Raw genomic sequence first — 52046 nt, forward strand, 5'->3', positions numbered from 1 at the left:
CCTAGGTGTGTATCTTCCAGGGTGTATCTGACACAGTCTGCATCTTACTTAAACACTCTTACATATATAGAAACCTGAAAATTAAATTGGTAATAGGAAGGTTTGCTGCAGCTATTAGAGATTTTGTTGTTTGGATCAACCAAGGACTGGTCCGCTATGTTTTGTTCTTTTGAGGTGGGGTGGGCAGGGGTCACTAGTAAATAACTGTAGAAGGCTGCTTGCTGTTGGGAAGTCATCTAAGTTCAAACTGAAAAAGAAATCAGGCTTTGAAATGGAATGTCAGGCTCCCAAGTTTTGCTGGAGATCACTCTCAAAAGAACAGAGTGTCAGGCAGGATTGTTGGGGAGACCTCATTACAGCCTTCCAGTACCTGAAGGGGCTACAAGGAAGCTGGGGGGGTACTTTTTACAAGGGCCTGTAGTGACAGGACAAGGGGGAATGGGTTTAAATTGAAAGCGGGGAGGTTTAGATTAGATATCAGGAGGAAGTTCTTCCCGGAGAGGGTGGTGAGGCACTGGAACAGGTTGCCCAGAGAAGCTGTGGATGCCCCATCCCTGGAAGTGTTCAAGGCCAGGCTGGATGAGGCTTTGAGCAACCTGGTCTAGTGGAAGGTGTCCCTGCCCATGGCAGGGGGGTTGGAACTAGATGATCTTTAAGGTCCCTTCCAACCCCAACCATTCTATGATTTGGAATACTGCAGAATCATGCCAGTCCCAGCATCGGGTTCTGTAGGGCTTAAACTGCATGAAGAAGTAAACGTGTCCCAGAACCTGTGGTTGAGCCGTACTGGTAAGGCAGTTTCTGTACAAAAGCTGTTTTGTAGATATACCCGCACTTTAAGTTCTTTGATGGTATCTTCCCTCCAGCTGGTGACATCAGGAAGAGGTAGGAACAGACTGCAATTTCATAGAATCACAGAATGGTTAGGGTTGGAAATGACCTTAAAGACCATCTAGTTCTAACCCCGCTGCCATGGGCAGGGACACCTTCCACTAGAAGTTCTGATGAGCAGGATGGGAAGCTAGTTGAAAAATATGTGCAGGTTCCATAAAGGTTTATCCTCAGTTACGAGGATCCTAGCCGGTACTCTGCAGGATCTAGTTCTCCCTGAAGTGTTTGTGTCATTATCAATGACCTGAACAGTAAGATCTGTTTTATCTCTTCCGTGAGAACTGGCCGGGGGAAACTGCAGATGTGCCCGAAGGTACAAATAAAATTCAAAATTATCTCAACAAGTTGAAGACTGGAAAAACACAATCCAGTTGTGCTAGGGACAGAAAGGGCAGGGGAGTAAGTACTAGTTCTGTTGAGAAAATGTCAAATCTGATTGTACAGAGAAGGAGAACCATCGGGAGCATTCTGAATTAATGAAAATACAGTCACGGACAGGAAGTCCTTCAGCTGGGTTAAGCATGTGCATAAGGCTTTGGTTTGACTACTGTGCTGGGTTTATTCTCCATTCTAAAGACGACAACCTTCTCTTTTGCAGGCCCTTCGTTACTTCCACATGGCAGAGGAAGGTAATACTTCCAGCTTTTTTGGACAGAATAGTACCTTTCATGAAGGATGACTTGCAGTAAAGCTCTAGCTTTTGGTATTACCTTAATAGCGTATGAGCTGCCGATTAACGTGTTGTGCTGGTCACTGCGTTGCTACATCGGAGTGTTTCATCAGAGATACTCGGAGCACGTTACATGCTTACTGTCCCCACTCCGTTGTTGTCTCTTTGGAATAAGTACTGAAGCACAATTTGTACCTTTGTTAGTAACAAAGTACTCTTCACCGAGGCATGCAACTGGAATTTAGGGGGAAGAAGCGAGCATGAAAGAGAATTTTATGTCACTTTTTCTAAATTTTCTTTAAGTTTCAAAGTCCTCTCTATTCTAAATAGAACAACAGAGAAGGGACACTCTTTATTACTGCAGAAACTATTTGGATCAAAGTACTAATCTGACTGGCAGTAAAACTGTCCACTTGTAAAAGAAAATACAGACCTATTATTGCTTCAAGAGGGAAGCCATAAGCAAAACTGACTACCTGGAAGGTAAGATACTTCTATATCGTTATATCAGGGAAATTTAAAGGAAAAGTTCAGTGTATCTTCCCCTGGGTGTCAGGTAATGCAGCTGTGAACTGGAACAGTGGGCTCAATCTCAAGATTTGCCTCCAAAACCTCCATATATTTACCTGTGTTTGTCATACTTTTTTTTTTTTTTTACTGGTTTCTTGACTGATGTTGGTGGGCAAAGCTCTGTGTCCTGTTGTACAGCTATGAACCTTGCTTGCTGGAATTTGCTGCATCTTGAATCCTGTGTTCAGTGTTGGGCCCCTCACTGCAAGAAAGACATTGAGGGGCTGGAGCGTGTCCAGAGAAGGGAATGGAGCTGGGGAAGGGTCTGGAGCACAAGTCCTGTGAGGAGCGGCTGAGGGAACTGGGGGTGTTCGGACTGGAGGAGGCTCAGGGGTGACCTTATGACTCTCTACAGCCACCTGAAAGGAGGTTGCAGAGAGGTGGGTGTTGGTCTCTTCTCCCAAATGATAGGACAAGAGGAAATGGCCTCAAGTTGCACCAGGGGAGGTTTAGACTGGGTATTAGGAAAAATTTCTCCACCAAAAGGGTTGTCAGGCATTGGTACAGGCTGCCCAGGGTGGTGTTGGAGTCACCGTCACTGGAGGTAGTTAAAAGATGTGTGGATGAAGTGCTGAGGGACTTAGTTTAGTGGTGGACTTGTCAGTGTGAGGTTAATGGTTGGACTTGATGATTTTAAGGGTCTCTTCCAACCTAAGCAATTGTATGAAATATAAGGACAGAATGAGTCAGTGACTAAAAAAAAAACGTAGCAAGTATTGGCAGCAGTTCTGAAAACATCATCATTGTAGCTCATGTTTGCGTCTCCGCTTTCTGTGCACATGTAAAGTCGCTCCACTTTTCAGCAGAGTAACATGCCAGTCATGGGCACAGTTCGTTTTCACTGAAGCAACTGTATATCCTGGACTACAGCAGGGCGTGGGGGCGCGGCTGGAGGAGGGGAGCAGGCAGCACGCCTGCTGTCACGGCCTCTGCCGTTGTTACCAACTACTACTCGTGCCTCAACCAGGAGGGTACCTGGCTTTGCACACTTTTCATTCTTGCACAAGAACTACAAAATTTGAATGCTGACCTTAGAACCAGCAGCAGACCTTGTGCTCTAAGAGCGAGCAGTGGGCAAGACTAGTCTTTCATAATGACTGATAGCCCAAGTATGCTTCATACAAGCAATTTCTGAATTCTCTCTCAAAAAAAAGTTAAATGTGGGTACAAGCCGATTTAAGTTTTCTTCCTGTGTAGGAAAAGCTAAAGTAATATCTGTGTGTGCATGGTCTGCAGCTAGGAAATGTGCCCTTTATTTCCCTGCCTGTACTTGCTAAGCTGGTTGCGCTGCCTGTTGCCCCTGCGTGGTCCAGAAAAGCACAGAATCTGCAAAGCCAATCCGTTGCACATTAAGCTCGCTGCCTTGCTCTTTGTGAGGATTCTTGTTTCACTCAGTAGATTGACTTAAGAAGCTGCTAGCTAACATAACTATATCCGAGACCAAAATCTAGGTAGTAAAAGTTCCTTCTGATCCAAAAGCCAGAGTAACATTCATCTTTTCGGAAATGATTGTCTGAAGGAGTGACACGGTATCGTGGCTTTGCTGGTATGCTGCTCATTCTCACTCAGAGTTTTTCTCCTGTCTCTATACAGCTGACCCAAATTTCTACAGCAAAAACTTACTGTATTTGGGGAAGACATACTTGAAGTTGAACAATAAGAAGATGGCTCTTCTGTGGTTAAGCAAAGCCAAGGATTATCCTGCACATACAGAAGAGGACAAACAGGTAGGAAGTCAAGAACTGTAAAAGCATTGTTACATCCTGTAACCAACGCGTGTGACATCACCGCAGTGGGATGTTTTATAAAGTTTACTCAGAATAAATTGTAGCTCAGGATCTATATTCCAGGATCACATCCAGACTCAAAAAAAAAACCCTAGTATGTTGGTAACTGTCCCTGAACACAAGGGTTGGAAAAATTTGGTATATTATAAAGAGCTATTACGCTTTCTTCTTTTCATGTGCCCAAAACTGGAAAGGTAGAAATCACAGTTTGAAAGAGCTAAAACCCACATGAACAGGAGGAAGAAACAAGCATGCATGCATCAAAAACTTCCTAGATCCATAAAAGTTAACCACTGCAGTCCTCTCCAGGCCCCAAGGGAGAGACTCAGACTATCTGAGTTGGGATGAATGGAAGGAATGTGTCTTTGACAGGAAAACTCCAGTGCTGGGTGACATGGAGGCTCTTAATCACCCTTTTGAAGTGCTCAGAGGGATCCTGGTTCGGTTGGCATGTGATAGGCATCTGCTTCCCACCGGAACAGAGAGTCCTGCAGGAGGGTAGGCTAGACTCGTTCAGGCTTACCGCTGCGTTCAGTATAAAGCGCAGCGGCGGCAGCTACCTTTCCTCAACACTCTGTTAGCATCGGGACTAACAGAGCACGATTCCCAGCTGATTTTTCTTGTGGTTGACTGTTGTCCAATTCATTCAGCATGAAGCCGCGGTGTGAAATGCTGTAACGGTTACAGGAGACATCCCAATGCCTTGTGCCATTCTGAATGCCCTCATTTTAAGAAACACTTCGGTAGGAGTTTGCACTTACACCTCAGAACTTACACACTACTGAGGTTTCCCTCTGCAGACCGTAGCACAGCTCCAACTCTTTCTCCCAGAGAGAGCTCCCTCGGTAGAAAGATGAGTAAGGGTTCACGCTCCTCTGCTGCTTTGCAAAATGCACAGGAATTCAGTAGCCTGAAGGAAGAGTGGGCTCAGCTAGGTCCGAAATTGGTTCTGACGGTTCGCGGTAGCTGGAGGCAGAGGCAGAACCGGTGATGACAGAAGCTTGTCTTTCTTTGGAAACGACGGAAGAATGGCTACTGCCTCCTTCGGCGCAGCAGCCGAGTTGTTGAAGGGCTTAGCTCCTGCAGCAGTGCCCCGCCCCCTGGTACCACCATCTATTTCCTCTTCCTGGAAGGGTGCAGAGCTGCTCAAGGGAGAGGTGCTGTTCTCCCCAGTCTGGGTGGCCGTAGGAAATGCCAAATGCATTGGGAACTAGACTTAGTATTCCGGTAAGAAGGAAACTGGCCTGTGCCAAGGAATCGGAGGTCATGTCTCTGCATTTGGCAGAGGTGGGCCTAAGTGGGTTTGCTCGATGTTTTGCACCTCCGAGTACCTGGCTCATGTTGTCTGTGCTGCTTGCTCCGTGCAGGCCAGAAGGTGGTTGGGTTTTGTTTGGTGTTTTAATACAGATGTTAGAGTTCATCCACAAATTTTATTAGATTTTATCCAGAATCCACAGGCAAAGGGAGTCTCAGAAACAATCTTCTCACACTTCCTTAGCCACTGTCCAGAGTTTTGAAAACCCTGAGTTGGATGGTTACGGTCAGAAACAGGACAACTTACTACACCCTACTACGGGGCTACAGCAAACAGAGAGTTAATCATCTCTACTAAGGTTAACCTTAAGTGGTTTATTCCTATTTATGTTTCAAGTGTTGAGCATCTTGAACTACAGGAAGCAAAGTGACTAACGATAGGAGGGTTCTGAATTGACAGTGGTGTGGTGAAACATCTGGGTGCTTGTAGGGGGAGTTCTGCTGGAAGAACTGCCTAACTACACCAAGGGACTGTGTTGTTAAATTTATTTCTTTCAGGTACAGAAAGAAGCTTTGGAATTGCTTAATTCTATATAACAAGAAACAAGACAACGGGAATTCAGTGCCTCAGGTTTGAGCGGCATAGGAAAAAGACCCCAAATACTACTTTGGTGTATCAAAGCCCTTAATAAAACTACAGCCTAAACCTGCTCACTCCATCTCTTTTCAGTGGAACTGTCAACAGCAGGAGGTGTTTCACGATGTGACCCTGTCTGTCAGTGTACAGGAGGGTAGAGGGAGGAGGGGAGACGCTGGGACAGTGGTTGTGCAGGTCCTAAGATTTTTACATCATTCAGCTACAATCTAGAACAAATTAACTATAAAGCAGGATACTGCGCTCTGTAGGAGGAAGATGAAGGGTGTAAATTGCTTAGACTGACATGGGCATAAATTGATTAGACCCCACCAGGAGTGCTGCGTCCAGATCTGGGGGCACCAAAATCGGAAGGATATCGACTGGTCGGAGCGAGGACAGAGGAGGCCACAAAGATGCTCAGAGGGCTGGAGCCCCTCTGCTATGGGGACAGGCTGAGAGAGTTGGGCTGGTTCAGCCTGGAGAAGAGAAGGCTCCGGGGAGACCTTATAGCACCTTCCAGTACCTGAAGGGGCTACAAGGGAGCTGGGGGGGACTTTTTACAAGGGCCTGCAGTGACAGGACAAGGGCAATGGCTTTAAATGGAAAGTGGGGAGGTTTAGATTAGATGTCAGGAAGAAATTCTTCACAGAGAGGGTGGTGAGGCAGTGGAACAGGTTGCCCAGAGAAGCTGTGGATGCCCCATCCTTGGAAGTGTTCAAGGCCAGGCTGGATGAGGCTTTGAGCAACCTGGTCTAGTGGAAGGTGTCCCTGCCCATGGCAGGGGGTTGGAACTAGATGGTCTTTAAGGTCCCTTCCAACCCAAACCATTCCGTCACTCTACAACAAAGCAAGCCTACACCAAGGCAGTGCTAAAAATCCACAGCTGAGAGACTAGAGCTTCAGTTGCTTCCTCAGATCACAAAACTAGTTGACAGGATGGTTTTGGTCCACTATGGCAAAGTAATTCTTATTTTTGCAATAGTAGAATAATGGAAATACTGTGAGTATTTCATGTGTCCAAGTCCCAGGGTGGGTGACCTGTAGTGTTTCAGAGACATTCTTTGTATTTTGTGCATTCGTACACTGCAAAAGCATCTGGCACAGACAAACCCACTGCTAGCAGCCTTGTGGCAGACGCACCAGCCTGTGCCTTTTCAGCTGCAGAAAAGGTTGCGTGCGCAGAAAAGGTTGCGTGCGCAGAGGAAGGCTGCCTGCCCACGGACCACGTACAGGCTGTTGGGTGGTTGTAGAAGAGCAACTGAGTTGCTACAGGAAGAAAGGAACAATGAGAGCCCACGACCCCCACCGTATTACCGCACTGGTTCCCTTGCCTGGTCTCCAGCCTTTGCTGTCGTCCTCCCTCCCCCCAGATACAGCTGAATTACGGGGAATGCAAATGGGAAAAACAAAAGTTGCAGTGGGGTACTCCTGAAATTCCCAGAGCATCCAAGCTGGTCACACACACCCGCAGAAGTACAGAGGTTACTGCCTTTTTTCCCCTCAAGAGCCCTGCTGTCCCGTCAGTCCTCTGAACCCCACGGAGGGGTTGTACGCCCGTGCAGAAGGTTTGGTTCTGGGCCTTGCTCGCTAACCCTGACCCGCAGGAAAGCCCGTGCAGGAATGAGACAGCTGCAGTTCCTGACACAATAAAACAGCTATGTTCCCGTGATGCGCTCGTTTTTTTATTTGTTCTCGCTCACAGACTCACAAAACTCAGCAGTTGGTAGTGGGTCACCAAGTCAGTCATCAGTGCAAATTCATGAAGTTCATCTCCACGATGCCCTAATTGTCTCGTAGGCAAGCCACACACGCCTCCCTTGCCCTTTGATGCTTGTTTGGTTTGGTTTTTTCAAGCTCCCTCCATTCTAACTGGCATGAGTCATAATTTAAGTGGATTTGTACTTGAAATTCCTTTAATGCTAGCTTTATGCAAATGCTGCTGCAGAAGCTGTTTGGTGTAACACACAAAACCCTCAAAGTGTTGGCAATGTCTGAAGCCCTTGGAGAAGGTGAGAGCACGGCCTGCTGGGCCTGCTGCACTCGCAGTGCTACGAAGGCTGCGTAGCGGGTAGCAGCTCCGCAGGACGCTGTGCCTACGGAAGGCCCAGCCTCAGGAGAATCCGGTATGTAGAAAAATAAAGTTTTGGCAGAATGCAGTTGCTGCGTTGGAAAGATAAACACAAGGCGAGAACAGCCGTTGTCTTCTGCATATACACTTTTAACAGTGCAATGGAACGTGTTACAGAAGTGGTTTTAATCATATCCTAAGAAATTATTTTCACGTGTGTACAGAATTCCGTGCGAGTTAAACGTAGTGGAATTCACAGTAAATATCTGAAGCATAATAGAAATGGTAATTTTAAACGTGTTTACAGTAAGGAAGCAGAGTTTGCCGAAAGCTGCGTTCGTTCAATATAGTTCACGCTTACCTTCCCCAAACACATCTCTGCAGTTCAGCAAATGGCTTCAACGCCAATAAAGCAAATTTTAAAATGGCTTTATATTTTTGTGCACTTAGGACAAACTTAACCTACATAAAAGAATGGCAGGTTTCAGTCATACTTAATTCAGGTACATCTGAGTATCTATCAGAACTTAAGAGGAATGAGAGTGTTTTAAGTCTGAAGAATGTTTTTACCTGTGCAAAGCTTACGTAACTTTCATTTTATTTGGGTTTATGAGATCCAGTAACTGAAAGTGCACGTGAACACAGAAAGCAGCGAAGTCCGCGTTACCTTTTGCATACCCTTACACCTCAGCTTACATCACGTACTCCACAAAGCTCTAAAAAGGACACCGCAGGTTGAAAAGGGAAACAAAAGACAAACCACAAGAAGAAACCTGTAAGACACCAGACCGAGAACAGAGTGCGTAATAGTTTCTCTTTTATTATTATTATTTTTTTTAAGATTACCTAACATCCTCGTGGTAATAACCCAAGGTAATATGTAAACAAATTTCAACGCTGCTCAAATGAATTAAAATATTCTGTTCAGCTCCTACAGTAAGTCAGAACAGTGGCACCAATTTCTTTCCACATTAAATCACATTCATCTTATTGTACATGACTCTTGTGCAAGTAGTAAAGGCTTTATTCATGACCTTGGCTACATCAGTAGAGAGGGATATATCAGCTACTTACGTGTTTAAAAAAAATTAAACTGACAGAACAACCTATTCCGTCGTCTCGAATGCCAGCAGCATCTTTCTACATGTTTAGGATACATTTGGCCTACGCCTTTAACACCTTTTAGAACAGCCATGCAATAAAACAAACTTGGAGATGTTTCTTAAGAGAACACAGAGCAGTTTAAACGGGTTTTTTCTGAATAATAAAGCCAAGATAAAGCAAATCCAGGCCCTTTTAAATGGCTGCAACTTCTCATACACTTAAAGCTCTATAAAACTAGAGCCTATTAGTATATATATTTTTTTTTTATTTTAATATATATTTTAAATAAGTCTCTTGTCTGCTTTCAAAATTTATGAGGGGTTTTTCTGGTCTTTTGGAAGGGCAATAAATAAAAGTAGAAAAGGCTGAACTGTTTTGCATATCTTTGTGGAAGAACGGAGAACAATTACACTTTTAGAGTTCCAGAAAGATCACTGTACAGAACAAAAAGCTTATATACAATTAAGTGTGCAATTTTAGGTGGCTGGGCCTTTTATTATGTGAGATCTCCTTTTGGACTAGAAGCCACTTCTACTCTTGACCAAATCCCTCTGTTTCTTCAATGGCAAAGAGCAGCTTCTCCTTTAGTTGTTCATAGCTTTTATAAGGTGGCAAATCCAAACGATTAAAACTGAGCAGGAGAGAACAAAACTGTGTTAGGTTTCTCTAAACCCCACGCAGAACGCGGCTGCTACAGTCAAAGTTAATAACGGTCTGAGGGTTAGAATGAAGAAATAGCAATCAGTGCAATCTCACTGCCTCAACACTTCTAAAAGCGGTAAAAACAGGCCAAGTTCGGGAGGGATACTCAAGAAACAGAAGGCTGTTACCACCCCGGGTGAAAACCAGAATGTTTGAAAGCTAAAACCAGTCCAAGACGCAGAGAACTGTAATACTCATCATGAAGTTTAGTATCATCCCAGTCTGACGCATCTCCGAATTCCAGCCAAAGCATGAAAAAGCTGAATTTCTCTCCTCTCTACGCTTGCCTGGACATAGGTGGGTTGTTTTGTCCCCCTCTAAACTTTGCCCTAGAAGTCGTCTGCCAAAATTCTGCTTCATTCCACATCTTCCACAAAATTATCTTAGGGTGTTCAGCTCTTGCAATCATCAACTGGAAAAACGACACCCAGGGAGAAAAGGGTACAACGGAGGATTCCCTGAAGTAGTTTAAAAGTGCGCGGGATATTACTGTCAGAATGTTCCCAAAGGCAAACAGACACTATTTTGGACACAATACCTAGGGGGAAACTGACCTGCGTACCTGTTGCTCCTGTTTGGCACAGCAATGCCGAGCCACCAACAGTCTGGTCCTGGGAGGAAAATGTCTCTGCATTCTTATCCGAGCATCCTGGCTGTCAGCATTTGCTGTGATTTCGTTCACACTACTCCCTCTCCTGACTACATGTTTATCTTTTATGGTGTTACTGTAAAACGATTGTGTCTACGAACTGTCTGGATCTATGTAATGCTGACACGACTTTTCTGCAGTTATTTAATCTCTAAAGGAAAGAACTAGGGAAACGCCTCTCGGGTCTGTGCAGGAATGGTGATAGAGCATACTGACAGATCTGATACTGACAAACTGTGCACAGTGCAGTAGCAAAGTCTGGGAATAGGGCAACCAGAAGAGTTTTCAATCCTGGCATGTCAGAGCAATCAAAGAAGCTGGAGATAGAGAACTGCTTCAAATTAGATTTCATCTGGCAAATGCAAGAGCAGAAGAGAGAAGCACTAAAGGTACAGAAAGTCCACATGTAACTACTCACCAAGTGTGACTTCTTGGTAACCAGGTTTCCTTACCAACTTTTTCAATGCAGAATTTCTGAGGGCCATTACTTCCTAGAAAAGAAGATGAAGAAAAGTGTAATCTGTTCCTTTTAAGTAGCACACATGATATATGTGACATAAGACACAACTCAGAGCTCATTAGGTGCTGCTCAATGTCACATCAATATAAACATTCTTCTCACAGAAATGAGCTACTATCCTAATCACCTATAAATGTATTCATGGGGTTTCTGATATAAGAAGCCCTTCTAGATCCAAGCTGAAGCACATGAAGTTCCTGCTCTCTGTACACTTGCAGCACGGTTCATTTGCAAATGGAACAGTTACAGTATGAAAGTTTTGGTCAGCTTTCACTTACCCATAAGTTCAGCAAATCCACCCAGTGGTAATCTGCAAGTGCCAGTGACGAACTGCAGAAGTCGCATGCGAACTTCGTTGTCTGTTTCTTTTACGAACTAGGCACAGAAATTCAAATTACTTAACAGAAATCTTTAACGTAGCTGGAGAAAAACAAAAAGCCCACGAGACTGTTGAAAAAGTCTCAGATTATATGCCCTGTTGACCATTACAAGGCCGGGAAGAGCAAATAAGAAAAATCTTTATCTTTTTTAGCCTACACTAAAATATAAATCATGCCAGTGCTTTACATGAAGACTACTGGCATGTGATTAAACACAGCAATAGCCTGGCCACAGGCTCCTTCAAGACTCAAATATTCCCTGCATGTGGCAGTCTTACATGAGAGAAAACACCACCCCTAACAGCTACATGACTCTGTAAGGAAATTCACTGGGAAAGGGAAAAGGAAGAGAAGAGAGGGGAGAAGGAGAACATCTCATTCAACGAGGGGACACTGATAGACATAGAATTCTGACTCAGAAAAAAAAAAAAACGGATAACAAAAAGAGTATTTTTCTTCTACAAATGCTGAAACCATATCCAAGTTACTTGAACATCTGCCTGGTTAAGATTCTTTCAGTACCAAGCTTCTTAAAAAAAGATCATATAATCAAACCTTACATTATTCTGACAATGTAAGTAAGCTAGGAAATAACTGATCTGCATCATATTCTAATAGGAACTTTGTCAAAGCATCTCTGAAAATGGTGATTTATCAAGGACAGGAACTGCCTAGCTGTGATTTCTCTTCAGGGAATTCATTGAAATAGTGAGCCTGTAGAGCATTTTTGGAGGTTTCTTCCCTGAAAATAATTCTTACCCTGAAAATAATTCATTAAAACTAAGTTACAATTAGTCAATGCTAGACTGGCACAGTTAACATGCAATAATCATAAATAGTATGTGGCATTTCCGAGGTAGAGGTGTGCTACACAGAACATTTAGAAGGTAGGTCACTGCTAACATTGCAAAAAACTCTATTGTATGATCAGTAAGAAGGACAAGATACAGAAAAATACTCATGACCCACATATCCAAATGGAATACAAGCGTCTATCTGCCACTTCCCACCCTACAGTACACTCCCTAAGAACCAGTAATCCTCCTTTCCTTCTCTGAGAAGAGAAAGGAGGCAGCAAGAACTGTCATGCAGATGGCATCCCTCCACTTGTCATTTCTGTTACAAACCAAAACAAAATCTAAAGGAGTCGGAAATTGCACGGAGCAACGTACCTGCCAGAACCATATGATCTGCTTGCTATTCCTTGTGTAGTGACGATAAACAGTGTTCCTCTGCCAGTCTGCTAAATCAACTTCTTGCATACCACACAGCATGACCTAGAGGAGACAATGATTACTTGACAATACACGTGACTGCACATGAATTAAGAGTTAATTTGTACCTTGTATGAGACACGCTAATAAATATGGAGGTTCTTCTTCCAAAAAAAGGACTGGTAACTTTTTCATTTTACTCCGCAGTTAGATTTTCTTTATCTTAAGTTTACGGAACTCCTCCAAAATTGTTTATGTATGTAAGTGGTCTGAAACGCTGCACACCAGAAACTTATTTTCTTCGAGCTAATAATTTGATAATAAAAGGTATTACATTTCCCATAGGAGGAAATTTTTTATTAAAGAAGGTATTACCTTTCCCATTAAAATCTTGCCTCATATTCCAAGATGATGGTGATTACACTGCTGCTACTCTAGTAAAGACAGAACACACTGAAAAGTGTAAGTCTGAAAAGTGTTCATTACGAGAGGCAATGGAAGCTGAAAGCCCTCCAGGCAAAGCCTCCTAGAAAACCTGAACACTACAAAGCCCTTGCTCAGGAAAAACTCCCGTTTATCTTAAGAAGCTTTCAGAACACTGCTCATTACATACAGGGAACCTTGGCAGGTCTCACAGAAATAAAACCGCCTGGGGCTACAGAGCCTTTTGTCCCGGCTCCAAATCACAACCCCAACAGCGAACACAGGTCAGGTTGATTGTTGCGAACACAAGCGATACCTGTCCTCAGCTCTTGGGTTAGACATTGAGGAGCTGCAAAATTCAGTCTCAAACCTTGCTGGTACCTCCAGTTTTTTGTCCTTCAGTGCAATTACCCTAGAACCTACTCTAGACCATGTATGTGAACCTAAGCGATCACCACACACCAGCACAGCTTCTGTGCCAGCTGTTACAAGGTGGTTCTACCCATCTACCACTGAGGGAAAAGTTTTCTATGACTAAGAGACCTATCCGTGACCTCACATTTTGATCCTTTCAGAGAAACTTGCAACACACTTTTGAAATCTGAGGATGGAATCTAAAGTTCCCAACTGCTGAACACCACAAAACACTGATTCAACAGATACTGGCTTTTCACCATGATTCACCCCCACTGCTCCTGTTAAATTCTCCGTGTCCCAGACGCTATCAAATGCAGTGTGTCACAGGTAAGAGATTCTAGCTGACCTATAAATCATTCCATATGTATTACCTTTGGAAAAGGTAAAAATGTTGAACAGAAAACCTCACCTCCAGCTCCTTTTCATCAAAATAGTGTAGCCACTGTAAAGGAACAACTTCATTAAAACCATCAAGAAAAGCTTTGGTTTGTTCTCTAACTCCCCGAGAAAATCGCCACTCGGCCATCAGCCTAGGATGGAAACAAACCAAACATAAATTAAGCATCAATTAGCACTCACCATGAAGAAGTTCAGGCACGTAGGATTGCATGTGCGTTCCTATGAGCTGACCCTCCCCCTCCAATTTACTTTCTTACACTGTATGATTCCACAGACTATCAGGTACCTACCCCGCTCCAGTATTATCACAAATCTCCAAACTCAGACAACAGTAAAATTAGTGAGATGTACTTAAGATTACCACTCCAGTTAAAACCAAAAATCATTATTATTAACCTTTTGTTAATCAAAGTTCAGCAGCCTTTTCATGAAAATAATGCTACTTGGGCATTATGATTTTGTTACGGCAAAATTTGCTTTAGCTTAAAAAGTGTATAATCTTAATGTTTCAATGGTAGAAAAAATTCAACTGATTTTAAAATATTCTGTTCTTGAGTAAAAAAATGCCATGTAGGCAGAGAATAAGAAATACTGTTGCTTATAATACCTACAACTATGGTTACCCAATACTTTCATCATAAGACTATTTTCTGCTTTACCAAAGAGTAGTCATTTCCTGTTTTGAGCTTCTGATTTATGCTAAGATAAGCCACTTCTGAATCAAAAAAAAAAGGAAAATAAATATATATACACACTACAGAATCTTTTCACTGAGAAGCTAAAGATTGTTAATTTAAGTGGGACCTTTACATGCAGCACTGGACATACACTGTATCACAGAAAAGGATCTGTGTGCATCTGCTTTTGAGATCACGCTCAGCAGACGGATGAGAAACACGGGTTCAGGAAAAGAAAGTCAGTGGTAATGTTAGGAGAGAAGCAGGCAAGAGCAGCGTAACAGAACAAAGAAAATATAGTTTAATTCACACCACATTATACACCACTCTGAATTTCAGTTTCCATAGTGACAGCAAAGTTCTAAACATTTCTGAAATCCTCTGTCAAATGCACATCTTCCCTCCACCCAGATTTGTTAGCTGAAGTTACTGAGAACAGGTCTGCTCGCTGTCAGTGTCACCTGTTCCCTCACTGCACAGGAGAGGTCACCTTCCCTCTTTTTTTATTTTTGGGTGGTGGGAGGGAGGGAAAAGGAGAATAGGAGAGATCTAAATGTCCCAAGAGGTCATATGTACCAAGATACCAAAATGCACCAGGATACCATTTCAATAATAGCCCCAGGAATGACATCGTAATTGGGGGTGGGGGGGGGGGAATAACAAGAAAACCCAAATCAATACTGTGTCAAAAAAGATCACAGCAACAGAAGAAATATGGAACACTTTTTTCCAACATCTACACCTTCCTACCCAATATATTCTTCTTTGTTCTCCTCAGTTACCAAGATATTTGAACCTCCTGATTTCAGCTCATGTGAGGTTACTTTTCCCAAGAGCTCCATATCCACACAAAAGTACATTTCCAAGTTACACTCTTCAATGTTGTTATCCCTGAATGAAAAGAGAAAAAAGTACAATGAATTCAATAAACAAAACAAAACAAATCCTTAAAACATCACACGCAGAATCTACAAACCTTATCCAAATTAGAGAGTTGTAAAATTCAGTATCAATAGATTCTAGGTCCTTAATAGTAAGTTTCTTGCTCAGCATTCGTTTGTAGAAAGGCAGAGAAAACCCCGTGTCAATAAATTTCCCATGGAACAATGCCTGTCAAACAGAAAAAAGGCTGTTTAGCATTTACTGAACTACTGAATTCTCCAAGTATTTCTGGACTTGAATTATTTTTTTTTTTTCTTTCTCCTTCAAACAGTAAAAAGCACCAAGTAGCAGTAGCAGCTTGGTATTTAAAAAGAACAAAACATTGTATTAAATGGGAAGAAAAAAAAAAGATTAATTGACAAAATTTATCCAAGTACATGTTACCATTACAATTTAGAAATTCTTTGATTAAAAATAAAAATTTCTAGAAGGATGAAGTCTTTGAAAAGAGGAAATTACTAAGCTTCCTCTTTATTACGTGGATAGGGATATATGCCAAGTGTTATTTGATCCTACTTAATCATAGTATTTGATCCTACTTGAGTACTACTGCCATCTTTTACTACATTCATCCATCCTGCAAAATCATCCTTCACACAATGCTACTGCAGCTTGTAAAAATCAGTTTAAAAACGCAATCACAGATTGCGTCGGAAAGCGCTTTGGCAATCACATGTTTTTATAGGGGATTAACAGAACTGAGAAATGAGTTTCTCTTCTACCGCTGAAATGTAATTGAAACAAAAAATCAACACACGGTCACACTTCTCTCGCCATGCGTGCACAAAGGGCGTGAGCTGCTTGCCATGACTGAAGCACGGCATTACACACCTACAGAGTGTTTAACCTCCATACCAACTCGGTGCCTCTGAGAGCTAACAGAGCACAGCTCTAACTCTGAAGACATCTTTTTTCCTCATCAACTACACTGTCTTCACTAAAATACCTTTCTAAAAAAATCATCCTAAACATAGGCCATGTATGTCATCCATGGTCTGTCCTTCCTTACAGCAGAAATTCCATGAGCAAAAGAGACAAGGTAACCACCCATTTCTTCCAGAAAAAGGCAAGGCTCCATCTTTTTTCCCCACCTTCTAGTTTCCCCACTAATGTTTACTCTAGCATGCATTTTCTTCTGCTTTGGGAGAACTTAAAAAGGTTCTCTCAGAGGCATTTATTTACTTATTTATTTTTACTCTAGTCTATACTTCTCATGGGAGACCAAGCTGATGAAACAGGAAAATTAAATGTCAAGTGCCGCATCCAGCCCTAAGATTTCCTGCTTTTTGCAAAAGGAAGCTCTTAAATCATCTCATTTAATGTCTATGACAGTCTTACACCAAAATACAAAAGTTGCCTTAGTCAACCCCATTTAAGGGCTTTTTGTTACAGAGTAGGATGGGTATCATTTATGTTTAACCCCATTTCAGTCAAGAATGTCTGCGGTTATTTCAGTATGTAAAACCAAAAGAACTCATTATGATCTGAAAATCACACCTCTTTCAGTACTTTGAGAACAGAAAGTACAAGCCTATCTAGACTCCTTAAAACGACTCCCAGTGACCCTATTAACTGAGCTCTTTTAGGCCACCGGAGGGTATCTCCCAGGAAGTAGAGCAGGAAGTGCCATCCATTACAAACCATGAGTGTGTGCAGACCTGGCCCCTGATCACATCATGCACCATTACACAGGCCTCTGCCTCATCCCTCCCCCCTCCCTTCTAGAGAATTTAAAATAAAAATACAAAAATACTTCAGGAAAGAAAAGTAAGTTTGTCTTTTAATTATATTAAATACTTTCATTAAGTTATCTTCTATAATCTGTACTTTTATGAAGTAGTTTTCCTAAAGTTAACATTTCAATTACAGATTTATCTTATTCACAAGATCAAAAATCACAGATTAAAAGAAACAGATTTTGGCTCTAGCACCTAATTGTCTTTATCACATTTTCCTGCTAAATGGCATTATAGCTTGCTGGGGGGTCCCGAAGGAAGAAAAGAGTTGGCAGCCTATTAAAAGTGTTAACCTAATGAAATAAACATTTATGACAACACAGAAGTGGGGAACTTGGCCATAAAATCCTCAAAATAGAGATGATATCATTACAACTGTACAAATTTGTTTCTCAAGAAGCAACTATAAGAAAAGCAAAACACAAAAACTCCCAAACGTAACTTATTTTAAGTCTGAAAGTATTTTTTTCCATTCATGTTACTCTTTGTATTTATTCTAATTTCATACATAAAGCCTGAACCACAGGAGATGATGACAGTTTCTTCAATCTGAAAATGCATTTTTATCTCCTCTTTTTTGGTTCAGGAAAGTTGCTGAGGGCTACCTGTAGTCATTGTGATGATTATGTGGAAAAATGACTGTATCACTACATGGGAGGAAAGAAATGTGAGAGCAGGGGTCCACTACAGAAAACTGACTCCGTGATACCAGAAGAAATGATACAACATGCCTCATCAGCTTTTAGGTTAAGAGAAACCTGATGGCAGAGCATCAGCTCCCTGCCAGCCTCTGCTCTCCTCAGTACCTGACCTTTGTGTCACGCACATACATTTAAATTAAGGCTCGCTGTACTCTGCAAAACATTTCAAACTCATTTTTTCAAATACAGTCAAGTATCCCGAGTCTGAGGAGCCTTTTTCACAAAATACTTGCCACGTTTTTCCGAGCATCAGTATTCAGACACCCAATCAAACAGCAGTTTGTAAGAAGTACACACACCCAGTTGATAAAAATAAAGTGTTATATTAAATGTCATATTAACTTTCATCACTACCTCAGGAAACCTGAGTGTGTAGACTTAATTCTCAGGGAATATTTTGGCTCAATAACCTTACATGCCTTAATCTTTCATTCCTAAGAGATTAATATAAATGGTTTAGTAACTGTAAAAACAAATACCATTCAGGAATAAATGTATAGCTACAGCAAATAATAAAACCTTAAAAATCTAACCTACCATGGCAATAAAGCGCCCAATGAAACAGAAATATGAAAGATGGTCAGGATTGATTGTTGATGCTGGATTTATCTGCAGGCAATAGTTGCTCTTGCCAGCATATTCAAATAGGCAGTACATAGGGTTCAGTACTTCATGGGAAAGCAAGAAAAACCATTCTCTAAGGAAAAAAAAGATGTATATACATAAAAACCATCAAATACAGATGTTTATCACCATTCCCCTTAGGTAACTAGCAAAATGGTCAAAATATATGCAAACTTAGAAAAATAAGATAAACAGAGTTGTATTAGAGTCACAGAATAATATATGGCATTATATACTTCTTAAATATAAAAAAGTTCATCATTAAAAGCAATAATGTTAGAAAGTTATGGCTTCCAAAATTTAGACACGATTGTTAGGATTGTCACCTTGAACACACCCTCATAGCACAGGTCGTAGCCACATGTTAGTAACATTTTTTGCCTGCAGAGTCCTTGCCTCAGCCAGGACACAGAATTTATCCTCCTCATGCCCGATTTACTGCATACAACTCAAATCTTTATTCAAAAAAAAAACCCCTACAGATTATTCCATGGGCAATGCTTATTATAAACGATGTAGGTAAAACAAATCAAAAGAATCCAAACCACAGTGCACCTTATTTGCTTTCCCAATCTGACAGCAGAACACACACCGTGTTACTGTGGTTTAACAAATTAAGGATACACCAACGTGAAAATGTATTTTTGTTGAGGTTTAACTAATACGTGTTATTCACCACTTCCATAGTTTCCAACTCAGCTGACTTGAAATAATAACAAGAATCTGGAATTTCAGCATTAGGATAGCTGATTTTTAGAATACTTGTTGCTTTGTAGTTATTTGCATATAATCAGAGATATAATACAGTCACATATACTCAGGTGTTTCTGTATCAGGCCCTAAATGCTTGGAACTGAACAACCAGGCTTAGGAGAAAGTCATAAAAAAGGCTAAAAGCCTATACCATGATTACTGCAGGGACTGAATTCCGCCCCAACTGCCTTTCACCTGTCCTGTTTAAGAGGCCTCTGTTGTATCCCTATATTGACCTGAGATCAGGGAATAGAAATGAGAGGTTTGCTGGCATGTTTCTCCTAACAGTTCTATGAAACTCAAGTCACGGATCATGATTCACTACAGTATGTTTCCAACTGAGAGCCAAGTAGAAAGAGTAAACAGAGAAAGGCAGCCAGGACACGATAACCCTAACGGGGTCCTCTGTAACTTTTAATAAGCACAAGAGTGTTGTACAGCATTCTATGCAAGTTTTATAATGAGACCATTATATTAACTCTGCCACAGAAGCATTGAATTGAATAGGGAACAGGCATTTAAGTTGTATCAAAGCCAGATAAGAGGGGTGGAATCAAAAAAATCAGTCATCAACAAGAAGTTTTGGAAAGCAATGAATTTTTCACACTGATGGCTAGAACTAGCCACAGGACATTGTGTCAGGTTGGTCCTGCTAAACACAAGGTAAAAATCTGGAGGGAACACTGATGTGGCCTGCCAAGAGACAGGTGATAAATCAGGTGCATCGGCTTTCTGTATCTGTATTAATGCAGTATGTCATCAGAAAGTCAGTACTTGAACTCAGTGTCGCTTAAGAATTCTCCGCTCAAGTTACAGTGAGATCCTTGCTGCTTCTCAATTTCACAAATACAATCTTGGCCAAGACTTCTTCCTAAAACTATGAAATCATAGTACCTATGTACTTTCGTTTATTCATTCGCTCTGCTACTTTGTGACTAACACTTCAGTTACATCCTTCTACCATCACTTCTTTGGAATACTTTGTTTTTCTGAAAGAGATTACTTAAACTCTCTTGGTTCCCATCCTATGCCTAGGGACACCAACCAGAGAAAATCCAGGCAAAGCAAACATTGGATTCCTCCCTGCAGTCACTCCCCAAAACCCTCTCAGATATTGTAATTCCGAAGCATAACCACCCACATATCCCAAGAAGCTCAACCTTCAGAGGCAAGCTTCCTTCCTTACAAATACTACGCATTTCCACTCCATTTTAACACAGTAAGCTACATAAACTCCGAACAAAACCAAAACAGTACACCTTTACATTAAAAACAAAACCAACCAAACAAGAAAAATTCTATCACCTACGACTACTTCTAATTCCCTTGATATGCAGCAGTACTGAAATATTAATCCTAATAGTAACGTTTCGGTCAAGTAACTGGGAGCAGTAGTCAGTGGTTGGCTTCTACACGGTCAACAGATCAAACACACTTTTGTCTCTGGACTTCCTGTTACCAGATTTCCTCTCTGAGTTCTACTTCAAATTCTAGAATAGCTTGTCTAGCTTATGTACCTTCCTCTGCAGCCTGCTTAGTCTGTTTGTCTGCTGTTAACCTCTTGCCTCCACTACTCTCCTCTTTTTTATGTCCTTTCTGTTCATATTCCATAGCCCCAGTCTGCTGTTTGATTATTTTTTTCCAAATAAGCAAAACACTTTTCCTTTTCCACAGCCCCCACTTCCAGGAAAGTGGAACTTTCTGACAGAAATTTTCTGAAGTAAGTCCATCTAGAGCAATTAACTGGTATTAAAAAAAATCCAATTTAAACATCAATCTCTGTCAAAGAACTAAACCACAGTTTGACTAATAAAAGGTTATAACTCCTAACAATAGCCAGTGCTGCCAGTTCCATCTCCTTAATACATTAAGGGGAGCTCAGAAGATAGCTAGGGCCAGACTGCAAAGGCAAGCAGAATTTTTTGCCAACAGAATGACATTAGAAATCAAGGCTAGAGTGCTATTAAAAAATAAAAACTATTATAAACAAGTTTTCTTTTACCTTGCCAAGCCACCATAATCCAATCCTTCTTCTCCTCTGAATATGACATATAATCTTCTCCTCAAATCATAGGGTTTTAATGCCATAATCTATTTTAAAAAAGTAATAATTTAAAAGTTATGCATTGTCAAACAATCACTCCTTCTTATTAAGATTTTATTTAACTGATACAGAAATGTCACATATATCAAATGTTTACATAGATTTGACAAGCAACTAGGCCATCTCACAGAACACGTAATCAATGAACTGCACAAAAAACTACAAATCGGACTTAAAACCCTTGAGCAGCAAACTGCTAGCAAGTGGGAGAGTGTATCTGGAAAGTACCACTATATGGTTGCCCTGTTCTTATACTCTTCCTACTGCATTCATTATCATTAAAGGAAAATAGGAGCAAAGGCATTTCACCTGATACATTACAGATTTTTGGTTTTAGGCAAATCACTTAAAAAAGTAACTCAGTCTAATTCAAAATAATTGTAATATGCTTTCATTAATAGAATCATGGAATGATTTGGGTTGGAAGGGACCTTAAAGACTATCTAGTCCCAACCCCCCTGCCATGGGCAGGGACACCTTCCACTAGACCAGGTTGCTCAAAGCCTCATCCAGCCTGGCCTTGAACACTTCCAGGGATGGGGCATCCACAGCATCTCTGGGCAACCTGTTCCAGTGCCTCACCACCCTCTCCATGAAGAACTTCTTCCTGATATCTAATCTAAACCTCCCCACTTTCAATTTAAACCCATTACCCCCTTGTCCTGTCACTACAGGCCCTTGTAAAAAGTCCCCCTCCCAGCTTTCTTGTAGGCCCTACTGAACTTTTTCATATTCTCATATTAAATGCTGAAATTTTTTAATTGGAGAAAATAGGATTTTGTAACTTGTATAACCACACACAAGAACCGGAAAAGCAAATCCGATGTGGTTAAGTTAATATGGTATGCAATGTGGTTAAGCTATGGAACTCTTTACCACAAGATGCTGTAGATGCAAAAAGTTCACAAGAGGAACACAGACAGACTCACAGAAGAGAAGTCCCTTGAGGATTACTAAATACCCCGAAACCACATCAAGCTCAAGGAGCATTTCAACTGTAAACAACTGGGAGCTGGAAGATTATTTGGTAAAAGTATTATGTACATTACTTTTGTTCTTACTGTCTTCCCTAAGAATTCCACTTTGGCTAATACCAGAAGAAGATTACTGTGCCTGAAGGACCATTAGTCTGAACTGGCTACGGCCATTTTTGTTCTTATGCTTTGTCCTGATAAACAAACACAATAAGGCTTACTTGCTGGAAGGAATCCTCAAACAAAGTCTGTCTGGATACATTGATTTTCACATGACTTGGCAGTGCATTGGACTGTAATCGCAAGGCAACAACATTAAAAGGCAGCACAGAGAAATGTAAATTCAAATAGTTTCAAAAAGTAAATAATTAATCAGTACCTGACACAAGTAACGGAAATGAGCAAGTTTCCACCTAAAGCTACGCTCATAAGCAATCTGTGGCCCTTTGTTTCTGTAAAGAAATACATTTGAGAAAGGTTAACCATACAGACATCAAACAGAACTTCCAATGCTGAGCAACAGCATGTAGCTTTCGAAAACACACAAAAATTGTTATCGTAAGACATGATCAGAAACACAATGCAGTTGACACTTTGGCCAGCCAGTCTTCCCTTCTGGCCCCACCCCCACACACCCCCTTTTTTTTTTTTTTAATGTTTACCATGCTAGTCAATTTACCAAATTTGAGCGAAAGGTAGAGGATTTCAAATCCCACAGTAGCTAGTATGGGGCTATGTTTTGGATCTCTGCTAACAACAGGGTTGATAACACAGGGATGTTTCGCTGTTGCTGAGCAGTGCTTACACAGAGTCAAGGCCTTTTCTGTGTCTAACATCCCCACCAGTGAGCAGGCTGGGGGTGCACAAAAAGTTGGGAGAAGAAACAGCCAGGAAAGCTGATGCCACCTGACCAAAGGGATATTCCATGTTATCATGCTCAGCATATAAAGCTGGGGAAGAAGAAAGAAAGGGGAAAGATGTTTGGAGTTATGGCATTTGTCTTCCCAAGTAACCGTTACATGTGAGGGAGCCGTGCTTTCCTGGGGATGGCTGAACCCCTACGAGCCTATGGGAAGTGGTGAATGAATTCCTTGTTTTGCTTTGCTTGCATGCGCAGCTTTTGCTTCACCTATTAAACTGTCTTTATCTCAACCCACAAGCTTCCCACATTTACTCTTCCAATTCTCTCCCCCATCCTGCCATGGGGGGAAGTAAGCGAGCAGCTGCATGGTGCTTAGTTGCCAGCTGGGGTTAAACCACAGCAAGTGTCTTCTCTGAGAGAAAGACTGTTAAATTAGGCTTCATAAATTCAGCTGCCTGTGGAACTATGAAGAAATTTCTAGTACAATACTCTATAGGCTCTTTGAATGAAAAGACGTCAACACATCATCAGAAGAACCCTGCCCTATATAAAAAACAGCAGCCATAGGTTGGGTCAATACTTCTGATGAAGCTATTTTCAAAAAGACTGCATGTAAAATTTTTTAAAAGTAATTAGAACTACTTTAATACATTAATGTTGCTAGAGGGTGTGTAACTATAAGCAATACTCAGTACAATCGTTTGCTGATTCTTTAAAAATTTAACTATTAGTTACATTAGTTGAATATTCAAGTTTACCTCACTTCCCCTCTCTATTTATAAAACAATTACAATAGTTACAATTAAAAATTGTATAAAATCTATTGAACCTTAGAGCACAACAGCCAAGCCCGTCATAGATAAAATGACAATTAAAGCTTAGATTAAATTTACAGGAAAACAATTTGTTCATAATTTAGTGCTCATTTGCAGCTAAAAGTTTCGGCTGTTTTCTAGCATGAGAAGACTCCATCGTTAAACTATAACAAGGTAAAACCTTAAAAAATACATTTCATTTCTCACTTACACAGAAGATTTCCCAGTACGTGGATCATTGAAGGTGGTGGTTCTTGTATTATGGTCAACAAAGTATCTGACACCTTCTCTGGTATATCTGATTTCCCAGCCCTCTGGAAGAGGATCCTCATTTTGTAAACTGTAGAAGAAATTGCAGACAGTAATTTTTCCCCAATACCATGACACATACAAATTAAGTAAGATCTTTTTATCCACACAGTCAATATACACACCTACCCTTGAGTTCGAGGGTCTTCCCACTGCGTTGTCTTTGTGTTGTGATTTACAAAATACACCCTATCATTTGAATCCACTCTCCTTTCTAGGGGAAAAAAAGAAAAAAAACCACTATACAACAATTGCATTCCAAATTTCTGTAACTGTCACTTCCTGAAACCAACAGCTAATTAACTTACCCCAACCTGGTGGTAAAGGCCCAAGTGGATCATTTTCTGCTGACAACATTGAAGCCTATTTAAAACGAAGAAGACACTGAAGTTAGGCCATATATTATTCCTATTTTTTCCCTTAATGTGTTTTAAGATTACCACTGGCTCTGAAGACTATCAATTCTGAAACAACATCATGCCATTTTTAGTCTGTTTTTGTGGAGAAACAGATTATGTGAAATAAGATGTGATTTGTGCACTTGCCTCCAACTGTTTCCAACCCAATGTACCCTCCTTTTCCCTTCCTGCAGGAAACTTGAGAGAGTCAGTGGTCTTAAAGAGGTCCAAGTTCACAGAAGTTTTGCGGAAGCACGTACAAGGACATAAGCACAGTGTTCTTGCTTAGGAACCTGCTTTACCACAATAAGCATTTCCAAGCACAGTGATTATGCCAGCACAGGGGTTTTTGCTTCCTCAACACATGATGCCTTCCCTGGATGTCTAGCTATTTTCAGACTTTGCCATTCTTTGCAAATGCAGCTGCATTCGTTAAAATATGCAGATAGTTAAAATCATACCAACATACAGTAAGGTTAAAAGGAACAAAAGAAAGGGAAAAAAAGCCAGACTCTATTATGTAACCCATTCTACACTCATAATATACCCTAACCTTGCAGAAATCCCCCAGTAACTCTGAAGAACACAAAGCATGGAAAAAATAAAATGTAGAAGGCAGAAATCCCCCAGACTGCACGATTCATGCTCTGATTTGTAACTAAAGGCATCCACCCCTTAGAAGTTTTTGGACACTAGAATTCTCTTCTTTTTTTTTTTTGGTGCAGAATGGGATTTTGATATATAGGAACCAATCTACATCTTCCAATGAGTATCTTAAGGATCACCTTGCTAACACTGCTTTGCACAGCATTTGCAACCCAAAAATCTCAAATACATGCAAGAGTTTACAAAAGCCAATTCAAAGAGAAAAAAAAAAAAGCTACAATATTTTTCATGTGAAACAAAACAGCAAGGGTCAGAAGAAAATGCAATAGTTACACCCAAAATCAAGCTGCCTCTTTGTTCTGGCTACCAGCTACTAGATGCTAACAGAGAATTACCATCATCATAGCAGCAAATGCAGTTTGCCTTTTCTGCTTTAGAAAACTGTACAGTCACAATGACCCTGTAACCAAAGACTTCTCTGTGGTGAGTATAAGAATAATGCACAGCAGAAAATGCTGTCTGCCAAAGAACTGAATGGTGGTGCAGCTCGGAGATTTCCCATCTTCTTAATGGTCCAAGGATTTGTGTGGCTGCTGGCCAACGTGTATTTAACGAAACGCACTGAAACACGGGGCAGTGGCATGGGATGAGCCAGATTCAATATCAAAAGAAGTACAATACATTAACCCAGGTAAAAATAAAAGCAACTGAAATAACTATATCCTAACCATTTTTCTTCCTTCATATAGTTTAGCTCTGACCATTCAAGGTAACTGAAATATCCTCTTACTTATTAAAAGTATTAATTCACTTGTTCCCAAAAAATAAATTACAATCTCACTTATAAACTGCTACATATGCAGAATCCTGGTATGTCACCAGAGAAAGTAAAGTTAGCTGTAGCTTGACCTTAACAATTCTAGAATTACACAGCATCGCTAAATTAAATATTAAAAAAAAAAGTAATCACACTTTTGTCCATGTAATTTCAATTTTTTTTTCCCCTGACAAAATGCGAATTCTAGGTATGCAGATTAAAAAAGTAATCACTTTTGTCCATGTAATTTCAATTTTTTTTTCCCCTGACAAAATGCGAATTCTAGGTATGCAGCTGATACACTATTCAGAAAACAGAATTCTAAAGAGATGCAAATGGGATGCAAATAGTCGAGCTATTTTTTTCTCTTCCTCCAAGTATATTCTGTCTCACAAACAAATCCTAATTTAATGATTCTAAGGTCAGATGGGACATTTTAAGAAATGAGTCTGTGGTTTTCAGTATGAGTTATCATTAAATGAAGAAAGGAATGTAATATAATTTTAAAAATATATTGTTCCCTGAGAAAATAAAGCTAGCTCAAAACAAATCTTAGGACCAGAAAAAGAGGTAGCTTTCTTAGATGTTTAAGCAACTGATCAAAGTAGTACACAAGTACAGATAGGTGCTCAGCAAGAGTTTTTGGCTTGATACATTTCAGCTGTGATTCTTGGATTTGCATTAAAAGCTACCAGTGCATATAAATACCTGAAGGGAGGGTGCAAAAAGGATGGAGCCAGGCTCTTTTCCAGTGGTGCCCAGTGACAGGATTAGAGGCAATGGGCACACAGCAAAACACAGGAGGTTCACTCTGAACATCAGGAAACACTTTTTCACTGTGAGGGTGACTGAGTACCAGCACAGACTGACCAGGGAGGTTGTTGAATCTCCATCCTTGGAGATATTCAGAAGCCATCTGGACACAGTCCTAGACAACTGGCTTTAAGTGACCTTACTTAGGCGGGTTGACCAGATGGCCTCTAGAGGTCGCTGCCAATCTCAACCATTCTATCTTTCTCTAACTTCGTAAGATAAACTGACTTCGATGCATAGCTCCAGCAGTTAATAAAATTAGCGGTGATGCATGTTTCTGCTATTGTTAGTGACAATATGTTTAATTAGATAATAAGAGGCCAAGAACTGTTAAATATAAGAATATTGTAGCATCCTTTACTGCAGAGGAGTACCTGAATAAAGTCGATCAAAATCAAAGCAAAGCTAGGTCTGTGGATGCACACAGTCCAATGAAGCTGTTTCAGGCCCGTACTTCAATGGTTTCTTCTTTACACACTCTAGCTTTGCTACATATCACTTAAGAAGTCTCTGGAATTGGATCTCTTTAAGAGACCAAGAACAATTTTTAAAATGGACTGTTTAGTGTGACAGTGACATGCAGGCACCATCATTCTTAACTCTGAAAAAGAAACTAAACTATTTATCCAAACACAGATGGAAAAGTATGTCTCAAGAAATATCTTTTTTGAAGCTACTTGTGGTATTTTCCTCAGGCAGAGGTGAGCAACTATCTGAGAGAAATGGAAAACAATGTAGGAAATTTCAGAGCTGAACCAGGTGCATAAGCTTCAAAACGAGCTCAGAGTAAAAGAATGCCTGTCCTAATGAACAACTCCTACTGCCTAAAACAGTTTTGAAGGCCATTTAATGTTCAAACATACCCATAATCAGTTTTAATGTTCCTTTTCAGTTAAGAGACTGTTTTAGTTTAACCTCTTAAAATATTAAATATCATGCAGTACACAAGACAAGTTAGGAAATAGACTCAGAAGGGAGTACTCTGTACCTTTAAGGATGATTTTTGTTAACATTTTTCAACAGAATCAGAATCTGATTTACTCATGCCAAATGCCTAACTCATATGGTTGAATAGTTATAAAATTACCTCAGAAGAAGTTAAAGAACACAAAGTATACCTGTACCTCTCTACTCATTTCTAAATTTTATGTAAAAGTTACCGAATAGAGGTATCGTTGGTTAAACTGTTGCATAGCTCCCTGCAGTTGATTCCGTTGAGATTGCCATTGCTCAAAGTTCCTGACTGATTCCATTGTTGGTCGCTGCCACGTTGTTGTTCTGGTGTTGTGGTCCACATAGTAAACTCTCCCACGATCATCAACTCTTCTTTCCCAGCTTTCAAGAAACATAAAAGTTAACAGCTAAATTTTTCAGTAATACTACAGAACTAGTTTCCCTCTTTATGCTAAATTCCTAGACAGTACTTGAATGAAGTATTGGAGTAATAGGCATGATTTTCTTTTCTAAAATACACAAAAGTTCTCCCCAACTTTATTAGTAGAAGTACAACCACACTGAGCCAACACAGAATTCAAGCAATAGCACGCACAGCTCTCTATCACCTCATTTTTAACTCTGTAAATGCCTGTGACCATAAGCAGCGTTGGCAGGTTTCACAGAAAACACTTTGCTGGAAATCTGAGGTTTGCAATCAGTGTAATATATCTAGTGGTGCCACCTAAATAAAGGGGGTCAAATATGCATTATTTAATGCTTCAGTATTAAAGGAAAAAACAAAATAATTCAGTAACTGCATTTGAACAAGCGATCAGAACAAGTGACATACAGATTACCAACATCCCTGTAGCAGTATGTGTAATTAATGTAATTCTAAATTAACTGAAAGCTAGAATTTCTTAGTATATAATGTTTCGATGAGCTGCTTATTAAAGCTGATACTTTTCCTGCACCAAACAAACAAAACCCAGTACCTTTATCATATTTAAATCAAAGAAGTCTACATTACCCAGGAGGTAAGGGCTGTGGTCTTTCCCATGTGGTTGTACGTGTGTTGTGATCAACATAATAGGTTCTACCATGAGGATCCTTTCTTTGCTCCCACCTTCAAGACAAAGAGACTTTCATGTAAGTCAAGGTGAAAATGCTTCCATAGGACTTACTTCGCACTGAGCAAAAAACCCCTCAGTACTGAATAAAAATACTATGATCCAAAACCCATTCTAAACACCAAAAAGAATGCACACTAGAACACCTATCAGTTACATCCTATTTAAACCGGTAGCAATATAAAGACTTCTCTGAGGGACTTGGTACATAAAATGAGCACACATCAATATTCACAAGCTTTTTCAAATTCTATTTAAGATATCTGAAAACAAAGTCAATTAATCTCCTGCTCAAGGTTTGGATGCTAAAATAACCTCATTCAGAAAGTGCCTAGAGATGCACTCTTTATATTTCCAAGTACATGACTCTCAAAAATAGAGCTTACATTTTGAAGGACTGTTCCCTATATCCAACAAACAACAGGATCTTTCAGAGTGAACCTGAAATGTGTGCTTATCAGATGGTTTTCCTGTGGTTTTATTTCCTGTCCTGGTAAATTCTCTGACACCCATGGGAATTATTTCTTCAGTTTTAGGTGCAAAACAAACTTACACTGAAGAGGGGAGAAGACCAAACATTATAAATAACTTAAGTTTCACGCTGCTGAGAACTGCCACAATGCTATGAAAGTATTTATAAATGGGAAAGGAAACCAGAATAAATGTTACACCAAAAGCTGAAGTCCTTTCTTGGATTAGACATATGTTTTGATTTTCTTATATTCATAATTAATTAGGTCCTAAAAACATAGCAGAACACCTTGTCTGCTACTCATAGGATTTGATGTGCATTTCCTATTACAGAACATCCTATAAAACTCCTACAAAATGTCTTCTGCAGTTCAAGAGGTTAAATGCCAAGATTACAAGGAGATAGAGAGAGGAGCAGCAGCACGCTGAAGAGTTACTAGGGCTAAACATAATGGAGACTCAACCATAGCAGGGGCACGGGGGGAACCACAAAAAAACCCCACAGAAACATGATCAGGGAGCAATTATGAAGAAATGTGTTTGGCCATAGTGTGCACTATGCCTGGAACTCATGACTGTCTTCAATAGGAAGGCATGTTAATTAATACTTTTTTTAAAAAATGGGGGCTGTGGAGGGGAGATGACCACACGAACTCCCACCTATAAAGAGCTTCCAATTGTCAAGGCATCTGAAAATTAAAAACTCTGTAACTCTTCCCCAACAATACATATACAGTATTTCTATCTTTTTGGATACTTATTTTGATGTTTATCCAACTGCAGAAATTCAAGCAAAGTGTCACTAATAATTTACTGAACCTCCTTCAGAGGGAGCAAGTACAAGATGGGCTCTCTGAAAGACCAGCTACAATGACACAAGGTATATACACTTTGGGTAAGAAATAACTTCTGGGTTCAGAAAATGATAAAAGAGTTAATATTTAAAGTATTACGGAAATGTCAGTATTTCTAATTAGTTACAAAAGATATCTTTTCACCCAAACATGAAAGCATCTATAAAAAAAAAAATTAAGATTGATATATGTATCTTTGAGCATGTACTGTACTTTCATTTAAAGTCCAAGCACATCTTTAGTTCTGCATTTGAGTTTCTAACAGTCTATTTGAATTAAAAGTTTCTAGATACTCTGACCACATACATACACTTCAAAGCTGTATTTTTATCTATAATATTATCGGTCTCCTTGTCACACAGCAACCACCTACAAGTATTTCTAGACTACTTTATTAATTTCCACCTCCCTATATTTTGGTCCTCACCACAGTCTCATAGTTTAAGAACCAAAAGAGTAAGAAATTATGACTCAAATCTGTTTGAATATATAAAATAAAAAGTCTTCACATTCATAATGCCCAAAAGTTTGCCTATTTAGATCACAATACCATCCCAGCAAATCAGTTATCAGCTGTTACTTTCTGAGACAACAGCTACTAGCCAGTTACTTCAGTAGTACAAATCCTGTTAGATCAAATTACCCCATCTCAGCCAACTGACCTGCATTTGCCAATCCCAGTACAGAATTAAGTTTCTCCTTCTTTATAGGCATGTTCTGACAAAACATAATTACAGCATTTAAAACAAGCCCACATACCCTGGTGGCAAAGGTTCTGTACTGGCATTACCAGGCTGCTGTCTTACAGGTTCTGCAGATGCACTTGAGGTGGAGGAGGATTCCCTTGGTTTTGCTGCATCTGCTGCTGTACTGTTTCTAGCGTTAGGTTGAGCACAGTCTGTTGCAGCTGTAGGTTCTAGTCCAGCAGACCCAACAGGTAACGTAGAAGTGTTGCTGTCAGAAGAACTAGTTACTTCTGTTGTTGACTGAGGCTCTGCTGTAGTGCAATCTGAAGACATGGGAGCTTCGACTGAACCTATCGGAGTCTCAGAGACAGAAGAATTACCAGCTTCTGGTGCAGAGGCGGATGACTCGCCATTAACTGAGAAATGGGAAATAAGCACATTTGTGTATCAGAATTTGATGAGATTTACTTTTTAAATTACTAACTTTCAGAGTAATTGACAAGGAAGGAATACGTTTAAGTCGCATCTATAGGCCGTAAGCACTATTTCTGTCTAAGAGACAAAAAGTCACAATGCACTTGCTTCATTTAAAACTGTAATTAAACTTAGAGTCTGCAAGCCATTCTCTATACTTCCCTGCTACAGTCATTTCTTAGTTTCTGCATGTCTTGATTAACTCAGTATTATACCTTAGTCTTTAGACTAGCAAAAGGTACCCATATGCTTCCCAGAAAACAGTACTGCTTTATTTGCTTTGAAACTCTGAATATGTATTAACTGCAAAAAATAATCTTGATTAGTATGATACACAAGGAAAATGTTGAGATAAACACTATATTAAATATGTAAAACTAAGAGGTTTTTTTTCTGCTTCAGAGTGGAGACAGAACGCCACAATCAAGAAAAACACACCTGTGTGTGACTTTGGAAAAAAAGAACACATCCGAAAGCAGGATTCAAGCATACACAGTAGTGTTTAGTTAACATAACTTCTGTAGTTCAATGACTGAAGAAAATTACTTTAGAATCACAAAGTAAATCAATTTCTGTCTCAAACAGAACAGAACAATACAAATGTCATCCAAGTCAAGCAAGCATAATCTCATGGATTTAGCAGGAAAAAGGGGCTAAGATTGATCGTCCCCCTGTACTGGGCACTGATGAGGCTGCACCTCAAATCCTGTGTTCAGTTTTGGGCCCCTCACTGCAAGAAAGACATTGAGGGGCTGGAGCGTGTCCAGAGAAGGGCAATGGAACTGTGGAAGGGTCTGGAGCACAAGTGCTGTGAGGAGCAGCTGAGGGAACTGGGGGTATTTTTCCTGGAGGAGGCTCAGGGGAGACCTTATGGCTCTCTACAACTACCTGAAAGGAGGGTGCAGAGAGGTGGGTGTCAGTGTCTTCTCCCAATTGACAAGAGACAGGACAAGAGACAGAAGAGATAACAGCCTCAAGTTGCTCCAGGGGAAGGTTCAGATTGGATATTAGGAAAAGTCTTTTCACTGAAAGAGTTGTCAAGCATTGGAATGGGCTGCCCAGGGAAGTGGTTGAGTCACTATCTATGGAGGTATTTAAAAGGCATCTAAATGTGCTGCTCAGGGACTTGGTTTAGTGGTGGACTTGCAGTGTGAGGTTAATGGTTGGGCTTGATGATCTTAAGGGTCTTTTCCAACCTGAACAATTTTAAAATTCTAAAAAGGCTTTATTACTCCCAAGCCCACTTGTCCAACAGTACATCAATACCAATCATCTGCAGACCTAACAGAGCAGTATTTCATCACAAGATCTTGCCTTAGTCAAGTGAAATGAGGTAGCATTCTGCAATACCCCTATTAGAAGTCAATGCTCTATTAAAAGCAGCGCAACATCACCTGCAGCTTTCCTTTTCTGCAGCACAAACCAACACCAGTGACAATTCTATTTAAACACATCATTTTGTACCTCTCCTACAGTTAGAAACATAGTTCTACAAGACTAAATATAATATAGAATCATAGAATCAGTTAGGTTGGAAAAGACCTTTAAGATCATCAAGTCCATATGCAACACAGATTTCAATTCATTTTCTAACAGCATACTATCAACTTAAAATTCTAAGGACTGAGGCCAGTGCAATCACTCTATACTCATAAACTTATTGATAGAGATTTGCAAAACTTAACCTTAGACTAGAGCCTATAAAATGCTGTTCCATCATTTTAAAGAGTTCATTTACTTTAACTCTGTATGACACAAACTAAAAAATATCTAGATTCTACCTATTACTTTCAATATCTATATAATATCAGCAATTTATTGCTTTCCCAGATGGTCAGAAAAGCAGGTTAATTAATTAAAAACAATAAAACAGTCATCAGCAATGTATTTAAATCAGCGAGTCACTTCTTTAAGGAGTTATCACTGGGCCATAAATCTTTTCTCGATACACACAATGATAAGCATGATTTTACAAGCAGCAGCAGATGTGTAAGATCTGTAAAGGCATTGCTTTTTGAACTCAACTATTCCAGGGCAATACTTCACGGCTTCCAGTTCACACCAAACAGGTTAACTACATGAAGACATGTCAACACTTCGTAGTATTCCAAGCAAATGTAAAGCACGACATCAAAAAAATCATAACTACAGATAATCTGACGAAGTTTCTTCAAACTCCTGCTTTAACTAGCAACAATTTTACTTGCACAGGAAAAAAAGTCAACGGAAATTTCAGCTTTCATTAAAAAAAAAAACCATTCAATTCATCCACATGAAAGTGTGAATGGGATTACATAATCAAGTTAGCAGCAAAATAACTGACAAATCATCAGCTCTTTTAGTAAGCTCATCTCCAAAACAGATCTATAAAACATTACATCAGCCAATTACCTCACCAATTAGATCTAAAATAGCAATTCTAGCAACATCACATGAAATTACGATCCCGCTAAGTACAACACTGGGGGGACGGGGTGGGAAATATGTCACCAACAAATGCTGTTTTATGCCTTGCCTTAAAGAAGTCTGCTACAGCAGTTGAAAACTGTTGTATCAGTGCCTCAGTGCAAGCTCAGTGATGATTTCATCAATATTGCTATTTGAACAAATCAATTATTTTTGCAATTACCCTATCCTAATTCAGATTTCAAATGGATCTCTGCTATTGCAGAAAAAGAGAACAATGCCTAAATAATATTTGTGCCCTCTGGCCTTCAACCGAAAGGAGAAGAGAATTGAATTGAAATTCTCCACATAGAGAAAGGCTTCAGAGAAGGCCTAATTTAATTATTACCTTTTCATGTTCATAATTGTTTCTGCTATCTTCCCACTATACCCATGTTTCCTACCCTATTACAGAAAGTTTCACAGCCGCTGTTCTACCGGTTAACAGCTTGCCTATTTCTACCTTTTTCCTCTGCTATCAATGTAATCTCTCACAAACAGCTGAGAAAAGGCAGGAAGTGCTTAGAAAGAACAGTTGTTACTAGATGCAAAGTTTTGCCAGAATAACAAAATTAAGAAAATACTTTCTCTTCACTTGTTTTACTGTACTGAATGTAACCTGTAGTCATAATCAAAGTGGTTTTGTGTTTAAGAGAAAAATGAAATTTAGTATTTCAGAACAGATAACTGTTCTGAAACAACGTACCTTACTAAAAAAATGGAAGGTAAGGAGAGTCTGCAACACATCTCTACTCAGAGCACAGCAGTTCCCTAACAGCACTAAAAATAAGATTTATCTAATGGCAAAAGAAACTTAACTGTAGTTACTCAAATTAATTGTGAAAGAAATCTGATTTTTTCCTCCAGACAATCAGTAATATAAGACAGAGAAATGCAAGTTTTGGGTGATTTACAACTTTCTTCATCAGAGAGAAGGACTGACTGGGAAGTATGAAAGTTAGTAATTTAATAATGGATCTAGTCCAGAAAAATTCACAGATTATAAATTCAAGCCCAGAAACATCCTTTCAGTGTTTTTGAAATCTAACAGAAAACATATAGAAAAAGTGGCTCAACTTCAGATACATTTCAATCAGATAAAAAAGCTTGATGGAACATGTTCTCGTAACTCTCCCATTCTTACCAGTGCTGTCGACAGGCTGAGCTGCAAGTGGTTTTGGTACTGGTGTATTTTTGGGTCTGGCTGCAACGTGAGTAGGAGATGGTGTGCTGTCTCCATTAACAGCTTCTATACAGAACGTATTCTGTACTACAGAGTTGGAAGGGACTTGATTGTCTATCCCGTTAGAAATGTCACAAGCAGATCTTGGTAAAAATAAAAGATTGGTTTAGGTTACTACAAACAACGCGTTAACAATTATACAACTAAACCAAATCCTACACTAAATCATGCTAAAGAAACAAATAAATAGAAGGAAATTTACAACTGTTTACAACACAATGTTTGCAGCCTAGGTAACTGTCAAGCACAAGACCAAAACAATTAATGACCAACAGGCAAATTTTGGGTTTGAGGATTTCAGATACTTAAATCAGATACGATTTTCCATTTCTACTTCATCTTTTACTTGTAATGACATATCAGAATTGAGTTGGGCAGACTGATGCACCTGCCACATCTTCCAACTGCCTTAGGGACCCTTCCAAAGTGCAGCCATGAGCAGGAAGACTTTCTCTCTCACTAAGCAAGTGGAACAATTGCTTTTGTTTGTCATATCTCCAAAAATTCTTCTAGTCATAACAGAAGAAAGCAATAAATCTCTCCTTCAGTAAAGGGAAAATAAGATAAGCTTCTCTACACATAGGCAGATGTGACATTGTGGGGAGAGATATAAACACAGGGCTGCCGGTGTACAAGGCCACAAGGAAATAAATGTAGCGTTAAGGGCTTGTGAATAGCAAGTCTGGTTCAATTACAATGGGTTTACTTAAATCTATCCCAAAATGCTTAAAGCTACCCAGCAGAGACACATACTGTGAAAATTACATTCAATGCCAACTCCCCATCTTCTCAAGGGTTAGAGGCTCAAAGTTACAGAGAAGTTAAACAGATGACAAAAAATGTGAGAATTGTTACTAGTCCCACTTTGCAGAGTAAGAATGGAAATAGCAGCACTTCCATGCTACCTTACCTAACTCCAAAGAAGCAATATAAACAGAGAAAATATTATGCCTTTTCAACTCTAGACTCCAAACCTAATTTGCTTCCTACAGACATGCACAGAAGCTGCCTTAACACTTTCCTTCATCTCTTAATTTTAAAACTGTAAATCAAAACTGCTGGACAGCTGCATGGAAAAGTGCTGTAATCAAAATACCAGCATCATGAGCAGGATCCCAGTAAAAGCCACACCTCCAGCAACAAGAGTTGAAAGAAAACGAATGATTGTTACTACTGTTTCAAAATGGCATGCAGATATGTTTCACATCGCTTTTAACAATCCCAAAGCTTTGTAAAGAAAACTAAGGAGAAGCAGCTTTTCATCCTCACTCCCTCATGTTGGCACTCCTAGGGGAACAGAGACAAACTCCCAAATATTAAAAAAACCCAAATCAAGTGGAGTCTACAAGGACAAATGTGTGCCTGTCACTCAAATGCACAGCCAACAGTATGTTTTTTCACTCCATTGTATGTCAAGAACTTAGACGGAAGGGGGTTCGCTGCAAGGTAACTGAGCAGGCCAGCAACATTAAATTGATCTGAATGCTGACCTGTTTGACTCACTAGTGGTGAGTACGCAATCTACTACTCCTTTCCAGGCAGTCCTTGAGCTGGTATACAGATAGAGGAGCCAAGAATGAAGCTCTAAATTGATCCCAAAGTATTTGTCTTGACACTTCAGGTTGAAGCAGGCAACCTCTTTGCCTCACTGTTCTGAATACTGCTTCCTAAAGTCAATAGAAGTCTCTTAAACAACTTCCTGATTACAACCTTAAAAGGAACTGGGTGAGGGGGTAAGGCACTTAAGCATTTTTTTCCTCCTTCCTTCCGTTCAGATGGTACATTGCAACAAGTTGGTACACAGGAACAGAAACGGTGCTTAAACAGCGGACGAAAACAAATGCAGCAAGTACTCAACACCACACTGAACCACCGCTCCCCTAATCTCTGCTGCAGCATTTAGTAGGCTTCCAATCAGTTGAATTTTTCTGTTCAGAGCGCTACACATCCTAGAGGCAATGATAGAAGTTGTGGAAAGCAAACTCTACCAGCAGACAAAGAACAGAGTTGCAAATTTATTCTTCTCAAGCTAAACTATGTAATTATCATACAAGCAATATTTCTAAAACCTGTAGCAACATAATTTAGGGTATGACAGTTAAAATCTATTCCCTTAAAAATAATTAAGACCAAACCAAACATTTCAACTGATAAATTTGCTAATACACTTCATACAGTGTAAAACACAAGAATAAATTCCAACCTGGATGTACTTCTTGCTGAAGCATCTCTGCTTTCATGTACAGCCTCGCCATTTTGCTGAACTTCTACTGAACAGTAAGAAACAAATTCAACAGAAAGATACCATTATATCTGTTTGAAATCTTCACCAAAATATTACCATCTGATTAAATTATTTTAACTTACTGGTTGCTGATGAACTGAGATTTGTAAGAGATTCTTGTTCAACAACCAAACCATCTAGCACAACTGTCAGTTCACCTGTTTGCACCATGCCACTCTTGTTTTCCAAAGAGAGTTTCAACTGTTCTTTCACCTTCTCCACTAAAAATGGAGTTGGGATGGGTAGGGGGAGAGGAGGAGAGAAGGGATAAAGGAAAGATTAAATTCTAAACATTAAAAGACTTTCAACACAAAAATGTGATGCATGTTGTACACAACAACTGTTGTGTACAAATTGGCAGTTGTACAAAACTGACCATAAGAGATAGTCAGATGATTCAAATCTGCATAGAAATCACAAAGGAGCTGTGTGAAGTTACATCTGCTGTGGGTAAAAGCAGAGTTTATTGTAAAAATAAACTGGCCATTTACACAGCATATTCTACAGATACGCTACAGGATACACATGGCTTCAGTACTTTGTTGTTCATGATTTCCTTCACTAAGCCCTTTTGAAATCATACACTACTTGCATAAAAAGAGGCATAAATTCAAACGACTTCTGGGCCACACATCCAAATATGGGGAACCTCATTCTACAACCACAGTTTATGTTCATTTCTCATATCGCCTTCCAAAACTAATTCTAGAGACCACTGAAAGGAACATCCATTTGAGGAAGAAATAAATGCAAAGACTGCATAGAGTCCTTCATTTTTCAAAATCATTTTTAGTAAATCCTTACTAGCATTTTCATAGATCCCCACACCAAGGAATAAACAGTAACAGAGAGGATACCTCAAGAAACCAAAAATTAACCAGAAATTATTTTCCCCAGAAGAAACCTTGAGATAACTGAGATACACAAAAATATGTGTACATGATGCAGTAGAAGAATTCAATGACTGATAAGCAATGCACACATTTGAAGAGAGACATAAATAACCCAGAAATAAAACATGCTGTGGATGCTGCCTAACTCTAAATCAACCGTTACTAGTACAGCAGTTAAAGCTACATGCCATAAATCCACACGCACAGTCAGCCACGAGTTCACATTAATCAGGTTAAAATGGGTAAGGCCTTTTAGTATTTGCAGCCTCAGATTAAAAGATTAATTTTTCAAGATATACCAACCATATTTCCCTCCATATGATAGCATTCCAAGCTGAAGTTAAAGCTTACTGTCTGCTTCTACGCACTGAACAAGCATTTCCCCATTTTTTTCATTCTTAACATGTATCATAAATAAACAATGAAACAGGGAAGGCTCCCATAAACCATTGCCAGATACCCCCAAGCTGTTACTTTAAAGAGCAGGTTCAACAGCGTATTTGGGCAGCAGTTACAAGCAGACACTCACTGCTATATTACAGTGGATTTCAAAGTACTTTAAATTGCTGGAGCAATCACAGAGCTCCCAAATCTACAAAATCACTGAGTTAGCAACCTGCATTTTTGGAAAACAGTACTACCTGAAAGAAGACAAAGAAGAAACTAGCCTACCACAGAGCTGTTAAATTAATACATTTGTAAATCGTCATTTCTGCAAAGGGCGATAGGTTTAGCTATGGCTATTTTAACAGGTTATCTCCCCAAAACAAGATCAACAGTTGGCTGCAGTCCAGCCAAGCTGGCAAGAAAGCTGGGAAGGGTGTGGGCAGCAATTCAGTACTGGTGGTGTTTTGCAGGAGAAAGTTAAGTAAGCACTAATCCTGAAGTTTCTGCATTTCCCTTCTGACTTTCCCTTCCCCTTTACATTTTCTTCAGTAAAGAGCCTTTCAAGTGCTGCATTTTAGAGGACACATCAATAGCTGAATGACTGAAGGATACCAATCAGATTATTCTACCACTCAATTATTAGATAATCCAGTGTATGTGAAACTGCTGACTTGCCCAAATCAGAAACACTGCACATAAATTATTTTTGGTACAATGTACAGCTCGCTCAGTCAAGCATTCCCTGAAAAAACTTGCCAAGCTGTTGGATACTACATCCCCTGGGCCTACAGTAATAAAATATTACCTATTTTGCTATCATTATTACAATCCAGTTTCCCCTGACACAGGGTATTTTTCAATTCAAAAAAGAAGCATTTTTTCTGCTTAACTATGGGATCTCGGCTAGAATCTTCACAATACTGCTGAAGAAATCCCACTTGATTTTGAATTCTGTTTTAATTTTCTCTAAGAATCAGAAAAATGAAGTTTTTTTATGTCTCTCCTTTCTCCCCGCCTCCCTAAACAGCTGTCAGGTTTGTATATCTAACTTGTGAGAAAGGTTTGGCTGGAATTCTATTGCCACTCTGGAGTGGAATTTAAAGTGTGGATTCACCATCTTCTTATACTAATGAAAAAAAATTTTTAAAAGCACATTAGATTAATAGAACCAAAGCAGGTCGTCTTTAAGACAATTAAAATTAAAAGTTACATAGAAAACAACAATCTCTAATGTACTAAAGGAAGTTCCAATTGTGTCATTAACCACTGGTTCCTATTGCTCTCTGGGTAACTAAATTAGAAGGGAAAATTATCCAGCCTTTCTATTAGTGATTCCAGAGAAGGAAAACAAAAAATTATTTAGATGGCTTTTGTGAAAGTTTAGACTTCCTTTTCTTACCAAGTCTAAAACAGATCTTCGAGCAAATTAAGTTACCGGTTTGCTGCAAAACATTGTATTTAATCACTTCCACTTTCATGTAATTTGTAGTAACTCATACTCCAATTCTGTTTCAAAATTATTATATCCCATTGTTACGTTTAAATTGCTCTCAATAGCACAGGCATTTCTAGAAGCGACAAGTAAAGACGTCAACTGAAAGTCAGTTGTAATTGCAGGTATAGTTAGTAGTCTGGTTTCCAGTTTGATATATAGATTAGTAATAATAATTCTACTTCACTCAAAATATCCTTCATGATAACTTACATTTTCTATCGTGTATTTCCAAAGCTTGTCTCAAGTCTACAGTGGCTCTTCCTAATAAAGCATCTGCTTTTAAAGTGTGATGGCTCCACACTCTAAATTCCAGCGTAGTCTGTGGAGTCACATTCCTGCATATAAAATACATTTTTTTAAAAAATATATACAGATTTTAAAGTATTTGTTCTTGTTATTAGGAGTATTTGAACTTAATCCACTTTTTCATATTTATTGTACTTCTTGATACTAATTAACTGAAAGATGGTTTTGTACTGCAAGGGGAAATTTTTAACTGAGAAATGCAAACCCTATGATATTTATACTTAAGATCAAACTTAAAGTGCATTTCTACAATAGCATAAGGAATTTGAGGCCTATTGGAATAACCTACACTAAGCTCAAATCTCAGGTATATAAAACATATCTTCCTTTATTTATGAAAGATATATTTGCCTTAATCCTCACAATTCCAGAATTCTAACTAAATGTGGAGAAAAGGGTGGTAAGTATATTTATCACTAGAAAGAAAAATACTTCTTAAAAGGAAAAAGCAACCAATCGGCTCCTTGCAAGCAGGAAGAACCCACTTAACAGGTGTCAGCTTGCCATGAAAAGTGTTGATAAAACATTACGTGTGAATCCACAAATATATATAAAACCATAATGCATATGTACAGAAATCAGAAGGGAAAAAAATCAAATTATGCAGTTAAAGTAAAAACTGGAAGGAAGCAGAAAGGTAAAGGACCCAATTACAGTAATACTGGCAGTGATGTCTCCCCTGCACAAGAAGGATAAAGGGAAGCTAAGCCAGGATCTGGAAAGTAAATTTTGTAGTACAGGGTCTAGTACTGTGAGAGCACTCCTAGCTGTGAAAAATGGAGTAGAATCACTGTACAACAAAAAGTCAAAGGCCGCATATCCATCAGTATTGCATACAGAAAGTGATCAGCATTGATAAGAACGATACTAAAATAAACCCCCAGCCTCCCAACAACAGGGCTATCTTTACAGTCACTTGAACATGGTGGACAACATGGATTGCTTTTGCTGAAACCTATTTTTGCATTTTGAATAGGCTGCCTTCTAATGGAAGCTGTACTAAAAGACCAGCTCAGTAACGAAAAAAAAACCCACCTACACAAAGAGAATATATTGCTGGTGCTCATGCAGATCCATGGAAGTCAGGGGAATTTGGTAAGCCAGAATTCACTTGTCCTCAAACAGACTGGGTGACTGCAGCAACAATAACATTCCAGTAACCAGAGGAAGAGAGGGCCAGAACACCTTATACATAAGGGTAAGATCCTAAGTAATACTGATGATGGAATGAATCCTTTTGTCTGTACTGTGTATGCCAAACGACCTCATTTCTAGCAGCTCACCAAATCCTGCTAAATCAAACCTGCGTCTTCAACAGGAACTCTGGTCTCTGATAGCTCTGTACTGTGTCCCTGGAAATGACTGTCAGGTCCAATCCTGTATTATTCTCCTTTGCAATATTGCAAAGGGCTACACAGCTCTACTAAGCCTTAAACGCTGAGAAACATGGCACAGGAATACCCTACTTGCTTCAGCCCAGGTCTGTAGAGAACAAGTAAGTGTTCCGAAGCAACTCCCCAAAGCCAGGTATGTCATACCACTCCCTGCTCTCCAGCACTCAGTTACAGGAACCTGGCGTGGCTCCTACTACTAATAAAGCTGGCTATTGTACAGACAGGCCAGATGCTGTAAGAAGTACTGGCCCTTGCTCAATGCCACTCAATGGTAGCTCTGCTGTTTCCAGAGCCAAATCTGATGCAGTACAATCTTGTTTGTACAATAATGCATTCTAGCCAACTGCTCAGTGCAAGTCTGCCAGTTCTCCACAGAGTCATATCCAGGTATACCTACATCTGTAGCACAGTTAAACCAAACAAAACCGCAAGGAGGTTAGAAACATCGAATATTAGGGTAAGTTGCAAGGTCACTCTGCAGTAAACTGGTTTTGTGTGTGTAACCCTTTCTTAGGAAATTTAAAGGAAAAAATTACCTTCCTCATAACTACTGCTTAAAAGGAAAAAAAGTTTTAGCTGGATAAAGTTGAGATTAAAATGGTTACAATTAGTAACATGTTCTAGAGAGGAATCAAACTTTAACAGTCTACAGTGCTAACAAATATCAAGAGTATACTATGTATAGCAACTGTGTGCAAGGATCATTCTCCGTACAAAAAATATTCTCAAATCACCATAGAATTGAGAAAAATAAATCATTTAAGATAAATACCATCTTATGTCTGCATTTAGTCATCAACAGCCAGAGAAAACCACATAGGCAGCCAAGCTTGGTAAATATTTGCCTGCAATGTCGGCCTAATAAATATTATTAAACAACCCAAAAAAAAAAAAAATCTACTTACACTGTCAGCTGCTCATCCCATTTTGGATTTGAAGAACTACTTGATTTTGCTGTTTTTTTAATTTCTCCATCTGCAGTTAATTCCGTGTAGAAAGTTGTTCCAAACCAGTTCTTTTTCCGTTTCAGTTTGGCACTAGAAACTAATAAAATACATTGCTTTATCTATACCAGCATACTGTTGCTGACAGACAGAAAATGTACTGCCTACACAATGTACAAAACACGGCATGGTTATTCTCCTCACCTTTTCTAGTTCAGCTAAATAACTTCTCCTTCATAAAAAGATCAACACTAAAATGGTTGCCTTTATTTTTGAAAGCTACTCTGTCAGATAGTTGAAACCAAGTGTGACATACCCTTTTCACCATGTACTGGCAGGATGGGTTGGGGAGACAGCATAACAATTACTTTAGGGGTAAACATTGAAAATCATGTGGGTTCTTTTGTTTATTTTCTCATTGTTCTTCCTACTCTTCCCTTAACTGAGGAGATTATCAGGCAGATTTATTCTTTTCAATAATATGTAGTGATGAAAACGTATGCAGTTCAGGCCTATTTCAAAATGTTCCTGTACAGCAAAGCCTGTAATCAGAGATTCATTTCCTTGCCTGTATTACCTGTGTGGTTAACCTCTGGTTTAACACAACAGTTTGTTAAAACTAGGAAATCAACTCTCAAAATTCCCCTATTTAAACAGCTTTGCATATGGACCTAAAAATATTTCAGCTAAATGTTCAACAATTAAGAAATAGCAAATGACCCAAGAAATGTTTTTTTTAACGTCTAAATTACTGGGCAGGCCCTCAGTGCTCCTGATCATAAATCTGTTCTCTGACCTCCTAACCCAGCTGAGGGAGTCACTATAAAAACCAACAGCTGCTTAACTACCAACATTGTCTTCAGAAGACCTCATCGGAGGACTCACAGCTGCACCTACCTGCTGGCTCTGCCTTCCCTCTCATTCCTCCCACACTGCAGTGTGATTCTCTTTCCTTCACTTTCAAACTAAACCAAAGCTGAGTATTTTCAGCCTCTTGAAACTAATCCTTCACTGTTACTTTTCTGTATGGTACTTGCCAATTCAGAAGTAAGTGGAAGTAAACTAAACTGACTGAAAGGGAGACAGAAAAGGTCTGTCACGTATTTCTGGATTATAGTATTCTGAGACATGTATTAGTTGCTTAAAAGTTAGTGGGATGCAACCACTCGGGATTCTAAAGGCATTAGCCACAGACCTTTATTCAATTTTGGTTAGAAGGAGCACATTTAGCTCCCTCGCATTTGCAAAGTCCAGCGTAACACGTGTCGTGTTGTAAAACTGAAGCCTTGATTGAGATTAAAGGTAGAAGACTGAAAATACTATTCCACACATGGGTCCTATTTTTTCATCTGAAATCATGATATATTTTTAAGTTTTAACAACCTCTATTTCTTCCACATATTTTTCCTCCATATTTTGTTTTCTAAAAGCAATTGCTGTATTTGTCAAAACACAGGTAGTCACAATATTCAAGCTTCCTTTTAGTTTCACCTGTTTTATCTAATTATGATTTAACTCATTAAGTTTTGAGTCCCCAAACATGAAAGGAGACCATTATCTTTTCTGGTTAGGATTTTTTTTTTTTTTTAACTTTAATTCACAAAATATTTAACTCACAAATACTAGCAAAAGACTTCAAAAAGAACTAAGACAAGACAACTCAGTGAGTATATTTGAAAAATTACTGATAGCAAAACTTGTTGGAAACATTGTCATCACTCCATATGAACTTCCTTATCTACAAAATAAGACACTTGCTGCTTTTATAAAAATGCTTTTTAAATATAGTTCTTGAAATGTAAGTCTAGATTACTGCAGCTGAAACTAATCTGAAAATAAACCAGTGTAGGTCAGCAATACTACAGTCCCAACACCTCACTATCTCCCAATTCTTTCCCTGCACTGCCAACGGCATTCCTCTGATCTCACAATGAGTATCGGTTAGAAAACTAACCCTTCAGAAAACTAATCCTAAAGATTGTACGGGTTTCTTCCCACTTCCAATTTTGAACCAGATCTCTGGTACTCAAGAGAAGCTCCAGTGCCAGAAAAATACAAGACTACTTACCTAAGTAGCAGTACAGTACAGCACATCAAAATAATCATTCAAGCATGCAGAGATCTGAAGTTAAGGGTCATTTGTGTAACTCAGTTTGTAACAGTTACATATGTATTCGGTCTACAGGTGGTTCCATCTATGCTATTTGCTATTGTCAGTTTTGATGATTTACCAAGTTATCTGATCCTTCCACAAAGTGAATCACTTGTAAGGTTTCTCTCTTACATAATATGATAAAATGTCCATTTATGGGATCGTCCAGCAATATATCCTTTCTCAAATAACCTGGCCATCTTTGGACCATCCAGCATTACTATCTTGCTTGAGATGCAGCTTTTTTTTAAGACAGGGTATCCTACTCATGTTTTTTTTCAAATTTTGTTCAAGATAGCCTTCTTGGTCATGCACTCACTTTTATTTCAGGTTTCCCAGGTTTCTGAGGATCCTGGAAAGTTCAAGTTATTTATCAATGGTAAAATAATACTTACATATATACATACACACAGATAGATTTATGTGTGTATCTATTTATGCAGTCTCTAACTACTTGATGATAACATTTTCACTTGTAAGTACTATAACACTGTCATAATTCGCTATCAAACTTGTTTACCTAGATGCATGTTGTTTATCTTTGGACTACAAGTTTTGTTCTGCTCTGCCATCCCACAGAAAGAGCAGCTAAGACTGACACCGACCATCACGTGTCAGACCAGTTCTTAACCATGAGTAGCAGAAATGCATGACTGACTTGGCCTGTTCAACATCTACTGAAAGAAGTGTCCCCAACACAATCAGAAATTTCCAGAATTACTTGTGGCCCACTATGTTTCCCTTCCCGCAGATACTTGGATGGCTGAATACTGCCTTAAACTGTGAGAATCAGGAAAAAAATAAACAGTCACAAGATGCAACACAGTAAATTCCAAACAGATAAAAGGAAAAACATTGTCATGGTGATGTGGTTTATCATCAGAACAGGCTGCCCAGGAAAGTTTTGTCAACTACAGCCTTTGAGATACTGAAAATTCAACTGGACAATATCCCGAGCAACCTGATTCAACTTCAAAGGTAGCCCTGACTTCAGCAAAAGAGTCAACAAGGAAATCCCCAAAGGGCTCTTCCAACCTAAATTATTCCATATGGCTGTGTAATCCAACCTGCTGCCCTGCAGATAATGCAGAATACTTGTATTATTTGCAGAAGACGTTGACCTGATATGTAATCAAAGACCTGACTCTTTTGAAGAGTTAGCAGATTTTGTGATCTCCTCCAGTTCTTGTCCAGCTTCACTGTAACACTGCACCCCTTTTCAGCTGGGGGTTGCCACAACCATCCATCTTTTTCGCAGAATTTCAATAATGTGTTCCCTATATAAGATCTGTGACATTATTTGTTCCCAAGCAAAATTCCTTACAGTTGCCCCTACTGTTGTACTGAATCTTTTTTAATTTAGAGATCATTAAACCCTGTCATCCAACTCACTATATAACCTCTATCTAACTTCAATTCATCTACGTATGTTATAGTCACTCTTAACTGTAACATTCAAGTTATTCATTAAATCTTAACTTATACTTATTTCAAAGACTGCATTTTTAGAATGCTTATGTTTTCCTGTAAAAAACACCATGATACAAATCACTACTTGCCTGTTACTTGCATCTGTAATCTTCCATTATGGTTGTTACTTGTATCAGATCTTGGTGAGGCTGTGGCCATGTCAGAGGTTTAGGCTTTAGCCTAAAAAATAAAGCAGAGAGGTAGCTTATCAAAAAGTACTTACCTCTGCATGTTAATTACAACCATGAAATAAAATGCTCAGCAAGTTACCAAATCTTACTTAGGTATAACAGAATGCAGTCTTCCACAACACTAGTAAAAAAAAAAAAACAACTCACCAAAATTACTTTGGAAATTTGTCCCATGTTTCATTTGAGGATGCCAAGACACTTCAATAATGCATACATTTACATGGTTTAGAAAAACAGTACAAGGCAAGAAAACAAAATTCAGCTGTGATATATCACCACTGCTGTCTCCCAGGAGGTATGCTTATGGTCTGATTTCAGATGAGCTAAGCACAACTTCAAGTGAACAAAACATGCAAAACATTGATGGGCTTGAAAATCAAGCTGTTCCCAGAACAATACATTCTAAGCAGTAACACAAGTGATTCAGACAACACACATTTTAATTCTGTCCCTAGATTTGCAAGCAGCTTTCTATACCACTGTTGTCCACCCACAGATCCCTTTCCTCATCTACTGAGACACTATGCACTTTACAAGGACCATCCCATCTTATCATTTGGCAACTAAAACAGTGTGGCTCTGATCTTAACTGGGGCATCCCAGCACCTGAAGCACATGCAGACATCACTCCCGTCCACATGAATTACTACACCTGAAACAGAGCTAGAAGCAAAATCTTTATTTCTATCAGACAACTATTTTCCATGAGAAAAGAAAACGTATTTTTAGAACACACTTTCCATAATCTGGATGAACTTCCATATATTTCATGCTGTGAACATTAACTAGTATCAATTATAATCTGGAAAAAGTTGTGACCAAACATTTTTGATCGTGCACCTCTATCAGAAAAAAATTTTTGAGCACAGACACCAATATATGTATATTTATTTATAAATTGTATCTAGGTGCTACTGTACTAACATATCCTGCACATTATAAAACATACAAAAAATAGAAATTAAAAAGGATGAGATAAAGATAAAATAACCGGCCTTTTAAAATTTTTTAACTGTACAATAAATCTTTTTGCTTTTGCAAAAAAAATTAAATATTTTATTTTGTGAAATCCATGTGATTAAATATCCTTCAGCATATGTTAAGCATTGGCTTTAATGGCTGTCGTAGCTGGAAAAGACAATTTACAAAGAAATGTACAAATGAAAATGCATCACTGGCTGCACTTAGTAAATCATGATATCCATTTTTCATTCCCATCCACTAATTAAGCAAAGGTTTTTCTTGAAATCTGGACAGTAAATTTCCATCTTCCCGAAATCAATCAGCTGTTACTGCAAACTGATGGAAGATGCTGCATTTTTGTCTCCTTAACAAATGGGTTCAAAACCCCCTGAAACTCTTCATTTGGAAAACATAGATGATACACCCCCTTTCTGGCAACAATATCACACAGTCATGGAAACATTTCCAAACATCCATTTTCAAAATGCTCTCTCCATAGCACAAATTTCTTTTAAAAGCTGTCACCTTCTTGCTCACTGTTAAAACGTCACCTTCACGTTGAAGGGCCTCATTAGATGTCCCTGTTTCTCTGAAAATATCTGCTAGTCAGCATACTGCTGACAGCCACTTGTCATCACAGAATAGGCCAGCAAATTATGAACACTCACATTTTTGTGAAAGAAAAATGTGTGATTAACCTTTAAGCTTTACAGCTCTTCCAAGCACTTTACCATGATATCCAGCAAACCTCAGCACAGTACAGATTTTCCTGGTCACTCCCCATGTCATTACAAGTAATTGTAAAGACTCTACTATTAAAGTCTTGTTTTCATACAATTAATCACACTGATGACATCTTGCAGCACTCTATACACTTCTGGCTCTAACCTCCTTGTTGTTCACCTATGCATGATGCACCACCTGTGGTGCTCTTCTTGTAATCTTACCCCAGACTCTTTTTACTTCAGTCAAAGCAGTGGTCCATTTGCAGAGTTTTTCCTTTTTAAAAAGTGCTTATTTAAGAAGTCATTTACTGTTAAGGATGCAGACCTTAAAGCACCTTCCAGTACCTGAAGGGGCCTACAAGGAAGCTGGGGGGGACTTTTTACGAGGGCCTGTAGTGACAGGACAAGGGGTAACGGGTTTAAATTGGAAGTGGGGAGGTTTAGATTAGATATCAGGAAGAAGTTCTTCACGAAGAGGGTGGTGAGGCACTGGAACAGGTTGCCCAGAGAAGCTGTGGATGCCCCATCCCTGGAAGTGTTCAAGGCCAGGCTGGATGAGGCTTTGAGCAACCTGGTCTAGTGGAAGGTGTCCCTGCCCATGGCAGGGGGGTTGGAACGAGATGGTCTTTAAGGTCCCTTCCAACCCAAACCATTCTATGATTCCATGATTTTATGTATCTTCTCTGGTACAGCTTTCCTTAGTGATTTAGTTCTTTGGGTATTTCATTATCAAGGCATAATCTAGCAACCATGGTTAAGCTGAGCCATGTTACCAACACCTATACTTTCATTCAACTGTATATCAAGCCTCCCACACTGTGTAATTTTTTTCTAATATTTATTTTTTCAAGTCTTCGGCAATGTTTTCCAGACACCTTCCAATATTATGCTGACAAAGGAATACATTTTAGTTTGTCACCACACTGTTTTCCATGTAATATTTCAGAAGGTTTTACTGCAGCGGGAAGATCAAGTGTTCCTCCAACAGTACATGGCTTCCATGTTCTTTTGCTACTGAGAAACCTCCAAAGAGGCTTCTAAAGATTTATCATTAAGTGCAGAGAAAACTTGTAAAGTACTTGTGCTGGATTTAGGCAGGAAAGAGTTAACTCTCTTTACCATGGACTGAGAAGCTCATGACTTTAAATGCTGCTGAAAAAACTGTAAAGATTCTCTTCCATTTTCTGGATGCTTAGTTTTTAAATGCCTTGCTAATTGAGATGGCTTTTTACTATCACTAGCTGGTATCTCAAGGTACAATATTCTCTTAGAGGGACGTTCATCAATAGTTAACAGTTGATGTACATCCATATTTCAAACAGCCTTCCTGATAAACCCCAATTTTTTTTGGCCAACATCTTGTCAGATCTAACCACCATTGTTTTTACCTCATAACGCAGCTGACCTAGGACATACTAGGAGTAGGAGAAGCATCAGCTCTGCAATGTTCTCATTGTTTACTTGTGCTCAGATTATTAGTATTATCTTCAATCTAAGGTCTCTGTGAGGGAACTTTTTTAAGCCACTTGTCCATTTTGTGGGGGTTAGTTTAGTTAAAACTAGGAAATACAATCCATAAATCCATCTAACCAGGCACACATAAACAACATATACTGCAATACACTGAAAATGAACAAACAAGTGAAGGCGGTACTATGACTCCCCCATGTTGTGGAATACTAAATCCACTCTCAGGATATCTCACAATGCATACATGACACAGGACCATATGACATCCAGACCAAATGAGGGTGCCAGTGTCAATATGTATATTAAATACAGCTTAATTTCTTTCTTATTTTTAGGATAAAATCTAAGTCTGAATATTTTCTTCCCACGCCTCAACAGATGGTCTTGTGCACGCCACTTTGGAGGCCACTGATATGGGTGACATCAAAGGAGCAACACATGCAACCAATTCTGTGGCAAGTAAACTCAAACTCTTCACAAGAAACCAAGAACTGCAATCTAGTTCTAACCATACATTAAAAAATTAGTTTAGGCATACTTTTATGACTGACAGATTATCATTAATTTTACCGGGTTTTTTTTCCTCCTACTGTTCAACCTGCATACATCAAAAATGCTCTGGGAGGTTTTTTTGGTTTCGTTTGGTTGGGCTGGGTTTTGTGGGCTTTTTTAACTCTACTACTAGCACGCACAAAGCAAAATAAATACAGAAATAAAGAAATAACTCTGTCTGAAGTCCTCAGGTGGAGAGTTCATTGCCTAATCTCCTCAGACTTCAGGTTTTAGGTGCTGATTTAATTGCAAGATACACCACTTGCCCTAACCAGAGTTTCTGGCTCTGCTTGTTACCAAGCTGCTAGCTACGTTTAGCAAACATGTGTTTGTCAATCTCCTGATTAACAGGGAAGTAAGAATCCGCTACACTTAGCCTTGCATATTTCCCCCTGAAGGAAAAAATGACCATGACGCCTGGGAGAAATCATTACGGTACCCAAGAGGTCTCAAGAGAGCATGGAGATGAAACAAACTTAGGCCTGGGGCTGGCTAAGAGGCTGTGTGTTTCTGCTGTAAATGCATCCCACCTCAACAGGGCCTCAATATTCTGTTCCTGCCCCTGTAAACTGAACATCTTTCTATAACAGAAGTCTCTCTTGTATTCTTGTCAATCTGGCCCACCGAGGTACATTCACAAAGCAATCACTACACTTCCAAATGTTTAGTATGTTGTAAACAAAATACTGCATTAACATGTATCTCAAATATTATTTAGAAAAACGAACTAAAAAGCATGGAAGTGCAAAAAAGGCATTTAAAGTTTTTTTTTAATAAGCGCATCTTATTATAAATAATACATGAACAAAGTGTTATGTTGTATTTTATATTCAAAATGGCTTTTATTGAACAGTGAAAATCAGTTGAATTGACTGATTCTGGTCTCATCGTGTTCCAAAGATTCCAAAGCTGCAGCTCCCCCATCCTTGTTTAACCAATTAGAAATTAAGAACCAGTTAGGAATTAAAAGGGGAAGGAAACATTAAATTTTCTCCGAGTCAAAAGAAAACTAATGAACTGCTTTTTCTAGTAACTTCTTTTTCAGGATTACATAAAAAAACTATTTTAGGCTTCAGTCATTATTTATTTTCATCAGTAACTAGCCAATCTCAGATACTGACATTTTAAATCAAGTTAACACGTTATTGTCTAACCAGCTCTGATGCATGTTGGTTCTCCTCCAAGAAGAGGGGGCCTGCTGACATCAAGATTTTAGTAATTTTCTTAAAGATCCAAAGAGTTATTCTTATCATATTATTAAAAAAACAAAGTCTTCACTGCCTGATGCACACTGGGTCACATTTACTCACAGATGAACACATCTTTCTTCCAGACAAACAAAGACTTCAGGAAGAAAAGTTGGCCAAGTCATGTTGTCCAAGATGAAGGATCTTATCTAGAGCTTTGCACACCTATTACACCCTGAAGGCTGGTCTGGATGCATGACAAATGTTGCTGCATAGGTGAAGAGAAGCATAATCCAAAACTTACTGCCTCAACCTCTGATAGGACTATTATTATCCATAGCAGGGGGAGCAGGATGGGACATAAGCCAATAACTCTGTTTATCCCATGAACTGTTTGCAGTAGTGATAAAAACAGTATTAGTAACATTGTGTAAGGTACCAGTTACTGATTGACATACTCAAAAAAAGGACAGGGCATGAAGAGCACTACTGGGAAAATAAAGACAATAAAAGAATAGTCAAAAATAATGAAGACTGAAAGTAACAAAATAGACTGGGCAAAGAATGGATCGAGAGCA

At 39.2% G+C, this 52046-nt stretch overlaps 2 protein-coding genes across 2 annotated transcripts in view; one reads left to right on the forward strand and one right to left on the reverse strand.

Moving 5' to 3' along the window:
- The window catches only part of RMDN1 (regulator of microtubule dynamics 1), a gene marked incomplete at its 5' end in the record, with an annotated part of 14553 nt that extends 8625 nt beyond the window's left edge, over window positions 1-5928 (forward strand). The window contains 3 exons of the mRNA XM_010158270.1: window positions 1490-1520; window positions 3725-3858; window positions 5731-5928. Of these exons, the coding sequence (XP_010156572.1) occupies window positions 1490-1520; window positions 3725-3858; window positions 5731-5769 (204 nt within the window). The remainder of the gene's footprint in view (window positions 1-1489; window positions 1521-3724; window positions 3859-5730) is intronic.
- Window positions 5929-8683: 2755 nt separating this feature from the next.
- Window positions 8684-46562, reverse strand: WWP1 (WW domain containing E3 ubiquitin protein ligase 1). Its single transcript, XM_010158268.1, has 23 exons — window positions 46470-46562; window positions 42720-42858; window positions 40325-40449; window positions 37423-37560; window positions 37259-37325; window positions 34957-35138; window positions 30967-31309; window positions 28783-28878; window positions 27977-28151; window positions 24491-24545; window positions 24312-24396; window positions 24085-24213; window positions 22576-22648; window positions 22418-22489; window positions 21121-21209; window positions 18279-18438; window positions 15339-15472; window positions 15113-15253; window positions 13696-13816; window positions 12405-12509; window positions 11131-11227; window positions 10751-10823; window positions 8684-9612 (listed from the first exon to the last, which is right to left on the reverse strand). Exons 1-23 carry the CDS (start codon window positions 46537-46539, stop codon window positions 9513-9515), a joined length of 2769 nt encoding a protein of 922 aa, XP_010156570.1. The 5' UTR covers window positions 46540-46562; the 3' UTR covers window positions 8684-9512.
- Window positions 46563-52046: the final 5484 nt, after the last annotated feature.

The sequence above is a fragment of the Eurypyga helias genome, unplaced genomic scaffold (assembly GCF_000690775.1).
Source record: "Eurypyga helias isolate BGI_N326 unplaced genomic scaffold, ASM69077v1 scaffold1809, whole genome shotgun sequence".
NCBI lineage: Eukaryota > Metazoa > Chordata > Aves > Eurypygiformes > Eurypygidae > Eurypyga > Eurypyga helias.

Bases quoted from the DNA above. Each gene is read 5' to 3' on its own strand.
- WWP1 (XM_010158268.1), bottom strand. From the start codon at position 46,539: ATGGCCACAGCCTCACCAAGATCTGATACAAGTAACAACCATAATGGA. The intron at 24,214-24,311 runs GTAGGTGTGTAT...TTTCTTCTACAG, and splicing joins GAAGACCCTCGAACTCAAGG to TTTACAAAATGAGGATCCTC. The intron at 15,254-15,338 runs GTTTGTAGATTC...CTTTTCATTCAG, and splicing joins AACTCTCTAATTTGGATAAG to GGATAACAACATTGAAGAGT.